This window comes from Papaver somniferum, chromosome 2, assembly GCF_003573695.1.
Source record: "Papaver somniferum cultivar HN1 chromosome 2, ASM357369v1, whole genome shotgun sequence".
NCBI lineage: Eukaryota > Viridiplantae > Streptophyta > Magnoliopsida > Ranunculales > Papaveraceae > Papaver > Papaver somniferum.
Window position 1 is genome coordinate 119924414 of NC_039359.1, and position 72089 is coordinate 119996502.

Below are 72089 nucleotides of genomic sequence, written 5' to 3' on the forward strand. Positions count from 1 at the left end.
GATCGTCATTCCAGATTCTAACCTGAATAATTTTATGACGACCTCATGTTCATTAATTTTATTAATTATGCTTGATTAAACGACCAGTATTCTAATTAATATTTTTGGTACGCTGCCAATAATCCATCAGACGAGCAACACATCCTCAGACGACCAAATATTCAACAATTCATCACATGAGAAACACTTTCTCAGAGGTTAAATATTTGTTCAAACCAAGGAATATTGGTTCAACAATCAATATTCAGCGATCCATCGAATGAGCAATACTTGCTCACTTCATCATAAGAACTATACCTCTGTCTCATGACATGTTCAATTCACGAGTTTCAGAACATCATGTTCAACTCAACGACTACATGGACTCATCGTCCCATCAAACCACGAAGTCATCAGTTGACTAACAAACCACGAGACGTCAATCGTGTCACTTGGGTGGATATCACTTAGGGTTTTGGTATGGCGGTCTACGGCACGTGTGTTCAAACACGATGGATTGTGAGCAAGTCGTGCAATTAGTTGAAGGAATTCACGAGGTAGTAGATGGAAAATCGACCAAGTCTCCACATGTTGAGCAACTAGTTTCAAACACGATCTCCACTTCCCCACTCATTGATTCCATCAACTGTCACTCTTCATGGAATCATGGTGTCTACAATTCCAGAAATATAAATAAGTCTCTGAATCATGATTGAATCAGCATCAACAGTATCTTCAATCTCACGTCTCATCGACAACACGAGATCATCAACTCATCAATTGAGCAACTAATCTCAATTGAGCAATTTCAATCATTCAGAGCTTATCATATTCAGAATTCATACACCCATAATCTCGATCACCATTGATCTCACACATTTCTCAGCTTCCCTCCTACAGATCAACCCATCCTCTCTTGTGACCGATTTACTCTGGAACGGTCATTGTCTTGATTTAGGCCGGAGTACTACAGATTGATCTCTCGAATCTAAAGCACCCCCTTTGCAGCGGTGCATCTGTGTGAGGTTTAACATTTCGCTCGGTTCGAGGAGTCTCCTCCGTACGGTCATCTCCTCAATTCCTTAAAAACCAGCAAATCGTTTTTCCCCATCTACAGATTGGAGACCACAGTGGGAGATCATTCTATCGGTTGCAATCTCACAATTTCACAAGATGGTTGATCTCAGGTCAGGTTCAGTTACGAATCCTAACACAAACCGTGCTAGCACTAGCAACAACAACAATCAGAATATCCCAGAGATAATTCCGACCTCCAACACTGATGGTGGTGACACTCCTCCTCCTCAAGCCGAAGGTCATCCACTGTCCGGACGACACCCTGAAGAAGTCAGAGGATATCCACCGCCTACCATTGCTGATCTTATCAAAGCGCAAGAGACTCTTGCAAAGAGCCAGACTGACATGGCTGCTACACAGAAGGAGATGTGTAATTATCTCAAAACTCTTACTGACAAGATGTTAGAGAAGACTCAAGAGAAGGGAAAGGAGAAGGAGAAATCCTCGGACGACGGCCCTGAAGTAATTCCAATCCATGCAGTAGAAGACGACGAAGTTCACAAAACTGCTGCAGACAACTCATCAGCGCAGGGATCACCGAATTTCATCACTCGCGAAGATCTGGAGCACCTCTTAGAGAACCATGGAAAAGGCAAGACATCGCATGACCATCGTCATCAACCTCCTTATCCTGCCGCTAAGCAGAGGATTCCGCTCCCTAAAGGTTACGTTTCTCCAACTTTCACCTTGTATGATGGAACTGGGAATGATGGGGAATATGTCTCTCGTTTTCTCGAAGCCTTGGGAGAACATGAACACAATCATGTTGTCCGTCTCAAGGAATTCTCAAAATCTCTGAAAGGCAGGGCATACACCTAGTATAACAGCATCACACCAGGGACCATCAACAATTGGGGAGAAATGGTTAACGCATTTTACAGGAAATACTACTTCGTGTCAGAACAAGTCACCCTCTCCGACCTTGGAAGAATGTTTCATAGGGTCAGTGAAAATCCCAATGATTATGTGAAAAGGTTCAGAGTCCAAGCCCTGGATTGTCATGACCCAAACGTCACGGAGCAACAACTGGTGGAATTTTGCATCAATGGCATGCTCCCGGTCTATAGGGCCTTGCTAGAAAACCTTCAATTCCAGACTTTCTCAGAGCTTCACGAAGCTGCGAAGAGGTCGGAAACCACTGCACCCGCTCTTTTGGAAAGAGAAAAGTTTACAAAGACTGAAGATTCAAAAGACACTCGAGGAAGCAGGCGTCTGATCAACAAGCAGTATAACCTGCAACCTTCAACAAATGCTGTCGCAGAAGAGAGTAAGCGAAAAGCAGAACCAAAACACAAGCATACTTCCTCCACCCCTTCAAAGACACACAAGAAGGAGAATTCGAAAATCCCTCTTCAGCATACGGAAGATCCAGAAGCACCTGAATTTCCCTGTTCAATGGAAGAAGTTAATGAACTACTCGATGCCTGGATTCAAGACGGCGCAATCAAATTGCCTTATGTCAAAAAGGAACCAACTGAAGAGGCCATGGAAAATCCTCGGTATTTTCGCTTCCATAGATACGTCATCCATCCCACGAGTGATTGCAAAATTTTAAAGCACATATTCAAAGAAAAGGTCGAATCAGGAGAGCTCAACCTGGGGACTGAGGGGGTGCACAAAAACCCCCTCCCAGTCAGAACTTTTACCATCTCCGAACCTCCTGTCAAGGAAACGGTCCAATCTCTGATCGAACATGTCTGCGAGATGTTGTATCTTTCGAAATCTCAAAGGAAAGACATGTTTGCTGCACTGAACCACATCGTGTCCGGAAGACGTCCGCTGATCCAAGAGACTATCACCGGACCTTCAGCCACTGACACAGAAATATATGACTGGGGACTGCTCACCACAGTGCACATTAAAGGAAATGAGTTCAAGAGGGCGTTCATCGATGTTGGTACCGCCGTCAACATCATCCCTTTGAAAACTCTCATATCTACTGGTATTACTCGACGAGAAGCCACCCACGCTCCCATAGCAATCAGGGACCACGAAGGAATCTCCAGAAACGCACACGGCTTCATCACTCTCAAAGTTACGGAAAGATCGATCTGCACTGAGGCCAAGTTTTTCATAATCAGGGAAGACCCTGGATACGACATGGTCCTTGGGAGAACTTGGATTCATGCTGAAAGTACAACGATGCCTTCAACACATCCTTTTATCGACAAGGATTCCGAGTCGGAAGACGAAGCAGAGGACGCACCACCGTTTGAGCATCTGGAAGAAATAAAAACTCTGATGGGACTTACACGAGAACTTGGAGATAATCCGCACACCTTTGTCAGAAGGTTTCGAGCTCAGGCAAGTCTTATTCCTCCTCTTGCTCCAATATTACCAATGTTCAACTACGCTACTATGGTCCAAGGACTTCTCCCCATGAATAATTTAGCAGTCATCAAAATCTACGAGTGGGTAACTTCACCTTAGCAATATTACACTCAATGGTTGGGTTCAGAACTTCTTCAAATTGGTCACTCCATCGAGAGGTTTATTGCTGAAGACTTGGATAAGCATGATCAACACTATGCTGGATACTCTCTTCCGCGCGAGTGTCCACATGGGCCACAATCGTGGAATTCCATCAAACAGGGAATTCCGAATCAGCGGAAGATATTCAAGGCACGATCGACCAAGACCAACAAATTTCATGAAGGGGACCTGGTTCTCAAAGCAGTTCAGCGCGGGGTCTTCATTCTACATGGAACCCCAATTGGTAAGGACCATTCATGATCGCTGAGTCCGTGGCCGGAGGATACTACAAATTGACCAACACATATGGCAAAACCCTACCAGTAATTCACGAAAATTGGCTCAAGGCGTTTATCTGAAATTATTGGACATTTAAGGTATTGGGCGTTTGAAGCACTCATGGCGTTGGGATTTAACATTTAGGATTTTCTTTCATTTGTATTTCAATTCCTCCAAAACATTTGCAATACTTGCAATCAGTATTTGAATTCAGCAATTTATCAAAATTCATTTCATATTTCGCAAAAGAAAATCTCTATCAAATCTACAAGAAAATCCTTAACCATCAGTCAATCCAAAACCATCTAAATATCATAACCCAAGTATAAACCTCACATTTCTCAGAAGTTCAGAAGTTCAAGAGATCAGCAAGAAAAGGCTTTCGCTCATCAACATCCTTCAAGATTTGCAAAGCCGCCCTCTCCTTGTTCAACTCCTCGGTCAGCTTGGCAATCTTGTCCTCCTTATCCTTCACAACATCATTCGGAAAGGGTATGTTCTTCTCACATGAATCTTTGATAACGTTTATTTGCTTACGAAGCCATTTCACGTTGAGGCCAAGTCTTTCTGAATTCTCCAAGTTAAACTCCCAATCAAAGAGTATATCTGGAGTCATGGTATTCATGGGTCTCGTATGCATATCACTCACGACACGCAAGATAACGCCTACTTGCATGGTTAAAGCATAAGCACGCCCAGGGTTCCTGTCAACGGTCATGTGGCCAAACTTCTTCCATATCTTCTCGTACAAGCGTGCATATCCAATGGGAACGCTGAATCCACCGATCAGTTCATGATACGGGAGTGAAGTGTTAAAAGGAGGATCGAAAGCAACCCCTGCAGTTGGATATTCATACACTATTATACGGTACTCAGTCACTGGAGCGGCTTCCACGACCAAAGAAACAGTTCCTTCGGTATTCTTCGCTGCTATCTCGGTTTCTTCTATCACTGAGGCAACAACCATCTGGTCTTCCATAACATCAGAAGCGACCTTCTCATGGCCTCGAAGTGCAGGGATGACTATCTCTTCATCAATAACTTCGGAAGGGTTAGAGTTGTCATCATTGGCTCCAGTATCCTCAACTTCGGTATTTAGCACCTAATACGAAGATTACATGAGGTTAGAGTCACGAAGCCAAAGGATATTATGAAACACAGTATACCAGCAAGGCAACATCATCAAAGTTCATCATACTACATTCAAGGCACGAGCAAATAACATGAAAGTCATGAAAACACATTTCACGATGAGTCCGTCTGAAGAAACTGAACTCTTCCCTGTACTAAGAGACGAACTGGGAGCAATTTACAAGGAATCTGAGGATGGGTCACATTCCATTCTCTTCGTATGGATGTCCTCTATGACATGTAAAAATTTCACGACAATCCGATGAACGAGAGAGTAGATGTGGCCAAAATATCAAGTGACGCGCAATCTGAAAAAGTTCTGGAAGTCTCCTGGAAGATTACTATTTCGCCTTTTTCAGGCTCTGAACGTGCTCAAAACTTAAAAAGCTTCGCTTGAAAATTTTCTGGGATTGAATTTGCACATGCATATCATCAAAATCCGACTTCGGACGAATATTCTACAGCGTTTCTACTAAAAATCTGGGTTTTGAATTTTCTGACGACAAAATTCGACTAAGTTTTCACATATTCACATGGGTTCTCATTCATTCATTTACAAGTCAGCACTTTTATACTTCTATGAAGAATGTACATGATATATACTTACTTGAGGAGTCTCCAAAGTGTCCAAGGGGTTGGAATTGTCCACATCAACGACAAGAGGAACATCACTTCCATCCGGCTCCGAATCTTGGGAATTACCTCCATTCCTATTCCTATTCCCAGAGGTTGATTGAGTTCCGGAGTTCTCCATCTCCATGACGATTCCTCCTGTACACGTCTTTTACAATCAATATTTTCATCTATGAAGCACCCCATTTGAACATGTGAAGAAATACTTACAGTTTCTTCGTCACTCAAATCAGCGATTGCTTGTTTAGTAGCAGAAAATTGAAGACCTTCAAGACTTGATGGAGAAATTAACAACGTTGGCTTCATGATTCTAATGCTAATAGCAATGAAAGTCACAGTGATAAATATTGGGAACTCACCAAAGCACCAACTGGGGACTTTATGGTATTAGGTAACAGCTTATAACCTTTATGCCTGCCTTCTCCGCCATGAATAACCGCCTCAGTCTCTGAGAAATATACACCGATTCGAGGTCGTATATTACGTCCGTCCTGTGGTGAAATCCAGTAATATAATCAGAATACAGTTCTTATAATTTCGTGAAGATTATATGAAGAAACATACCTGAGAGCATCCTGGAGACGACTTTCGTTTATCACCAGAAAGATACTTCAATCTTGGTCGACTGGAATTCATCTCAGCCGAAGGAAGATCCTTGAATGGAGGTCTGTGAAATCTTACAAAGCCACGCAAACGCCCAAGTTGCTGATCACAGAATTCTACATAACCTGGGGTTACATAGGCGAATCTATCAGAACCAGGAAACCAATAACTACTCCCTTCCACGTGAGTATGATCCAAATGAGTCCTGAGTTGCTCAACTGATGGATTCCTTCTCCGTATGGTTGGAACACACTGATCCATACCCATTTGTCGAGCTACTCTATCAACATTATACTCCTCCACTGAAAGCTCTCCAAACGTGACTGATAGCAAATGACCAGGAGTGCAACTCAACATGAAAGATATTTCTCCATCACTCAGATGTGCACCAGACATCAAACTCGTGCCTTCTCCAATACTGAAAGTCATCAGATGAGAAACATAATCAGGGACTGACACCCATGGGCGAAAATTGAACTCAGATTCTTCATCTAACACATCAATAAAACGTATTTTAGAACGAGGCTGCTTGGTGGACCAACGCATGATCCTAGCATTATCTTTCTCAGGGAAAGTATGGCGCGCATCAGTATTCGGTCCTTGCAGAACATTACATGGAGTAGGTGCATAATTCTTAAAATGATCCCACATCAAAGCTTGAAGAAACATCGTGTTGGCATAACACTCAATCTTCATAGAGCCGTTCGACACACTGGAGTCTATAATCAAGGAGTCCAGGTTGTAATACAAGGAGCCTAAGAATAAACTACCTATCGGAAGTTGCTCACCTTGAGCCATCTTAATAGCAAAGGGAATCACAAAAGGCTTCAACAAGTTTCCACTGTCTTCAAAAACGTCTCTGAATAACCATAAACATAAAAAAACAGCAATGAGTAACATACCGTCGATGGGTTTATAAGAAACCTCGTCTTTGGGCCACCAGTGTGTCAACCAGAAATCATAGCATCCTTTACTACTAGCCTTATTCGCTTTCTCCATTGCAGCTGTCAAGACATGAGAAACAGCGGTCTCCTCATCTGAAAGATCCCCAAGAAGATTGCCCGTGATCGGGAGATGCATCAGAGCCGCATCATCTATGTTCGGGACATTCTTAACCCCAGGGATTTCGTATTCGTCTCCCCCAACGGAAGTTTCATCCATGCATGTCTCATCTCTGGAGATACCATCATCAACGCACATCTCTTCCCTCGAGGCGTCGTCATCTTGGGAATTGGACATCTTTGCTAAGTAGCTGAAAAGGTTTACACTACATTCTACTTCAGTATGCCTTCCATATATAAATCAAGGAAATACAAGCAAAAATGGTAAATCTTAACTCTTACCTTTTATACTTCCACTAACAATAGTGATAGTAATGCTAGAGTTAACACCCCAAAATCGTTCGTCTCTTCCAAAACTGCAAAAACGAACAAAACTTTATTTAATTTCCGAAACTGATTTTTCATGAAATCACGGATACAATTTTGATAATGTGAACATTCACACAACTGACCTATGAAGTTTACAATAATAAAATATTTTCATCATAAATATATTGTCTATCTTCGAAGGTTCCTCAAAACCCACGCTTTGATTTTTCGAAAAAAACAGCAATTAATGCAACTTGTATACATAAATTCTCAAGAATTTTATCTAATGAAAACAAATTCATGCAAATAAAATATACCATCATATTTTACACAATATATGTCACGGCTGCATATATATATATAAAAAAAAAACTTTATTTTCCTTCGTATCGTCGTTATTGGTCTTTAAAGCGAAGGTTTATTTCAAAAAATATTGTGAAAGCTCACATCTCATACATATGATAAAGTTTTGTATTTACATGAAAGCTCATAAGAAAAATTTTATCACTGGACACAAGTCCATCATACATATTTTCCTTCGTGTCATCGTTATTTGTCTTTGAAACGAAGGATTATTCCGATTTCACGAAAATTCACTTCTTTTATGATAGAACCTTGGTACACATGAAAGCTCATAAATTAAGTTTTATCACTGAACCTAGGTTCATATACTAAAAAGAAATCTCTCCTAAATCAGGGATTATAGTTAGTTTACAAAACTAACGATCGAACGAACATACGTTTACAAAAACTAGGGTTTTTCATAAAACTCACACCAATTGTATACACATGTATATGATCTCAACATGATCACTTCATTAAATTCATGTAAACAACAGCAAAAAAAAAAAATCACCTGGTCGGCGCCGGCCGGAAATTGGCTGGACGGTCGACGGCGATCGGAGCTCCGGCAAAAACTCCTGATGCTCGGACGTGATGAAGATGGAGGCGTGATGGAGCTCTGGGCGTGAAATTAAAAAAAAAAGAAAGGATTAATCCCTTTTATATCAATTTTATTTCCAAAACCTAATTTTCTAAGGATTTCCTTATTGGGCCCGACCCGCGAATCCTAACCGACCACGGACTCGTCGTCCAAACCAGCGGTTCAACGCCAATTTATGTTCATCAAACGACGCTCCAATCATGACATTGAAGCCTTCATCAAGTCGTGGTTTTCTCATGCTCTCTAAATCCGGTAACGTCTCAACTTATGACTAAGTTCAATTACCGGTATTATTATTTATGGACGGAAAATCACCATTTAATGTTGACTGAGGAACATAGCTTTCCTCAGTAAGCAGGGGACTTAATGTAGATAGTGGATTTTCGACAAAGGCTAAATCCGTAAACTCATAATTATACGAAACTCTGATTCAGCAATCAAACGTGAGTATCGAGACACGAGTCTCTCATCGAATTCTCAACAGAGAGTACCTTCTCTCAGAGTACATGTGGATATATAGTCTCACAACTGGACAACGGCATATCTCATGAATACTGAATACTTTCAGTGATTATTTCTATATAGCATCACGTGATGGACGACTCCTAGACATCTTGCTCTACTAGTATAGAGCGATAACGTCTTCAGGAACAAACAACAAGTTTACCCTGACTATATAAAGGATATGACCTACCGACAAGCTTGTATCGGGATAATTAATGCTCCTAGATAGCTTGCGCTGCTAGTATAGAGCCACAAAGTTAATTATTCCTAATTACAATTGCTCATATTCCATGGTCGAATCCACGACTGGTCCCACGGAATGGCAATAACAGTTGTTCTGATTCTATGATCGAATCCACGACTTGATCTCATAGAATAGCAATAACTATATTATCTCATTACTACGATTTCATGATCGAATCCACAACTGGTCTCATAAATGGTAATAGATAAATCTTAATTACTCCGATTCTATGGTCGAGTTTACGATCCCATGGAATGGTAATGCTCACTTTATTATTCTGAATTCGTAGTCGAATCCTCAGCTGATCTTATGAATTAATAATAAACATTTTATTACTCAGTTTTGTGAATTATTCTCCACAGGATTCCACAATTAGTAATAAATAATCAACAACCGGGCGTCTGAGCTACCTCTAAGTAAGCCCCGATTCAAATGGTGAAGGTGTATCCAACGACGATACACTAAGAGTCACCGCACGAACGAGTATGTCAAAAATACAACGAAACGATGAGCCAATGCAAAATAGAGAATAAAATAATAAATAATTAAAAATATTGACCAGGGTGCTGGGAGCAGGGACACACGACCAACCGACCGTGTCATGGTCAATCCCACGCTAGTTTTGTATTTTTAATGCATTCTTATTATTTTTCATGATTTGATGAAAATTCTCTCATTTTATCAAATTTCCTTCGTCTCGAGGAAACTCCTCGGTTTCATGGTACTTCCATAAATCCATAAAAATAATATAAAATTAAGGAAAGGAGTGTGGGCGTGACCATTGGCCAACCGGCCATGCCTTGGTCCCAACCGGCCCCACACCCACGGTTCGTTATTATTTTATTATTATTATTATTATTTCTCTAATTTCATGAAAACACTCCTTGATTTCATGGTATTTTTGCACAAATCATCAAATAATAATAAAATAAAATAAATTAGTGGGACCGGTCCTTGGCTGGCCGGCCATGCCCTAGCCGGTCCCACACGCCCCTTTGTTTTATTATTTTATTATTATTAGTTTTCCTTGAATTCATCAAATTCCTTGATTTCATGGTATTTCTCTCAAATTAGGAAAAATTCCCTCAAATCATCAAAATACTTAAAAATATTAAAAAATAGGGAAACTCGTGGGACCAGGCCCTAGCCAGCCGGCCATGCCTTCCACGGTCCCACACGCTCTTGTTTTTATTATTTTAATATTTTTTGCTTCCTTGAACTCATGAAAACTCCTTCAATTCATGGAAACTCCCTAAATTCATCAAATTTCTCAAAATTCATGAATTTTTTCATAAAATCATCAAAATATTATAAAATTAAGAAAAAGGCACCACAGGACTGTGGTCACGACCGGCCGACCATGCCTTGACCACGGCGGTCCCACGCCTCCTCATTTCTTATTTTATAATTATTTTTCATCATCTCATGGTGTTTTCCTGAGTTTCGTGAAAACCCTAATTTTGACATATTTTCTCGAATGGATGCTCAATTGCACGCCAGAAAATATCAAAATTCTCAGGACTGAGACGCGGGCGCATTGGGGACACGAGCACGCTATCTTGACCGACCAAGATTGGCTCTTTGGCTCACGGAAGCCGGTCTCATCAATTTTCACAAGTTTTGACCTAATTTGCACAATTGCTCGTATTAGGTCCAAAACTCTCCCAAACACTTTGGATTTTCATGAAGTGATCGTCAGACGGTCACGGGAAAACCCAGGGCCGGTTTCATGACGCCATGGTTGGTCCCTCGCCTCGTCATAATTAATTAGGTTTTCTCACCTAAAGCTCAGACGAGCATTTTTGAATAAATGATTAAGCCAGCATTTAATCATTCTTCCACCAACAAATCGTCAACTCTTCTGGAGTTCTTCGTATTTGCTCACGTGAGAATATGGACACTACATGGGTGATCCACGATCCCATGTAATCGCTCCCTCCTCCGTCCCATGGTTGAAATTCTGACGAACCATGAATTGATCATCAATTGATCAAATTAGGGTTTCCGAATCCAAGGATCATCATTCCATATTCTAACCTTAATAATTTTATGACGACCTCATGGTCATTAATTGTATTAATTATGCTCAGTTTAACGGCCAGTATTCTAATTAATATTTTTGGTACGCTGCCAATAATCCATCACACGAGCAACACATGCTCAGACGACCAAATATTCAACAATTCATCACATGAGCAACACTTGCTCAGATGATAAATATTTGTTCAAACCAAGGAATATTGGTTCAACAATCAATATTCAACGATCCATCGAATGAGCAATACTTGCTCACTTCATCATAAGAACTTTACCTCTGTCTCATGACATGTTCGATTCACGAGTTTCAGAACATCATGTTCAACTCAACGACTACATGGACTCATCGTCCCATCAAACCACGAAGTCATCAATTGACTAACAAACCACGAGAAGTCAATCATGTCACTTGGGGGGATATCACTTAGGGTTTTGGTCTGGCGGTCTACGACACGTGTGTTCAAACACACGATGGAATATGAGCAAGTCGTGCAATCAGTTGAAGGAATTCACGAGGTAGTAGGTGGAAAATCGACCAAGTCTCCACACATTGAGCAACTGGTTTCAAACACGATCTCCATTTCCCCACTTTTTGATTCCATCAACTGTAACACTTCATGGAATCATGGTGTCTACAATTCCATCAATATAAATAAGTCTCTGAATCATGATTGAATCAGCATCAACAGTATCATCAATCGCACGTCTCATCGACAACACGAGATCATCAACTCATCATTTGAGCAACTACTCTCAATTGAGCAATTTCAATCATTCAGAGCTTATCATATTCATAATTCATACACCCACAATCTCGATCACCATTGATCTAACACATTTCTCAGCTTCCCTCCTACAGATCAACCCATCCTCTCTTGTGACCGAATTTACTCTAGAACGGTCATTGTCTTGATTTAGTCCGGAGTACTACAGATTGATCTCTCGAATCTAAAGCACCCCCTTTGCAGCGGTGCATCTGTGTGAGGTTTAACATTTCGCTCGGTTCGAGGAGTGTCATCCGTACGGTCGTCTCCTCAATTCCTTAAAAACCAGCAAATCATTTTTCCCCATCTACACCTCCGTACGGTCGTCTCCTCAATTCCTTAAAAACCAGCAAATCGTTTTTCCCCATCTACAAGAGGATAAACAAGTAAGGTTTCGTGGCATGCGTATTAAATAAGTTCTTGATTCAGAATTATAGCTATATATGTCGACGATATGGACATGATAAGTACTCTTAATGGAATAAGAGATCTTACAAGCTATTTAAAATATGAATTTGAGATGAAAATCCTGGGAAATCTCGATCTTATCTATGCTCTAAACTAAAATACCGAGATTGTGGTATATTATTCCACCGGTTTGCGTATGTCAATTGTCAGGCAATTTAACTAGGACGTGCATGCTGCTAGCACTCCCATGATTAGTCGAGTTTCAAATCTACATAAATTACCAATTCGTCTAAAGGAAGATGACGAAGTTGGGTCGGGAGATGAACTTTCCTTATCTAAGTATAATAGACGCATTATTGTACTTAACATAATGCACTCGACCAAAGGTTACATCCTCAATGAACTTGTTAGCTAGATATATCTCAGCGCCAATGCAACATCATTGGAATGGTATAGTGAATGTAATCACCTACTTAAAAGTAACCATTGACATAAATTTGTTTTATCCATACAAAGACATAAAAAGGAATGCTAACAAAAGTGCAATCCACAAATTGTTGATTATGAAGGAACAATAATCTCTTCTCCAACGAAAGTAATCAGAAGGAGATATAGTAGATTATTTTCTAAGTCATTACCGATATTCAGTTTCGAAAAGTACATGACTAAAGGAATTGTCTGGAACAACTCTGAAAGTAATCATGGGGGGGATGCCGACATCAGGGGGAGGATCTGAGCATATGATGTCGACATATTTTATTTTGAAATTGAAGTTGTGTTCTACTCTTTTTCCCTTAGATCGAGAATAGTTTTTCCCAAAGGGTTTTGTTACTCTCAAGGTTTTTAGCGAGACAACACTAAAAACATCAAGTATGTTGAACGTTGAAGACATAAAGATCGCTTTGATATTACTGAAAATATCTGAACCAAAGAAATGAAACGCGATAATTTGTTAAGCAACGTAACTTCCAGAATCAACAAAAGACTTACATAAACATTCAAGTCACCAAAGTAAAGTGTGATAAACTCTTTTTGATTGCATTAGACTAATGAGAATTGTCTGACATCAGGGGGAGCATCTAATGGTGTGTTGTATTATTTTCCTTCACTGAGGTTGCTTTTTCCCACAGGGTTTTGTTACTCGACAAGGTTTTTAATTAGACAACATCAAACACCGGGAATTAACTTCCCAAGTAAGGCTATTGTCTTTTTCACATGGATTTTCTGCCTAAGAAGTTGTGAAGCAACTAATCAACTTCAACGAAGCAAAGTGATCATTTGCAACAGATCACCTTTACTTGCATATGTCACGTTGTACTCTTTCCCCTTCGTCAAGGTTTTGTCCCACTGGGTTTCCTTGTCAAGGTTTTAATGAGGAAACATACTCAAGTCCAACTATGTTCTAAGTTTGCTTCATATTGTACTCCTTTTCTTTAGTTCAAGTTTTATCCCTCTGGGTTTCCCTGACAAAGTTTTAACGAGACAATTAACTTAGACTAGTTGGTCCTTGAAGATCGTTTTGAATGTGATGAACTACATGTATAATACAAGATAACATGTGAAGTACTACATGTGAAGAGTTGTACCAAGGTTTTAACCCACTGGGTTTTTACTTGTCAAAGTTTTAATGAGGCGATTGATTTCGGCACAAGCCATCAAGGAGAGGACGTCATTTGAAGAAACACATTCAAAGCACTATATGTGAAGCATTATGTATAAAGTTTTGTTATTGAACCGCACAAGGGGGAGTGTTACAGGGCCTATGGCCCATGTATGTGCGGTCCATCTAGTTACCCCTTTATATGTATATACTGTAACCTATGTAATTGTACTACTAATGTCTATAATATGATGGTTATCCTTATTGTCTCTACATGTCTTCCTCCATCTATAATTCTCCTAAATAAATGGAATAATATATATGCAAAAAATTCAGGAATTTTTAAACATTATATTAAAATAGTATGGACAGTTGCATGTGACATTATCGATGTGTCTGACACGGAGACACGCGCGTCCAAATGTCGACCGTAAGACTGACGCGGATACATCTCTCTAACTGGTTTTTTAATGCTCCATGCTACCTCGTACTACTGATTTTTGTATGGTTAAAGACCGAGCATATTTTTTATAATGGTAATCAAAGATTATGGGTGTGTGTATTCTGAATATGATAAGCTCTGAATGATTGAAATTGCTCAATTGAGAGTAGTTGATCAATTGATGAGTTGATGATCTCGTGTTGTCAGTTTGACTAGAGATTGATGATATTGATGATGCTGATGATTCAATCATGATTCAGAGACTTATTTATATTGCTGGAATTTTAGACACCATGATTCCATGAAGTGTGACAGTTGATGGAATCAAGGAGTGGGGAAGTGGAGATCTTGTTTGAAACTAGTTGCTCAACGTGTGAATACTTGGTCGATTTTCTACCCACTACCTCGTGATTCCTTCAACTGATTGCACGACTTGTTCACATTTCATCGTGTGTTTGAACACACGTGCCGTAGACCGCCAGACCAAAACCCTAAGTGAAATCTCCCAAGTGACACGATTGACGTCTCGTGGTATGTTAGTCAATTGATGACTTCGTGGTTTGATGGGACGATAAGTCCATGTAGTTGCTGAGTTGAACATGATGTTCTGAAACTCATGATTTGAACATGTCATGAGACAGAGGTATAGTTCTTACGATGAAGTGAGCAAGTACTGCTCATCCGATGGATCGTTGAATATTGATTTTTGAACCAATATTCCTTGGTTTGAGCAAATATTTATCATCTTATCAAGTGTTGCTCATGTGATGAATTGTTGAATATTTGATCGTCTGAGCATGTGTTGCTCATCTGATGGCTTATTGGCAGCGTACCAAATGTAGAATCGAGCATAATTAATAAAATTAATGACCATGAGGCCGTCGTAAAATTATTAAGGTTGGAATCTGTAATGATAATCCTCGGATTCAGAAACCCTAATTTGATCAATTGATGATCAATTCATGGTTCGTCAGAAGTTTAACCATGGGACGAAGGAGGGAACGACTACACGGGACCGTGGATCAACCATGTAGTGTCCATATGCCCATGTGAGCAAATACGAAGAACTCCTGAAGAGTTGACGATTTGTTGGTGGAAGAATGATTAAATACTGGCTTAATCATTTATTCAAAATACTCGTCTGAGCCTTAGGTGAGAAAACCTAATTAATTACGACGACGTGAGGGACCGACCATAGGGTCATGAAACCGGCCCTGGGTTGTCACGTGACCGCCTGACGATCGCTTCGTGAAAATACAAAGTGTTTGGAAGAGTTTTGGACCTAATACGAGCAATTGTGCAAATTAGGTCAAAACTGTGAAAATTGATGGGACCGGCTTCCGTGAGCCAAAGAGCCAATCTTGGTCGGTCAAGATAGCATGCTCGTGTCCCCAAGGCGTCCGTGTCTCAGTCCTGAGAATTTTGATATTTTCTGGCGTGCAATTGAGCATCCATTCGAGAAAATATGCCAAAATTAGGGTTTCGACGAAACTAAGGAAAACACCATGATATGATGAAAAATAATTATAAAATAAGGAATGAGGAGGCGTGGGACCGCCGTGGTCAAGGCATGGTCGACCTGTCGTGACCACGGTCCTGTGGTGCCTTTTCCTTAATTTTATAATATTTTGATGATTTTATGAAAAAATCATGAATTTTGAGAAATTTGGTGAATTTAGGGAGTTTCCATGAATTGAAGGAGTTTTCATGAGTTCATGGAAGCAAAAAATATTAAAATAATAAAAACAAGGGAATGTGGGACATTGGAGGCGTGGCCGGCCGGCTAGGACCTAGTCCCACGAGTTTCCCTAATTTTTTATTATTTTTAGGTATTTTTGATGATTTGAGAGAATTTTTCCTAATTTGAGAGAAAACCATAAAATCAAGGAATTTGATGAATTCAAGGAAAAATAGGATAAATAATAATAAAATAATAAAGCAAAGGGCGTGTGGGACCGGCTAGGGCATGGCCGGACGACTAGTGGCCCGGTCCCACAAGTTTTCATAATTTTATTTTATATTATTATTATATGATGATTTGTGCAAAAATACCATGAAATCAAGGAGTTTTTTCATGAAATTAGAAAAATAATAATAATAATAAAATAATAAGAAACCGTGGGGCGTGGGGCCGGTTGGGACCAAGGCATGGCCGGCTGGCCAATGGTCATGCCCCACACTCCTTTCCTTAATTTTAAATTATTTTTTATGGATTTATGACAATACCATGAAACCGAGGAGTTTCCTCGAGACGAAGGAGATTTGATCAAATGAGAGAATTTTCATCAAATCATGGAAAATAATGTACTAAAAATATAAAAACTAGCGTAGGACTGACCACGACATGGTCGGTTGGTCGTGTTTCCGTGTTCCCAGCACCTTGGTCAATATTTTTAATTATTTATTATTTTATTCCCTATTTTGCATAGGTTCATCGTTTCGTTGTATTTTGAAATACTCGTTCGTGCGGTGACTGTTAGTGCATTATCGTTGAACACACTTTCACCATTTGGAATTCAGTGGAGAATAATTCACAAAACTGAGTAATAAGATGTTTATTATCAATTCATAGGATCAGCTGAGGATTCGACTACGAATTCAGAATAATAAAGTGAGCATTACCATTCCATGGGATCGTAGATTCGACCATAGAATCGGAGTAATTAAGATTTATCTATTACCATTTATGAGACCAATTATGGATTCGATCATGAAATCGGAGTAATGAGATAATATAGTTATTATTATTCTATGAGATCAAGCCGTGGATTCGATCATAGAATCAGAACAATTGTTTATTGCCATTCCATGGGACCAGTCGTGGATTCGACCATGGAATAGGAGAAATTGTTATAGCCATTCCATGGGACCGGTCGTGGATTCGACCATGGAATATGAGCAATAATAGATTATTCTGGGAATTCAGTAGTGAATGTCACGGCAAAATTAATCTTAATTAGGAATAATTAACTTTGTGGCTCTATACTAGCAGAGCAAGTTGTCTAGGAGCATTAATTATCCTGATATGAGCTTGTCGGTAAGTCATATCCTTTATATAGTCAGGGTAAACTCGTTGTTTGTTTCTGATGACGTTATCACTCTATACTAGCAGAGCAAGCTGTCTAGGAGCCGTCCATTTCGTGATACTATATAGAAATAATCACTGAAAGTGTTCAGTGTTCATGAGATATGCCGTTGTCAAGTCGTGAGACTACATATCTACATGTACTCTGAGAGAAAGTACTCTCCGTCGAGAATTCGATGAGAGACCCGTGTCTCAATACTCACGTCTGATTGCTGGATCAGAGCTTCATATAATTATGAGTTCACAATTTTAGCCCTTGTTGAAAATCCACCATCTACAACATTAAAGTGCTTCCAAGTTTTTCTGGTCTTACGGTCAACAACTTAACAATAAGCCTGGTTGGACTGGGAGATACTCCTCTACTAGACTCTTGGGAAATACAATTAAGATGTGTGACTGAAAAGATACCGATTTTGTTCTTAGGACTGCCACTTTGTGCCAAATCTAATTCAAAGGACATTTGGGATCTTGTTGTGGAGAGGTTAGATAGTAAGCTTGCCCCGTGGAAAAGAATTATACAATCGTAAGGAGGTAAAATTACACTCATTAAACATGTTTTCTTTAGCCTTCCATTATATTATTTCAGCACCTTTAAAGCACCATCTTCAGTCATCAAATTACTTGAAAAAAGAGTTAGAAATTCTCTTTGGAATGATTGTGACTAATCTAAAAAGAAACAAGAGTTGATTTGTACTTTAATAGCAAATGAAGGTTTAGGCTTGAGAAATTTAAAAAAATTTAGTCAAGCTAAGTTAGCTAAATAGATTTGGAGATTTGGTAATGAAAAAGATTCACTATAGTATTATGTTATTTTGGAAACACATGGTTCATTTGTGTCTTCATGGCTTCCGAACAAAATTAAAATCTCTTATAGATGTTCCTGCTAGAAAGCAAATGTTATTCATGTTGGCATGGTCTCTAATACTCTTCTCTGAAAGTTCAAAATGGTGAATCAATCTATTTTTAGTTTGATGTTTGTTGTGGAAATCAATCTCTCAAGTCCACATTCCCTTCTCTTTACAAGCTCAACAGCAGTAAAAAAGGCACAATATCATCTCATATTGTTTATGGTAACTAGAATTTTCATTTTAAGAGGGCATTTTCCCATCCCAAGGATGAGAATTTGATATCTCTGTTGGATATTATTGGTAAAGACAAATAACGATGACACGAAGGAAAATATGTATGATGAACTTGTGTCCAGTGATAAAATTTTGCTTATGAGCTTTCATGTAAATACAAAACTTTATCATATGTATGAGATGTGAACTTTCACAATATTTTTTGAAATAAACCTTCGTTTTAAAGACAAATAATGACGATACGAAGGAAAAATAGTTTTTTTATATATATATGCATCCGTGACATATATTGTGCAAAATATGATGATATATTTTATTTGCATAAGTTTGTTTTCGTTAGATAAAATCCTTGAGAATTTACGTATGCAAGTTGCATTAATTGCTGTTTTTTCGAAAAATCAAAACGTGGGTTTTGAGGATTCTTCAAAGATAGACAATATATTTATGATAGAATATTGTATTGTTATGAACTTCATAGGTCAGTTGTGTGAATGTTCACATTATGAAAATTGTGTCCATGATTTTATGAAAAATCAGTTTCGAAAATTAAATAAAGCTTCGTTCGTTTTTGCAGTTTTCGAAGAGATGAACGATTTTGAGGTGTTAACTCTAGCATTACTATCACTATTGTTAGTGGAAGTATAAAAGGTAAGAGTTACCATTTCTGCTTGTATTTCCTTGATTTATATCTGGACGGCATACTGAAGTAGAATTTTCAGCTACTCAGCAAAGATGACTAATTCCCAAGCTGACGACGCCTCGAGGGAAGAGATGTGCGTTGATGATGGTATCTCCAGAAATGAGACATGCATGGATGAAACTTCCGCTGGGGGAGATGAAGACGAAATCCGTGGGATTAACAATGTCCCGAACATAGATGATGCATTCTTTGAAAAAGATATTCCGGGAGCTGAGCAACATTTGAAATCTCCAGTGTATCGTCTTTTGATAAATCCCAGAACTGTTACTCAGAAGAAATTGGTGACTCCTAAGACAGTGATTCGATTTTGTCTTGAACGAGGGATCTTCACCTCATCAATCATAGAATTTAAGCTTTCTCGACGACCTTTGGAGAAATTTTCCGGCTCGACGAGGCATATGTTGGGTTTTCCTCATGTGAGGACTATGCTCGACCAGGCGCAGGTGACAAGAGCTATTCAAGATTCTGGAGAGTTGTTCATTTATCATAACGCAAGTGGTATTGTGGCTCTGTTTGCTCGCTGGTGCATTCCCACTCACACTTTCATATGTAGGTGGGGAGAGTTTACCATTACCTTGGAAGACGTGGCGGCTCTGATGCATCTCCCGATCACGGGAAATCTTCCTGGGGATCTTTCAGATGAGGAGACCGTCGTTTCTCATGTCTTGACAGCTGCAATGGAGAAAACGAATAAGGATGGTAATAAAGGATGTTGTGCTTCCTGGTTGACACACTGGTGGCCCAAAGACGAGTTTCCGATAAACCCATCGACAGTATGTTACACATAGCTGCTTTCTTGTGTTTATGGTTGTCCAGAGACGTTTTTGAAGACAGTGGAAACTTGTTGAAGCCTTTTGTGATTCCCTTTGCTATTAAGATGGCTCAAGGTGAGAAACTTCTGATAGGTAGTTTATTTTTAGGCTCCTTATATTACAACTTGGACTCCTTGATTATAGACTCCAGTGTGTCGAACGGCTCCATGAAGATTGAGTGTTATGCCAACACGATGTTTCTTCAAGCTTTGATGTGGTAGCACTTTAAGAATTATGCACCTACTCCAGGTAATGTTCTGCAAGGACCGAATACTGATGCGCGCCATACTTTCCCTGAGAAAGATAACACTAGGATCATGCGTTGATCCACAAAGCAACCTCGTTCTAAAATACGCTTCATGATGTGTTAGATGAAGAATCTGAGTTCAATTTTCGACCGTGGGTGTCAGTCCCTGATTATGTTTCTAAACCGATGAATTTCAATACTGGAGAAAGCACGAGTTTGACGTCTGGTGCGCATCTGAGTGATGGCGAAAGATATTTTATGTTGAGTTGCACCCCTGTTCATCTGCTATCAACCACGTTTGGAGAGCTTTCAGTGGAGGACTATAATATTGATAGAGCAGCTCGACAAATGGGTATGGATCAGTGTGTTCCAACCATACGGAGAAGGGATCCATCAGTTGATCAACTCAGGACTCATTTGGATCATACTCACGTGGAAGGGAGTAGCTACTGGTTTCCTGGTTCTGATAGATTCGCCTATGTAACCCCAAGTTATGTAGAATTCTGGGATCAGCAACTTGGGCGTTTGCGTGGCTTTGTAAGATTTCCCAGACCTCCATTCACGGATCTTCCTTCGGCTGAGATGATTTCCAGTCGACCAAGATTGAAGTATCTTTCTGGTGATAAACGAAAGTCGTCTCCAGGATGCTCTCAGGTATGTTTCTTCATATAATCTTCACGAAATTATAAGAACTGTATTCTGATTATATTACTGGATTTCACCACAGGACGGTCATAATATACAACCTCGAATCGATGTAGATTTCTCAGAGACTGAGGCGGTTATTCATGGCGGAGAAGGCAGGCATAAAGGTTATAAGTTGTTACCCAATACCGTAAAGTCCCCAGTTGGTGCTTTGGTGAGTTTCCAGTATTTTCTTTGTTGTGACTCTTTTTTGCCCATATTATTAGGATCCTGAAACCGATATTGTTATTCCGTTGCAGAGTTTTGCTCCATCAAGTATTTATGGTCTTCGGTTCTCTGCCTTTGAGCAAGCAATTCCTGACTTGAGCGATGAAGAAGAAGCTGTAAGTGTCTCTTCACATGTTCGATTATGATGCTTTATTGATGAAACGCTAATTGTTTGAGAATATGTCCAGGAGGATGTCGTTATGGAAATGGAGAGTGCTGCTACTCGACCGTCTCTTGAGAATAGAGACACAGGCGGTGCCAAGGATTTGGAGCCGAATGAAAGTAATGATCCTCCCATCGTTGAGACGGACAATCCCAACTCCTTGAACGCTTTGGATACCTCTCAAGTAAGCATATACCCTGTACCTTCTTAATAGAAGTATAAAGTGCTGATTTTTGAATGAATGAATGTGAATCCATGTGCGTATGTGAAAACGTAGTCAAATTTCGTCGTCAGAAAATTCGGAACCCAGTTGTTTAGTAAAAATGCCGTAGAATCTTCGTCCGGAATCGTATTTTGATGATCTGCATGTGAAAATTCAAGACTGGAAAATTTCCAAGCTTTATTAACGAATATCTTTAAGTTTTGAGCACGTTCATGGCCTGAAGAAGGCGAAATAGTAAACTTTCAGGAGACTTCCAGGACTTTTTCAGATTGTGCATCACTTGATATTTTGGCCACATCTACTTGATCGTTCATCGGATTGTCATGAAAATTTGACATGTCATAGAGGACATCCATACGAAGAGAACGGTATATGACCCATCCTCAAATTCCTTGTATATTGCTCCCAGTTCATCTCTTAGTACATAGCAGAGTTCAGTTTCTTCGGATGGACTCATCGTAAAACGTGTTTTCATGACTTTTATGTTATTTTCTCGTGCCTTGAATATATTATGATGAACCTTGATGATGTTGTCTTTCTGGTATATTGTGTTTCATAATCTCCTTTGGATCTGTGACTCTAACCTCATGTAATCTTCGTATTAGGTGCTAAATACCGAAGTTGAGGATACTGGAGCCAACGATGATAACTCTAACCATTCTGGAGTTATTGATGAAGAGACAACCATCCCTGCACTTCAAGGCCATGAGAAGGTCGCTACTGATATTATGGAAACCCAGATGGTTGTTGCCTCAGTGATAGGAGAAACCGAGACAACAACAGAGAATACTGAAGGAATTATTGCTTTGGTTGTGGAAGCCGCTCCAGTGACTGAGAACCGTATAATAATGTATGAATATCCAACTACAGGAGTTGATTTTGATCCTCCATTTTACACTTCACTCCCATATCATGAACTGATCGGTGGATTCAACGTTCCCATTGGATATGCACGCTTGTACGAGACCATATGGAAGAAGTTTGGCCACATGATCGTTGACAGGAATCCTGGGCGTGCTTATGCTTTAACCATGCAAGTAGGCGTTATCTTGCGTGTCGTGAGTGATATGCGTGCCAGACCTAGGAATACTGTGACTCCAGATATACTCTTTGATTGGGAGTTTAACTTGGAGAATTCAGAGAGACTTGGCCTCAACGTGAAATGGATTCGCAAGAAAATAAACGTTATCAAGGATTCATGTGAGAAGAACATACCCTTTCCCAATGATGATGTGAAGGAGAAGGAGGACAATATTTCCAAGCTGACCGAGGAGTTGAACAAGGAGAGGGCAGCTTTGCAAATCTTGAAGGATGCTGATGAGCGAAATCCTTTTCTTGCTGATTTCCTTTGATTATCTCTTGAACTTCTGGACTTCTGAGAGATATGAGGTTTATACTTGGGTTTTGATATTTAGATGGTTTTGGATTGACTGATGGTTAGGGATTTTCTTGTAGATTTGATAGAGATTTTTTTTTTACGAAATATGAATTGAGTTTTGATAAATCGCTGAATTCAAATACTAATTGCAAGTATTGCAAACGTTTTGGAGGAATTGAAATACAAATGAAAGAAAATCCTAAATGTTAAATCCAAACGCCATGAATGCTTCGAACGTCCAATACCTCAAATGTCCAATAATTTCAGATAAACACCTTGAGCCAATTTTCGTGAATTGCTGGCAGGGTTCTGTCATCTGTGTTGATCAATTTGTAGTATCCTCCGGTCACGGACTTAGCGACCATGAATGGTCCTTCCCAATTGGAGTTCCTTGTAGAATGAAAACCGCGCTGAACTGCTTTGAGAACCAGGTCTCCTTCATGAAATTTGTTAGGCTTGGTCGATCGTGCCTTGAATATCTTCCGTTGATTCGGAATTCCCTGCTTGACGGAATTCCACGATTGTGGCACATATGGACACTCGCACGGAAGAGAGTATCCAACATAGTGTTGATCATGCTTAGCCAGGTCTTCAACAATAAACCTCTCGATGGAGTGACCGATTTGAAGAAGTTTTGAACCCAACCTTTGGGTGTAATATTGTTGTGGTGAAGTTACCCACTCGTAGCTTTTGATGACTGCTAAATTGTTTATGCGGAGAAGTCCCTGGACCATAGTAGCATATCTGAATATTGGCAATATTGGAGCATGAGGAGGAATAAGACTTGCCTGAGCTCGAAACCTTCTGACAAAGGTGTGCGGATTTTCTCCAAGTTCCTGCGTAAGTCCCATCAGAGTTTTTACTTCTTCCAGATGTTCAAACGGTGTTGCATCCTCTGCTTCGTCTTCTGACTCGGAATCATTGTCGATGACAGGATGTGTTGAAGGCATCGTTATCCTTCCAGCATGAATCCAAGTTCTTCGAAGGACCATGTCGTATCCAGGGTCTTCCCCGATTATGAAAAACTTGGCCTCAGTGCAGATCAATCTTTCCGTAACTTTGAGAGTGATGAATCCATATGCGTCTCTGGAGATTCCTTCGTGGTCCCTGATTGCTATGGGAGCGTGGGTGGCTTCCTGTCGAGCAATACCAGCAGCTCTGAGATTTTTCAAAGGGATGATGTTGACAACGGTACCAACATCGACGAACGCCCTCTTGAACTCATTTCCTTTAATGTGCACTGTGGTGAGTAGTCCCCAGTCATACATTTCTGTGTCAGTGGATGAAGGTTCGGTGGTGGTCTCTTGGATCAGCAGACGTTTTCTGGACACGATGTGGTTCAGTGAAGCAAACATGTCTTTCCTTTGAGATTTCGAAAGATACAACAACTCGCAGACATGTTCGATCAGAGATTGGACCGCTTCCTTGACAGGAGGTTCAGACATGGTAAAAGTTCGGACTGGGAGTTGGGATTTTGTGTACTCCCTCAGTCCCCAGGTTGAGCTCTCCTGATTCGACCTTTTCTTTGAATATGCGCTTCAAAATTTTGCAATCACTTGTGGGATGGCTGACGTATCTATGGAAGCGGCAATACCGAGGATTTTACATGGCTTCTTCAGTTGGTTCCTTCTTGACATAAGGCAATTTGATTGCACCATCTTGGATCCAGGCATCGAGTAGTTCATTAACTTCTTCTATTGAACAGGGAAATTCGGGTGCTTCTGAATCTTCCGTACGCTGAGGAGGGACTTTCGAATTCTCCTTCTTATGTGCCTTTGAAGGGGTGGAGGAAGTCTGCTTGTGATGTGGTTCTGCTTTTCGCTTACTCCCTTCTGTGACATCATTTGTTGAAGGTTGCAGGTTGTACTGCTTGTTGATCAAACGCCTGCTTCCTCGAGTGTCTTTTGAATCCTCAGTTTTTGTAGACTTTTTTTTTTTTCCAAAAGAGCGGGTGCAGTGGTTGCTGACCTATTCGAAGCTTCGTGAAGCTCTAAGAAAGTCTGGAATCTAAGATTCTCCAGCAAGGCCCTGTAGACCAGGAGCATGCCATTGATGCACAAGTCCACCAATTGTTGCTCCGTGACGTTTGGGTCATGACAATCCAGGGCTTGGACTCTGAACCTTTTCACATAATCATTGGGATTTTCACTGACCCTCTGAAACATTCTTCCAAGGTCGGAGAGGGTGACTTGTTCTGACACGAAGAAGTATTTTCTGTAGAATGTGTTAACCATTTCTCCCTAATTGTTGATGGTCCCTGGTGTGATGTTGTTATACCAGGTGTTTGCCCTGCCTTTCAGAGATTTTGAGAATTCCTTGAGACGAACGACATGATTATGTTCATGTTCTCCCAGGGATTCGAGAAAACGAGAGACATGTTCCCGAGATTTGCCAGTTCCATCATACAAGGTGAAAGTTGGAGAAACGTAACCTTTGGGGAGTGGAATCCTCTGCGTAGCGGCCGGATAAGGAGGTTGATGACGATGGTCATGCGATTTCTTGCCTTTTCCACGGTTCTCTAAGAGGTGCTCCAGATCCTCGCGAGTAATGAAGTTCGATGATCCCTTTTTTGATGAGTTGTCTGCAGCAGTTTTGCGGACTTCGTCGTCTTCTACTGTATGGATTGGAATTACTTCAGGATCGTCGTCTGAGGATTTCTCCTTCTCCTTTCCCTTCTCTTGAGTTTTTTCTCACATCTTGTCAGTAAGAGTTTTAAGATAATTACACAGCTCCTTCTGTGCAGCAGCCATGTCAGTCTGATTCTTTGTAAGGGTCTCCACCATCAGCAATGGTAGGTGGTGGATTTCCTCTGACTTCTTCAGGGTGTCGTCCAGACAGTGGATGACCTTCGACGTGAGGAGGAGTAATGTCACCACCATCAGTGTTGGAGGTTGGAATTGTCTCCGGGATATTCTGATTGTTGTTTTTGCTAGTGCTAGCACGGTTTGCGTTAGGATTTGTAACTGAACCTGACCTGAGATCAACCATCTTGTGAAATTGTGAGATTGCAACCGAGAGAATGATCTCCCACTTTGGTCGCCAATCTGTAGATGGGGAAAAACGATTTGCTGGTTTTTAAGGAATTGAGGAGACGACCGTACGGAGGAGACTCCTCGAACCGAGCGAAATGTTAAACCTCACACAGATGCACCGCTGCAAAGGGGGTGCTTTAGATTCGAGAGATCAATTTGTAGTACTCCGGCCTAAATCAAGACAATGACCGTTCCAGAGTAAATTCGGTCACAAGAGAGGATGGGTTGATCTGTAGGAGGGAAGCTGGGAAATGTGTAGAATCAATGGTAATCAAAGATTGAGGGTGTGTGAATTCTGAATATGATAAGCTCTAAATGATTGAAATTTCTCAATTGAGAGTAGTTGCTCAATTGATGAGTTGATGATCTCGTGTTGTCAATGAGACGTGAGATTGATGATATTGTTGATGTTGATGATGCTGACGATTCAATCATGATTCAAAGACTTATTTATATTGCTGGAATTTTTGACACCATGATCACATTAAGTGTGACAGTTGATGGAATTAAGGAGTGGGGAAGTGGAGATCGTGTTTGAAACCAGTTGCTCAACGTGTGGAGACTTGGTCGATTTTCCACCCACTACCTCATGAATTCCTTCAACTGATTGCACGACTTGCTCACATTCCATCGTGTGTTTGAACACACGTGCCGTAGACCGCCAGACCAAAACCCTAAGTGATATCCCCCCAAGTGACACGATTGACGTCTCGTGGTATGTTAGTCAATTGATGACTTCGTGGTTTGATGGGACGATGAGTCCATGTAGTTGCCGAGTTGAACACGATATTCTGAAATCATGAGTTGAACATGTCATGAGACAGAGGTATAGTTCTTACGATGAAGTGAGCAAGTATTGCTCATTCGATGGATCGTTGAATATTGATTGTTTAACCAATATTCCTTGGTTTGAGCAAATATTTATCATCTGAGCAAGTGTTGCTCATGTGATGAATTGTTGAATATTTGATCGTCTGAGCATGTGTTGCTCATCTGATGGCTTATTGGCAACGTGCCAAATGTAGAATCGAGCATAATCAATAAAATTAATGACCATGAGGCCGTCGTAAAATTATTAAGGTTGGAATCTGGAATGATAATCCTTGGATTCAGAAACCCTAATTTGATCAATTGATGATCAATTCATGGTTCATCAGAAGTTTAACCATGGGACGAAGGAGGGAGCGACTACATGGGACCATGGATCAACCATGTAGTATCCATATGCTCACGTGAGAAAATACGAAGAACTCCTGAAGATTTGACGATTTGTTGGTGGAAGAATGATTAAATGATGGCTTAATCATTTATTCAAAATACTCGTCTGAGCCTTAGGTGAGAAAACCTAATTAATTACGACGACGCGAGGGACCGACCATGGGGTCATGAAACCGGCCCTGGGTTGTCACATGACCGCCTGACGATCGCTTCATGAAAATCCAAAGTGTTTGGACCTAATACGAGCAATTGTGCAAATTAGGTCAAAACTGTGAAAATTGATGGGACCGGCTTCCGTGAGCCAAAGAGCCAATCTCGGTCGGTCAAGATAGCGTGCTCGTGTCCCCAAGGCGTCCGCGTCTCAGTCCTAAGCATTTTGATATTTTCTGGTGTGCAATTGAGCATCCATTCGAGAAAATATGCCAAAATTAGGGTTTCGACGAAACTGAGGAAAACACCATGAGATGATGAAAAATAATTATAAAATAAGGAATGAGGAGGCGTGGGACCGCCGTGGTCAAGGAATGGTCGGCCGGTCGTGACCACGGTCATGTGGTGCCTTTTTCCTTAATTTTATAATATTTCTGTTATTTTATGAAAAAATCATGAATTTTGAGAAATTTGATGAATTTAGGGAGTTTCCATGAATTGAAGGAGTTTTCATGAGTTCAGGGAAGCAAAAAATATTAAAATAATAAAAACAAGGGCGTGTGGGACCGTGGAGACGCGGCCGGCCGGCTAGGGCCTGGTCCCACGAGTTTCCCTAATTTTTTAATATTTTTAGGTATTTTTGATGATTTGAGGGAATTTTTCCTAATTTGAGAGAAATACCATAAAATCAAGGAATTTGATGAATTCAAGGAAAAATAGGATAAATAATAATAAAATAATAACGCAAAGGGCATGTGGGATCGGCTAGTGGCCCGGTCCCACAAGTTTTCATAATTTTATTTTATATTATTATTATATGATGATTTGTGCAAAAATACCATGAAATCAATGAGTTTTTTCATGAAATTAGAGAAATAACAATAATAATAAAATAATAAAAAATCGTGGGGTGTGGGGACGGTTGGGACCAAGGCATGGCCGGTTGGCCAATGGTCACGCCCCACACTCCTTTCCTTAATTTTATATTATTTTTATGGATTTATGACAATACCATGAAACCGAGGAGTTTCCTCGAGACGAAGGAGATTTGATCAAATGAGAGAATTTTCATCAAATCATGGAAAATAATGTATTAAAAATATAAAAACTGGCGTAGGACTGACCACGACATGGTTGTATTTTCATCAAATCAATATTTTTAATTATTTATTATTTTCTTCCCTATTTTGCATAGGTTCATCGTTTCGTTGTATTTTGAAATACTCGTTCGTATGGTGATTGTTAGTGCATCGTCGTTGAACACACTTTCACCATTTGGATTGGGGCTTACTTAGAGGTAGCTCAGACGCCCGGTTGTTGATTATTTATTACTAATTGTGGAATTCAGTGGAGAATAATTCACAAAACTGAGTAATAAGATGTTTATTATTAATTCATAGGATCGGCTGAGGATTCGACTACGAATTCAGAATAATAAAGTGAGCATTACCATTCCATGGGATCGTAGATTCGACCATAGAATCGTAGTAATTAAGATTTATCTATTACCATTTATGAGACCAATTGTGGATTCAATCATGAAATCGGAGTAATGAGATAATATAGTTATTGTTATTCTATGAGATCAAGCTGTGGATTCGATCATAGAATCAGAACAATTGTTTATTGCCGTTCCATGGGACCAGTCGTGGATTCGACCATGGAATAGGAGCAATTGTTATTGTTATTCCATGGGACCAGTCGTGGATTCGACCATGGAATAGGAGCAATAATAGATTATTCTGGGAATTCAGTAGTGAATGTCACGGAAAAATTAATCTTATTAGGAATAATTAACTATGTGGCTCAATACTAGCAGAGCAAGTTGTCTAGGAGCATTAATTATCCCGATATGAGCTTGTCGGTAAGTCATATCCTTTATATAGTCAGGGTAAACTCGTTGTTTGTTCCTGAAGACGTTACCGCTCTATACTAGCAGAGCAAGCTGTCTAGGAGCCGTCCATCTCGTGGTATTATATAGAAATAATCACTGAAAGTATTCAGTGTTCATGAGATATGTCGTTGTCCAGTCGTGAGACTACATATCTACACGTACTCTGAGAGAAAGTACTCTCCGTCGAGAATTCGATGAGAGACCCATGTCTCAATACTCACGTCTGATTGCTGGATCAGAGCTTTATATAATTATGAGTTCATGATTTTATACCTTGTTGAAAATCCACCATCTACAACATTAAAGTGCTTCCAAGTTGTTTCTGGTCTTAGGGTCAACAACTCAACAGTAAGCCTGGTTGGACTGGGAGATACTCCTCTACTAGACTCTTAGGAAATACAATTAAGATGTGTGACTGAAAAGATACCGATTTGTTCTTAGGACTGCCACTTGGTGCCAAATCTAATTCAAAGGACATTTGGGATCTTGTTGTGGATAGGTTAGATAGTAAGCTTGCCCCGTGGAAAAGAATTATACTATCGTAAGGAGGTAAAATTACACTCATTAAACATGTTTTCTTTAGCCTTCCATTATATTATTTCAGCACCTCTAAAGCACCATCTTCAGTCATCAAATTACTTGAAAAAAGAGTTAGAAATTCTCTTTGGAATGATTGTGACTAATCTAAAAGAAAACAAGAGTTGATTTGTACTTCAATAACAAAGGAAGGTTTAGGCTTGAGAAATTTAAAAAAATTTAGTCAAGCTAAGTTAGCTAAATAGATTTGGAGATTTGGTAATGAAAAAGATTCACTATAGTATTATGTTATTTTGGAAACACATGGTTCATTTGTGTCTTCATGGATTCCGAACAAAATTAAAATCTCTTATAGATGTTCCTGCTAGAAAGCAAATGTTATTCATGCTGGCATGGTCTCTAATACTCTTCTTCGACAGTTCAAAATAGTGAATCAATCTATTTTTAGTTTGATGTTTGTTGTGGAAATCAATCTCTCAAGTCAACATTCCCTTCTCTTTACAAGATCAACAGCAGTAAAAAAAGGCACAATATCATCTCATATCGTTTATGGTAACTAGAATTTTGATTTTAAGAGGGCATTTTCCCACCCCAAGGATGAGAATTTGATATCTCTGTTGGATATTATTGGTAAAGAACTTCCTCCACGGCTATGTGATTCTAATGATCGACAAAGATGGATTCTCCCTACTTTCTCTACCAGTTCTTTATACATTGCACTAGATCAAGCTCTCGATTACCCACAATTTCCTCGTAAAGATATATGGGATAACAAAGTTCCTACCAAAATCAATTTCTTTTAGATTGTTGCTCACGACAGAATTGTCTTAATTGATAAGTTTATCGTGTCAACAAGTGTTTGTTATGTGGAAATGCTGACAAGAGTGTGAAACATTTATTTTTTAAATGCTCGTTATCAAGAATAATTTGGGTTTCTCTATTACCATCTTGGTCGTCTCTAAAAGCACCTGCAGATGACAAAATAGTATGGTCGTTGATTCCTATAACAACCCTTTGGTTATCTGGAATGAAAGTAACCTCGAACATTTGAAGAAAAATCCAACGATGTACAACAACTACAGTCGACCCTCGATAAATGAATGCTCTCGGGGCCATGAAAAAATATTCGTTTAGCGGAGTTATTTATTTATTGACAAATGAATATTTTATTTATTTATTGATAAACAAATATTTATTCATTTAGACAATATTTTCTTAATTAAGAAGTTAAATTGTATAAGAGAAAATATACAAGTATACCTAGGAAATATTGGTCAAAATTCTTATCAGTAATTCAATTAACATTAATTTTCTTTTGAATTAACTAGTGTCATTTCTAATTTAAGTTATGGAAATGTGATGGACGTTGAACATTTTTTGAACTATCCTAACGAGAATGATGCATTTATGGAGTCTCCAACAGACGAAGAAATTATTGAGTTAGTAATGAATAATGCGAATGATCCTGAACCAGATGATAGTAGCGTCGTGCCAAAGGTGTCATCTAAAGATGCTTTTCAATCGATGGTCAATTTAAAAAAAATTACTTGCTACAACACGAGCAAAATATTCCAGAAATTGTGTAAGCATTGCGCATAAAATTAAGGATACGGTGCATTTTGGTTTGGGTGGAAGAAAAAGATAATCAATCAAAGATGAATTTTTTTGATTTCATTCCTATATATATTTTTATGTAAAATTTTCTGATTATGTATTTTGGTTTACTTTTATATATATTTTTTTATATATAATTCAGTGATTATTCATTTATATTTCTATAGAGCCTTTAAGGATCCAATTTTTTTTATTCATTAATGCATTAAGCGAGGTTATTGATTTATCACCTTGGCCCAAGTCGGGACCAGGGAAAATTATTCATTTGGCGAGGTTATTCATTTATCGAATATTCGTTTATCGAGGTTCGACTGTATATCAAAATTCAAGAGATATATTGCTCTGTTGGACATCACAGTTTAAACCAAAGTCTTAGATGATTTTCTAACTATGTAGTCTTCATCTGGGATGTCAGTTTTCCTTTTTGTTGTTCCTTACTCTTGTAAGAGCAAATCCTATGAGTAGTGTCACTCCTTCATTTGAAGGAGTGAACTACCAATTTGCTCTAATTAGAGTCCACTACGAGTAGTTTTCCCCTCCTTCATTTGAAAGTATCGAAAATAATTTATTTCCTGCGGTTATCCGAATAGAAAAAATGGGGTGAGACTCACACAAAACCCAGCCTATGTTAAACCCCCGTGTTGGAAGAGATTCCACCTCGCTCTCTCTATCGAATATCCAGCGGGATTCAACCGGCAGGAAAGATATGTAGGAGTTCCGTAAAAGTATACTTTTTAGAATGTCAAAACACACGAAAAAATTAGAGTATAGAAGCAACAACCGATCTCCCAGAAAATAAAAAAAAACAGTACAACACAATAACTTAGCTAGCGCACTGCTAAAATAAGAATACAAAACATGATCAGAACAAAGGAAAAAATTTTAAAATTGCTAAGACCATCTCCAATGAGGGATTTGTACCCTTAAATTAGGGAAACCCCATCTCCTATTGGGTTGGGAATTCCCCAAAACCCTTCTTACCTACCCTATATATATAAGGAATTTGATTGGGGAATAGGGAATAAGGGAACCGGTATTCATTTCACCTATATAGAAACTAAATCACGATCGGTATTCTATTCACCGATTTGTTCTCCATCGATATTCACTAACCCGATCGGTATACATTTCTGTGAGGGGGTCCACCATATAAAACTATTAAATACTAAAAAAACGTTTAATAACCTGGTGGGTTCACCAACTATGACTATTAAATATAAAAAACATTTAATAAGACTAGGATGGGAAAATTAGGCTAAGGCCCAACCCATGGATAACCCATAATATGAGGCCCTTAATTAAAAGAAGTTTAAATCTAGACCCCAAATTATTAAAGGTCGTTGATACCCTTATGCATATAGTCAAGCCCATAATTAAATAAAATTTAAATTTAGGCCCAAAATTATTAAAATATTATGTGATGATGTTCCAACCACCTCCGACCACCACAGTCACACCACCTCCGACCACCACCGCCACCAACCACCTCCGACCACCAACGCCAACTACCTCCGACCACCACCACCCCCAACCACCTCCGACCACCGCCGCCACCAACCACAACCGTCAAACCACCTCCGACAACCACCACCCTCCACCTCGGACCACCACCACCGCCACCAGCCACCTCCGACCACCACCTCCACTGACAATCACCGCCTCCAACCACCTCCCGCCACCACCGCCAACCACCACCAACATATGACATGTGTATCCAGAAGTTACACATGTCATAGTTACACATGCATATGACATGTGCAACGCAAAGTTACACTTGTATATAGATGTGTGCTCAGTAGTTACACATGTGTACGCAAAAGTTACACATGCGTATGGCATGTGTAACTACAAGTTACACATGCGTGTATGTGTACTTATTAGTTATACAACAAAACTACACATAGAAAATACATGTATTACTTTAATTTTCAATAATTCGTTTGTTTATCAATAATAGTAATTGCTTGTTATTCACAACAAACGAGTCAAAAAACTAGATATGTAAAACGAAATCATCGAAATAAGCCGCTATATCTTAGAAATAAGCCACAATATCTTACAATAAAAATGTTCTATTCCCTTCTTGTCTTCCTCGATTCCAAAATGCTTGGATATCTGAAAGAAATTAAACACCCATGGGATTAGGTTGGGATAGAAGAAAAAAAAAACTGAATTTGTAGAGCATATGCCATGTAACCAACTTAAAGTAATCAGAAAAAAAAACTATGAAGACAGATGTGTAATCAGAAATTACACATGCATATGGCATGTGTAACTGAAAGTTACACCTACATATAACTGAAAGTTACACCTACATATAACTTGTGTAACAGTAAGTTACACATGCATCCGACTAGTGTAACAGTAATTCAATCACTAAAACCAGAAGTTACATATTCAATCAGTATGTGTAAGTAAAAGTTACACATCTAATTAGCATGTGTAACTAGAAATTACACATCTATTTAGCTTGTGTAACTAGAAGTTACACATCTAATTAGCATTCGTAACTAGAAATTACACATCTATTTAGCTTGTGTAACTAGAAATTACACATCAATTAAGAAATTCCTATCATTAAAATCTAAGGTTCCAAACATGATTCCATGAGTGACAATGTGAAAACTCATCTTAAGACGACAAATATCAGCATATGCTATCTTGTTTCTTGTCCAAACAGTAATATAGGGAGGAAAAAGAAATCCTACTTACATGTTTAGTCGGTACTCATCATCAATTTTTCTCTTTCAAATTATTTGCAGCTTCGGCATCAAGCTTCATACAACATGAAACTTTGCAAGTAACTTCTCCCCTCATTTGAAACTGGAATACAAGTGAGAGATTTCAGTTTCAAAACATAATACAACATCAAACGATTAGTGACGAACATCAACCTTCTAAGCAAAAGCATTTAAGAAATGATAAAATATAAAAATAAAAATGATACAGGAAGTGGAGGCTCACTATGTAAATAAGAACCTCTCCTAAATTCTCAGCAGTGTTCATAATTTTTGTGCGCTTACAGTATTTGAGAAAATAATACTGATCATAGTTAAGTTGGGCTCATGTGGAAGAAAGCTTGTCGACTTTCACTTGAATACCATCATCTTGTACAAAACACCAAGGCCATTAGATGAACGCACGATAACTGACAAAACTTAACAGAATAGGAAACTAGATAAAATGCCTACAACTTTACTAGTTATAATAAAAATTCTTCATTATAACTCTAAAAAAACAAAAAACTTAAACAATAGAAACTTCAAAACATTAGACAAGCTAGCTCTCACTCACAGAATGCTATTCCTAAATTTTAATTTGATAACACAAGCAACCATGCCCTAATCAAGTAAGGACTCTCTACAAGGAAACACCATCTGTTGAAACAAAACAAATAATATCTTGTACGAAGTCAAACACCACAACAGAATCGATTGAAACTCTATTACACTTATATTTTGCCACTTTTGTACGTCGTCACAGTAAACTTACCTGAAACCAACAACATGAAACTAGTTATAATCAAATCTAGAACTATCTAGGTCTTAACACTACTTCAATAAAATGAAGTATCAAGAATAAAACCTTCAAATTAAAATCAGAAAATCTTACTAGTCGAATTGGCAGATTCAGAAAACATAATCAGTAAAATGCATTAACCAAATCGGAGATCCAACACTTTATACCAACACTGTACAAATACAAGTATGGTTCTAAAACACATGTAAGCAATACTCATGTTATAACATTATAATTATAAGCTTCTCATCCTCACTTATGCTGAGTAGCTAGTGCTTCGTTGCCTGCAGATTATTAGACGGAAACCAAAAATCTGGGAATATCCCAGATTCAATTACGCTGCTTCCAAATCTTGTGGTTTTGTAAGTACCTTTCCTGCAACTCCTTATTTGTTACCTTATGTTGTTTAAACTCATTTATCTTTCCTATGTCCCCAAACCGTATCAAATAACATATAAAGATCTTTCCTATTTTGTATGTGTAAATTGCTGTTACACATACAAAATGCATGTGTAATAAATAGTTACATATGCATATAGCATGTGTAACCAATAGTTACACATGCATATTAGCATGTGTAGCTAGAAGTTACACATCCAATAATTATTTGGAGGAGCAATCATTAGAAAGTTAAGACACTCACATTTCATCCGAGCGATGCAACATCCTTATTGGTCTGATTAATGTCACCCTTAGTACTCCAACACATGCCTATATCTTGTATGCGCAGTAGCAAGTAAACATTAACTAACCTGCAAAAATCAGTAAGCTAGAAAAAAACTACTAGTAAACAACAAACTGACGCAATTCAATGTGTCAAGTTGAAAAGAAGAAAGAAACTCAACAAATTCAGTTGCAAAATGATATAACCCAGAATAACAAAATCAGGGACTACTGAAGGGGAAATATACAAGTCACAGATTCATGTTAGACGCAGTACAGGGAAGCTAAGTAATCAAGCTTCCAGCAATTATAATAGCTACTAGTAACCAATGATTCAAAAAACAGGACCTTATGCACTTGTAACAATTACAGGGAAATCAAATTAGAAAACTAGATAAAGACAACAAACGAAAAAGAAAACAGAATTTATATAATTCATGCACCTATACCAAACAAAGTAGATACATGCTCAATAGAGGACTTAACAGGCCAGCCCTGGAAATCAGCAGATATAGGTACATACTAGAAATATCCATCACCCTTATTATGATATACCAGATTTCTCAGAAATAAAACACAAAAATCTTCAAAATACTCAAACTATACACAAAGGCATCAACAAGATTGAAAGACAGAATTAAGAGGATTTATTATGATACCAGATTTATTTTTAGTAATTATAAACCATCCTCATTTTACCACTTCTTCAATTTCCTTGCCTTTTAATTGCATCTAGAATTTTTATCTTTGCCTTTGCCTCCGCTTCTTCAACCTTTGAACATGAACTGAAATCTCCCTAATCGGATTTGCCTTTTTCTATCTCAGGAGAGGAATTATAGGGATCTCTTCGACTATTCTCCTCTGGGAAACACCATCAAAGAGCTTAGACAGAGATACAGAGACGATAAAAATTAATAAATCAATTGATCATGGAGATATATAAGTTCATATCAGATCGAAAATCAAAAGTAAGTAAATATTCAAATCTTCAGAGGGTAATAAGGATTAAGATGCTCTAATCAAGAATCACAAGTTCAATTGTCGATCGAGATTACAAATTAAGAGACAGATCAATTTCTAACAATAAGCCCTAGAAAATTTGTCGACAAATATTTTTCAAATTTCTTAACTCAAACACGAAGATTGGGATAAGATGATAATCGATCTATACTATGATCATGAATTAATCAATGAATTTCAGTTGAAATCAAAGTTAATTAGATTTTCAAGAGACGTAAGAATTAGTTTCTTCTGAATTTTATTTCCGAATCAATTTCTGAATCACGTAATAAGAAATTTCAATTGATCTAAATAGGATTAGAAGGGAGAAACTTATCTTTCTCAACTTTTTGTTGTTGAATCTTCGGATCTAATTGCTGATGACAATCTTCATCATCTCTGCATCTCGATTTTGACTTACTCAGAAACCAATGAAGATCCAGACACATCGTCAGTAGATACATAAGTAGAGTTCAAAGAATCTTATCATTTCTTCCTCTTCGTAGTACATCGAATCAAGAAAACCCTAGAAAATGAATCTAATCTCTGGTTTTCGCTCTGGTTATAGATGGAGAGAGAAAATGAAATAAAAAATGAAACTGAACATAAGCCGGATACAGTTCATCAAATGTAAATGGGGTATTTTAGGTATTCTAAAAATGTAGTTTTATTGGTAAGACCTAATATTAAAAGTTTTGGGGCTGACAATATTAAAATGTGAAAGTATGGAGTTGGGAGAGAAGGATCCATTTTGTGGGGCTTGTATATATTGAACCCATATAGTAGGGTGGTTCTAGTATTTTTCACTTAAATATTAAGTATAATGTGGGGGAAGGTTCCTCGCCAAATAGAACCCTGATAGTGAATTTAAAACTCGATCGCGAAATATTAAATGAATCGGTTAACTCTTTAGTTCTAACATCATTAGACATGGTGATCCCTTATTGCTTTACATGTCGTTATTTTGTGCCACGTCGTACTTTAAGGGAATTCCCTCTTTCCTCACTGGAGATGGTCTAAGAAGAAAAAGAAATCATCCAATTATCAATATTCTTTAATAGCAATACTTACTCAATTGCTCGAATATTGGTCCAACTATCAATATTCAGTAATTCATCGAATGAGCAATACTTGCTCAAACGCTGGATTCATATACTAATACTCAGTAATCTATCGATCAATTGCTAGAGCAACATTTTCTCAGATTGTCAACATCATTCATTCAAAGAACCACGTCTCAAAGAAACGTTCAATTCATGAATCATGGAGCGTTCGACTATCATGCTCCACTAAATAAAACCTAGACCCTTTGTCTAATCAAATCAAACGACTAACTAGTCAATTCCACGTTCGTGAGACAATCACGTCACATGGGGGATATCAATTAGGATTTTGGTCTGGAGGCCTACAACACGTGTATTCATCCACGATGAGAAATGTGAGTAAGTCGTGCAAGCAGTTGATGGATTTAGCAAAGTAGTGGGTGGAAATCAACCAACCCTCTCACGTACGAGGAACTGGTGAAACCACGATTTCCCACTTTCCCACTCTTTCACTCGAGAAACTGTCACACTTACTGGAGATCAATGTGTCTACTATTCTGGAAATATAAATAAGTCTCTGAATCCATGATTGAAACATTCAACATTCGTCTAACAGAGAATTTTTCGAGCAATCACTCTCAATAATTCCATCAATCGACCAGAACTTATTCGAACTCAACAGTTCACAGAAAACTTGCAGAAACCCACAACACATCCACAATCCTTGATCATTATTGATCTCACACAATTCTTAGATTCCCTCCTACAGATTAACCCTCTTCCCTCTTTGTGACTGAGGAACGGTCATTGATTTGGTTTAGGCCGGAGTCCTACAGATTGATCTCTCGAATTCAAAGCACTTCCGTGCAGTGCATCTGTTTGAGGTTAGGCAGTTCGATCGGTTGAAGAAGCTTCCGTCACACGGTGTCTCCCCACTCCCTAAAAAACCAGCGAATCATTTTTCTCCATCTACAGACACAGTTGAAACAAAATCGGATTGATTCAAAAGAATCAATTCAGGAACATTTAGCCACGGATTGCAAAGATTGCATTCCTTAATATATAAATACATTTGTTCATGAGTATGAAATCATACTTAACCGATTTTAGAACTTAAACCAACTTTGTTGCAAACGGGTACGCAAACTTAAGTTCCGGACTTTGGTCTCGTCCGACAGTTCGCAGACGGGTATGCATACTGTCATTCCGGACCTCACTCGGGTAGAACCTTTCGCAAACTGGTATGCAAACTTGGTTCCCGGACCTGAATCATACCACAACAGTTTGCATACTGGTATGCATACTGTATTATATCCATACAATGGTTATTTTTTCTAAACTCCCATTTCAATCATTGAAACATCCTTAGAAGACGACAATAGTTGTCTAACACAACTATTAGCTTATAAGTAATTTTCAAGTGATTGAATGATCAATACGAAACATTCCGAGTCTACATCAAATGACTGTCTCGCACAAATCATGTAAGATGTTTCAAGGAAATTTTCACATGATCATCTTTTGACTCATTATTTAGTTTCCAACAAATAAATTATTTTCCAACTAAACTCGTCAAGAATAATGACGAACGTAGTTAAAGCAAAAAGCTTTCCAACACATATTTCGATAAAGATATAAGCGAGTTAAACTCAGCTCAAAAAATCAAATGTGTATAATGTAAAAGTCTATATAACTATACGACTTAGTCTCATTAGGAGATAGAATATAATAGACTTCTGAGTGATAGATAAGTTTAGTCTCCACATACCTTTTGTTGATGAAGTTCCTCCAAGCTGTCCTCAGTAGATCTCCGTCTTCAATCGATGAACGCCGTGAAGTCTAAAGCTCAACTACACATTATATCATATTCCGAGACATAGATATAAGTAGACCAGAAATCAAGACTTATAGTTTTGATCACCTAAACTTGAGAAACAAGCTTGAGATAGCAACGCTTGCGAGTTCGACCGAGCAGTGCTCTAACAAACATAAGTCACCAAGAGAGTTAAACTTAATTTGTTACTAGAATGATCTAAAATATTATATAATAAAAACATGAATTCCGATAAACTTTTTTTAATACAAAAACAAAGTTACCACATGCATGATGTGTAGCACGTGCACAAATCTAGTCTATGAAACAACGAGAAAATTTCATTCTTTGTCTATCTCATAACTGAAAGTCTATTGCTTAAAAGTTTCTTATTGTCGATGATAAACATTTAATACTCGCATTCAGGATTAAAATCAAAACTCGTAAATTGGCACACAAAATTACTACGTAGTGCATCTAGTTGGTCACTTTAATAATAAAGATATAATGATTCAAATTCGGTATATCACATTTTCAGTCACGTAGGAGATTAAAAGTAAATACAAATGGGTTAAAACGAATTTCCATGACCTATATATTGAAAAACAATTCGCATTCTAGATCAACTTCAAAATGAACTTCCAAACATTGACTCATTTATTTCTCATATGTAATTTTACAAGTCATGTATGAATGCACCTAAACTATGATATAAATTATGTTAGTGAAAACTGTAATGCTTTCCATGAATGACTAAGTGCATGGTTCAGTGGGGAGAACAAAGATAGCATCTCAAGTTGAAAAAAAATTGTAATCTAATTACATGGAAAATGTGGAAAGAAAGATGTGAGGCTACTTTCCAAAAAAAACCGAATGAGAAAAAAATAATGAAAAGACAGCAAGACAAATAGTAAAATTTTCAATACCTTTATGTATGTCAACAACCGAACTTATGATATCACATGAACACTCTTTTATGACCTTATGCAGGATGAAGCACTACAAATCATACTCATAGAACCAGATAAAGAAATCACTTTCATGAGCTTAAAGTAAATATAACTTTGTCAAAGCAGAATCCCACAACGACTTCATGGATTGGACTTACTCTTATTAATGTATAATACAAAACAGAAGGGGGTTTTGAGTCTTGGACGGTCGGATAACATTTTGAGAGACAAACAGGTGATCCGACCATCCTAGTTTCATCCCAACAAAAGACATCTAGCGGTTGTGGTGTTTCTAACCTCCTTCCATTATGGAGATATTGATAACCTTCTTAATTAGTTCATCATTAATTAAAAAAATAAATGTGCCATTAAAAAAATAAAGTGAAAAATTAAATGTTACAACAATAGAAAAATAAATAAAAATTCTTTGAATCATTTAAAAAATCAAATTATCCAGCCTTCACCGATCTACAGAACATAAACAATGTATTCTTTTTAATAAATATAATAATTTTCATTATGGAAAAGACGAAAAAAAACAAATAATAATTTTCATTATACTCATTGTATAATGAACAATCGAAAGAAAAAAAAAGAATAATTTTTATTATACTCATTGTATAAAGGGAATAATCGAGAACAAATACATATCCAAAAAATGACTTACGTACCAAAAATTTGCGCTTATGTCGTAGGCCTAATTTTATTTTTCGCTATCGAATAAGCCAATCATCGTCAACCTGCAAAACCCAAATAACATTAGAATTTCAATGTGTAAAACCCAAAGAAAACAGAACTTTATAATAATTTTCTAGCATTCATAACAAATGTATTTTTGACTGAGACATTTCACCAATCGAAAAATGAACCATGTTTTCACCCATAACAAATTTACTATTCTTGGAAACAGTTGAGCATTCTTGACCAATATCACGACTGTTTCTTCATCGGATCTTAATTCCATAAATAGTTTAACCAAAATCTGCAACACAAACAAAAATAAGAGCAAAAAACCTTGATTTTTTTTTTCTGATTGACAACATAAACAAAAAGTAGAGAGACTCTAAAAGGTGGGCTGTAGAAACCATTTGGCGGGCATACTGAGTCGTGTAAGTTTCAAGATACTTTGATGTTAACTTTCCAGTAATACTTTGAAAAGCCAACAACAGTAAAACCTTCTTAAATTAATACTCGTTAAAATAATAATCTCTCTAAAATAATAAAATTATTTAGTCTCAACTAGTCTTGCATAGGTTAAATTTCTTCTCGCTAAAATAATAATCTCTCTAAAATAATAAATTTTCTCGGTCCCAAAGCTATTATTTTAAAGAAGTTTTACTGAATATGTAACATATTCAATGAACACTGGTCGTGAATTTTACATAATATATATACTCTAACCATTACTATATTATGTGTCTCAACTAAGGAAAAGCCAATGGATCATAGTGGTAGTTCAGAAACTCAGATAAAACAAATGTCCAGGATGAGAGAATGAAGTCGGGAAAAATCAAATAAGAAACCGCGTCGACGACACATATATGACCCAGATTATGCAATGAATAATAAGACATACAAACACTTGGAATCTGTGAACCGAGATGAAATGAAATGAATGGTTTCCCTGCCAGAATTTAGGCCGGGGCACCCGTTGGGGCGATTTAAGTCAAAACCTGACAACGGGATGACGCAACTTATCGAGGCCGCTGAAAAATATCGTGAGGAATTAAGACACCAATGTTCCTTCGAGGAGGAAGATGAAGAAAGCCATGCATCATGCATCATCAATATGCGTAATTATTGGTGATTCAGGAAGAGAACGAGAAAATGGATTTGAGGCTGCGCCGAAACCATGCATTGGAAAGGACTTAGGATCATACCAGAATGGAATCACCAGAGCATATGGATAACGAACACAGGACGATAGTCCCAGCGATCGAGGAAGAATTTCTGGGAGGATGTACTTATATTTACTTCTCATCAGATGAAAATTCAACATAATAGCCTGAATACAACACAAATCAGTATCACAGACTACCAATCTATGAGGATCGGAAATAAATTCGTTATCTAAGGAAAAAATAAAACGGAGTTTTTATCCAAATTTACTATTTTAATTCTAGAGAATATTATGAGGAATTATTAAACAATTATTTAAGCATAACTGAATTTATAATTATTTGGATTAAGATTTTCATGTTTACAAGTTCTAATGGGTCGAATCAAGCCTCATAATTATTAAGATCATTATAACCAAAAATTATTTTGTTACATCCCGTGTCGTTATGACGCGGGTTATTTCTAGTTATATACGTATTAATCCAAGCTAGGAGACCCTATACATACTGCAATATTAGAGGACAACTGGAGGAAAAATAAGCAGAAACTATCTTCCAGTAGGCAACTAAATGGAGTGGCTATAAAATCATATTTCATAACAATATACCACCAACTCTGAAGTTGCTAATGAGAAGATATGCTAAAGCACGATAACATAGATATATGATTAGTAATGACTTTCGAAATCAAACTACTTCAGTTATAGATTTTAAAAGTAATTACTTTTGTATTAATATTTAGATACAATATTAGTAAGGCAACAAACATTTCCATTTTTGTACAGAAATGTCATAGGAAACATCTAGAAAGAAGATACCCTACTAGCTACTTTAAACAATCTTTGTATAACGAACCGGATACCATTACTTCACTCTATTAGGGTAGAGTGATATCATTAGTTTTATTTTAATATTAAAATTATGTAAGATGCCGGTGTCATTGTAGTACAGTAGTAAAGTTGCTGGATGATGATACCAACTACCTGAGTTTGAATCTCGTCAACACCAAATTCTTTATCGACCAAAAAAAATTTATGTGATATTTGGTTAACGTGTAAAAGCATTAAAGTAGGTTTACACGACTATTTGATTAGCTAGGTGATAGATTTCACTTACATTATAGTGCACCATTGTAATCTTAGTGTACTTATTATTTTTTCGTTGCGGCAATGATTTTATTTCGATACATAAAATCTTATATTTAGGAATTTCATACAATTTGTTGCTTTCCAAGGAGATTTATTTTAATTTTATATATTTTTTCTTCTTGGAGGTCATATCTTACGCCCCCTCCTCTATGTTTTTCTTTATCTTCCGATTAATTAAAAAGAATGTATGATGATAATTACTCTTTCTCAACAATCGTTATAATCAAGATTGTGAAATTTGAGAGCATTGGCAGATAGTTGGCACACTAAGCAATTTTCTCAATCAGACAACTATATCTGGAGTTTGATCCCAGCAGCAATCGTTCACACGATATGGAAAGAAAGAAATTGTGGAAGGTTTGAACCTACGTACCTCTTCAGGACTGATAACGATCTCATTTTGGAAGTCAAGTCTTTAGTCCTAACTTGGGCAGAAGCTACAGGTCATAGAGTTCACTTGAACTTCTCCAACACTGTCTTGTCTAATTGGCAGACAATGTTTTTGTAATTTTCAGTTTGTTTGCAGTTTTGTTTTCTTTACCCCATCTACCTCTGGTAGATTTGCTTGTACATTCCTTCTTCTATTAATACATCCTCTCTTTCGATAAAAGAAAAAGGTTATGAAATTTGTGAATCATGGAGCGAATTGTTTTTCAATTTTGAGAATCCAATCGTATGTTAAATAGTGAATCGAAGATTCATAGATGATTATTAAATCGTTACATGTATGCCTATAAATATCGTTGAACTATATGAAACATTCTTAATTTTGATATTTGATGTACAATTAATGTAAATATAAAATATGTTAAGTTAGAACAACAACCAAGTTGGAACATTGGTAGAGGTATGATTTGACTCGATTTGGTATTTGATGTACAAAAGTCAAGAATCGCAGTTAAAGGAAGAGTCTTCTGATTTTACAACGATTTGATCCGATTTGTAAATTTTCGAATCGAATCACACGATTCACTTCACAACCATGCAAAAATCAATCCATGGTATGAGGTTTTAGTTCTCATTTTGAGGATTTTTTTTTCCATGACCTGATAATTGAAAAATAATTCGTAATCTAAAGCAATGTTAAAGTCAAAATGATAACATTTGAGCCGTAAAACCATCTCCCCGACCAGAAAAATAGTCGTTATTATCAATCCATGGCACATGAGGTTTTAGTCCTCATTTTCCGGATTTTTTTTTCCCTCTTGCCGGAAAAATAAATAATGAGGGTGATTAGACACCAATGTAGTAATAAAAACGAGATGATAGAACCAAGTCCAGAAATAAAGCTCCTCAGTCTTTTTAACCATTAGCAGTAAACCTCCACGTTTTCTTTAAGAGGCAAAAACAGACAACAAAAGTCAGTGTTTTTCTCTGTAGACCTGAAGTCTTTAGTACCACTAAAAAGAAATTAAAAAAAGGAACCAACTTCCCCTCTTTTTGTTTTTCTTCCTCTCCCTTCCATTATATCTCTGAAAAAGGAGAAGACTTTGATAATTGCTTCAGTCTCTAATTTGGAGGGGTGTTTTCTCTTTTTGGGGCACTTTTACTTTTTCTGGTTTTTGTTTATTAGGGGGAGAGGATGTTCTCTGGTTTGATTCAACCCCTTGAAGCTGCTTCTGTCATTTCTCATCATCATCAGGAAGAGATCCAAAGTGGGGGGATTTCTTCTAATCACAATCATCATCATCTTCATCATCGTTTGGACCCTTGTTTGGTTCTCACTTCAGATCCAAAACCTCGTCTCAGATGGACTGCTGACTTGCATGAACGTTTTGTGGATGCTGTCACTCAACTTGGAGGCCCTGATAGTAAGCAATATCATTTCTTCTCCTTCTCTATTTTGAATTTCAGTAATTGGGTTTACTTTTATTTTGTTGGCATTGGTGTTTGTCTTGTAATTTTGCCCCATTGTTTGGTAGAATTGTGTTTTAGAAACATAGTATTTCTTGCTGGAGATTTGGATTGAGTGTACTACTTTTACATGCATTGTGCTCTGGTGCTCTTGCCTGTGCATTGGGTTTGTATTTGGTGTTGCTTGACTCTACCACTTACCCTCAAAGAAATTAAGGAATGGGAAAATAGATGATAGAAATGAAGAATAAGACTAATTTCTGTGAAGATTGTTTGTACATTACTTTAAAGAGAAATACAAAATCGGAAACATAGATGATAGAAACGGAGAATAAGAGTAATTTCTATGCAAATTGTTTGTACATTACTTTAAAGTTTAAAGAGAAATACTTTGATGGGTTCATTTTGAGGTTAGCAGTGCATGCACATGCAGAATTTCAGCTGTGTTAGTTTGGAAGGTCCTCTTTGCCTGATTTTTCCTGTTGTGTTTTTGGATCGGTTCTTGCCTTATAATATTATTCTTCCTTTGTAAATGAAAGGGACTTCCTTTCCCATAGCTGTAGGAATATGACTAATTTAACATGGAATGTGTGCGAGATATCCCTGGGATTTTTATCATAGCGATCTTTTTGTTGAGTTTCATTCTTTAACAGAAACAACTTGTCGTCTCTTGGAGTTTTGTCGTTTCTCTCATTAACAGAAATTTATTCCTTTTCAGGCGTAAGTTAATTGAGAATGAGATTTTTTTGAGAAGTTTTTTTTTTTGAACTCCTAGACTTAAGATGTTTCTAAGGTTCTGATCCATGGAGTTTGAGAAGAATTTATCATTTTTTGTCTCGGTCTGTTTATACATCTTTTACTTGTATTGGATGCTGAAGCTTTCCAATCGTTAGGGTTATGTCCCGACCCCTGATGTTCTCCCTTGTCCCTCATAGTTAATCAGAGCCTCCATCTTTGTAGTTCCTTTCTTGTGATACTTTTCGTTTTGTTTCTGCCTCTTCTTTACTTTTGCTATAGTTGGAGTACTTCCACATTTGTCTGGTTATCGTTATGCTTTGGACTTTCATTCCCTTGAAGTTTCAAAATAAATCTTGGGTAATCTTGTCGCTCTGAAATTTCAGTGTACAGTTCTTTTCCTTTTCAATTGCATCTGAGATACGAGTTTTGATGGTTTATTATGATATTCTTTGTAAGAATATTGGTAAAAAAATCCCAGAACCTGGTCCCTGAGTGTAAAGAACTTAATTGGAGCGGGATAGTTAGAAAGTGAACTGCAATCAAAGCCTCTGTTTAGTAAAGTCACAGCTAATAGTGATGTTCAGTAGTTTGATTCAGTATTAACTTTAACTTCTCCTTTTGTTGTGCAAAAAAAAAAACCCAAAAACTTTAAACTGTAACAAATTCCTTATGCCAGTAATCTCAGCATTTTGCATCCTAATTGCAGAAGCTACACCGAAGGCTATTATGCGGACTATGGGCGTAAAAGGACTTACACTTTTTCACTTAAAGAGCCATCTTCAGGTTTTTTCTCATAACCAAGCTTCTTTTTTATAGTGTTTGATAAATGGATCTTGGAGTAAAGGGAATGGTCCTTGATCTTTCTTCTAACTAGTGATACTTGTTTTTGCATTAAAGAAATACAGGCTAGGTAAGCAATCTGGAAAGGAATTTGTTGATGCACCAAAAGACGGTAGGTGATTGTGGTTCGTTAAACTTATGCATTTCCACTGCTCTTCCCTTTATTTACTTCCCAAGTTATTTTATGATGCACTTAAAGAGATTGTGAAGTTGTCATGACTGTCAATTAATCCCGGGTCGAACTTCTGTTTCATATTTCCTCTTCGTGGATAGCTTAACCTCCTGCCTAACAATGATATGTTGCACGTGCCATTATTGGGCAGTGTCAGGAATTCTGACCCAAAGCAAGTGAAAAAGTGGGCATGCCTCTGGATCATAATGGCTTAACAAAATTTAAGATATATGTTACTTTCTGCGCGTCCTAATCTAGTATCTCTACATAGAAATATCTATCTTATTTGTGATAAAAAAAGCTTTCATGGGTCAATCATCAGAATGCCTACTAGAAGTATTTGCTCTGTTGGACAAAATCTGTAACAAAGTACCGCCGACTGCAGATTTTGGTTTTGTTCGTCCTTTTCTTTTGCTGACCTTCGAGCAAAATTCCTTTCATGTGGGCAACAAGTACATAGAAGGTTGTGAACGCTTGCAATTTGGTTTGTCTGCTTTCAACAGTGCAAAAATAATAATTTAGGATGCCATGTTATATAAGAGTAAAGCTGCAAGCTGACACATAAATTGGAAACATAGTACGTGAATGAAATACTTTTTACATCTGAACAATTTAATTTATGATTGTTGTGATTGAAGAATGGTTTGAATGAGTAATTTTTTTGTTTTAAATAGAATCCGTCGTTAAAGTTTAAACTAACTTCGTCTGTGATCAAAACGAAGCAACTGCAGCATCATACCTTTTGGGTAGCCCAGTCATGGGTACTTCATCTCCTGGCTTACCAGCTTCCGATATCAACGAGTAAGATGAACAATTGATCTTTTCTTTTTGGGAAGGTTTTATTTAGAATGCTTATTGACTAATGAGCTGGGAGATGCCATATTTAGGGGTTATGAAGTCAAGGAGGCACTAAGAGCACAGATGGAAGTGCAGAGAAAATTACATTTACAAGTTGAAGTATGTCTCTCTGTCCTCTTTAATTGAAATTTTAATTCTCTGGTTAGATATTCTGAAAAATCTAGAATCCAAATATGCTTTATTATTAAATCTATAATTTATTTGCAACTTAGTTTTATGGAGCTTGATAAAATGGAAAAAGAGAAATGAAACAAGACTGCGTTTTTGTGCAAATAAGCTTGGATGTAACCTTTTTATTTTTCTAAGAAATATGTAGGTAACATTAATCTGATCCTAACTCTTGTGCCCCTGTATTTGGTGTTTTTATGTCGCTATTGAACACCTTGTATCGGTGTCAGACACTTACACCCGTTGTCATTGTTACATAGAGTAATACTAGGAAACTTCGTTAATTATTAAAAGATCGATAATCCATGTTTGCTACATTGCTAAATCTGTGGAGTGAGTTGGTCATGTATCCCTTGTTAGGGTTGTTTCTGCCAAAAGAGGAAAACTCTTTTAGTTCCAACATTTATAGAGGCAACTAATCTATACTATTGGGTGTAGATGTTTATATATGGGAATCTGACCTGGTAATGTGATGCATACTTTATGTAAAGGAAGTTCTCACATTTTTTATTTTCGTTTTTTTTTACAGTAAGTAATTCTAGCTAATTTTGATCAATTGGAGTTGATTTAAGTGTATTGATTTCCAATTTTACCCTTCTTTAAGAAATGGGAGAATTTGCAGTTTGGACACTCTTTATGAAGTTTGCTAAACCGAGGAGTAATTTCTGAAGTTTGCTGTGTTTCTTATTTCTGGATTATATGATACAGGTTGAGAAACACATGCAGATTCGCAAAGATGCTGAACTAAGATATATGAAGTCGATGCTCGATAGAGCATTGAAGATGCTTCCTGAATACAGCATGGATGATAAAGGGGGAGTACCAGAGCCCAAAGACATTGATGAATCGGCAGCGCCAAATCCTTCCATACCCAACTCTGATCAAATAAAACTCTACTCTTTTAACCCGACAAAAGCAGCCAACGTTATTGTCCCTGAAAGTGATAGTCCTCATAGTCTTCAAACAATGAGAGCTGATTGTTCTACTGAAAGCTGCCTGACTTCACATGAAAGTCCAGCGAATTTGTCTTTGGAGACTTCCACTGGTGCGGGCGGTGTAAAACGAGTTAGGAATTTGGATTCAGTATCAAATTCGCTGATTTGGCGTGAGACGAGAAGGCTAGCACAGGACAATGATTTGAGTTGCGTCAACCCGCAAGAAACCACTGGATATGAAGGATATGAAGCAATATAAGCAGAACATATAACTAAAATCCATCTACTTCGGCATGTCCTTGATATACTTGTTAGGAGGGTTCTTTAATATGTTAGCTTTCTGTTGTTTACTTACCATCCATCACATTCACTGCTAGTGAATGCCAGATGATCAGGTTGTAGTTCTGTAGGAAAGGGGCAAGAAAATATTTTGACGTGTTCCAAGCTGTAAATGCGTAGCTATTAGTAGCTTAAATAACAGATGATCAAGTATAGTGTGTACAAAATGGCAAGAATAGCATCTAGACATGGTTCCAAGTTTCAAAGCAGTATTAGTAGGTTAAATGTACCACTGTTGGCTTCTGAATAGAGTGTTTTCATCCTGAGGTTACTCCGTTGCTGATTTTCTTTCTGGTATGATTGTGGTCCTCCCATAGAAGTCTGGGGCTACTAATCTGTCAATAGGTAGATCAAACAAAACGCTAGGAGGGCAAGGAGTGACTTATGGTTCCGACTTCCCGCAACATTAATGTTGTTTGTCCTCGCTGGTGGTGCAATCCGGCTGTGTACGATTTATGGTTGTAACTTGGCTATTTGTTCCCTCTTGTTTTTTGATTATAGTGTTGATGGTTTTTGGGCATGGATTAATTCCCCTAAACAGCTGGTCACATCTTGCCTTCAAAATGTGTCCGCCTGTGGATTAAGTTGTAGGAGTACATACTTTTGGTGCTAAAGACTCCAGTTGCAGTTTGCTGCCACCTCTGAATGTCTCTACCATGTCTATTGGTATGCGCAATGGTTATTAAGCATGCATAGTGTGTGTCAAAGATAGTTTGCAACAGAATATTCCATAATACCTTGGCTAACAGGCGCTTTCTGTGAAAAGGGGTTTCAGTTTCGGAGATTCTTCACCAGTTTCCCAAATACAATTGGGCGTGATATGGTCCAAACCCTTTTGTAAGCCTACATTTGTTAAATCCTTCTAGAGAGTGACCCCCAAGGGGTATATGAGTTAGCTAGCTAAATTGTTCTCAGCAAATCGACCAAGTTGTGATTGCTAGGTTAGGTTGTTTGTGTTATATCTTCGAGTCTAATCCTCCCGAGGTTAGCTACTACGGCCGTCCATGCCTTAAGGCATACACCTTTGCAGCATTTTCTTTTTGTGATCAAAGAAAATTGGCTAGTTGTGGATTTTGGAATCATGTAACAATTCATTTGGTAAATGAGTAAAAATACCAAAATTCACTTGACTACCACATTCTAGTAGATGGGTATAAGCAGCATTCCCATTTCAAAGTGCAATCTAAAGCTTGTAAAAATTCCACGCCTGCCGAGGCCAGTTGGTCTCCTCCCGATTAGGGTGCAATTATTTATTTCATTTTTTTGACTAAAAAAGGGCGAGTTTTATTAAAATCCAATACCGAGAACCGAAGCTCGTTTTCCAGTAATAAGTATCGGGTCGAGCAAAGATAAACCACATAACGATCTTATCTCCAGAGATGCGGCTAAATTTTTTTACACCGGCTGCCTGCAGGTCTAGGCGCAACCCACCCTTTAGTAGGAGTAATCCTTAACACATTCCGTGTCGTGTTGTGATAAACAGGGAGTGAGCACACCGCTCTAGTTGGGTTTACGTATTCACGACCGTTAGAATAGCATATTCACTTTATCCCTGCCCAGAAAGCAGAGCAAGTCTGCCAACTGGTGATTTTACAAGTTCGCATGCTGAGGGTATGACCATCGTCTAAGTTGACCCTGATGACTGGCCCGTACACATGAACCAGAATCCATGTATACGGCTTACCACCCAGATTGGCATGTCACCAGATGCTGATGCAACGACGGTTTTAACGCTCAACATTGTTGAAGGGTCCGGTAGTCTGGTCATTCCGGCAAAGGTCATTGCAATGATTTATCCACATCACGATGAAATTTTCGAAGATTACCCGGGCCTGTCGGCCAAGGCTATATACTCGTTGAATACATCGGTGTAGCGCGCGTGCGACCCAGAACATCTAAGGGCATCACAGACCTGTTATCGCCTCAAACTTCCGTGGCCTAAACAACTATAGTCCCTCTAAGAAGCTGGCCGCGGAAGGAATCCTCCGCATAGCTAGTTAACAGGCTGAGGTCTCGTTCGTTAACGGAATTAACCAGAAAAATCGCTCCACCAACTAAGAACGACCATGCACCAAATTATTAAAATCCAATACATCACTAAGAAAGTAATGGTACCGGTGAAAGCAAAATACAAAATAAAAATACTCTTCCACAAATTACATAGACTTAATGAACAACAGCCTCCCAATTAAGGTGATTCCTTTAAAGATTTGAATACCCATACACCAATTATAAATCAAAGTTTTGATACCATATTTTAAGTTACTTGTTGAGTTATATCTGTCATTGAAAACTCTTGAGTTTCTTTCAAGCCAAACAGCCCACCATATTGCAAATGGGATTATGTCCCAAATCTTAGTTTTCAAACTTAAATTCTTCCCTTTTTTTCTTCTCCATTCCCATAATGTATCCCTCACACTGCCTTGAAACACCCATTGAAGATTATAGATTCTTAAGAAGTAAAACCGAATTTCTCTAGTTGTATCACAATGCAAAAACAAGTGTTGGTTTGATTCGACACTTTTCTTGCATAACAGATAGCTTCACATTATATGTATTCCCCAGTGAATCCATTGTTGGTGCAACATTATAGCAGAGAGACCAAACAAAGAAAATCACCTTCTGTGGTATTTTTGGATTCCACACGCATTTGTAAGGGAAAACTAGCAAAACATCATCCTCCAAATACTTATAACACTCTGCCACTGAGAATGTTTTTGTACCATTCTGCCATAATTTGTGATCCTGACCTTTGTTAGAGAATGGCTCGGTTGAACCCACCAAGCGTTGGTATGTCAAGTTTGGTTGTCATATTTTAGTGAATCAAAACTCATGTTAAGAGTCGCTTGATTATGTACTAGAGTTAAACTTCGTATAGGTTAGCTTGAAAGTATTAGGATATGAGACATTACAAGTATTGCGAAGACTTGAAGATGTGAAGAAGCAAGGAGCTACAACGACATCAATCATCCTTCCACTTGAGGTTAGTGATATTTGACTTGAACTGTTTCATTCTCTAACGTATCTTTCAAGTCGTGCGTATTGAAAACATAACTGCGAAGCATATTTCAACTCTAGATAGACATAGTATTAAGGAATACAAACGAGGTTTATTGCTTAACCATTAAACTTTGTAGATAAGACATCACCATAATCATTTGAATGCTATTCTGATTATGTATGGGTATGAGGTGAGGATTTCATCTTAGGGAACAATGTTTACATGTGTTCTAAGGAAGTAAGTTCATAAACTTTTTTTGTGAACCGAAAAGGAAATTTCCAGGTGTTATTGGTTTTGTTGTTCATTGCATATCTTATGAACAACCAATATGTGTGATAAAGTAGAACCGCTCATAACTTGTTGTGTTTTTGGTAGAACTATTCGCAATGGCCTGACTTTTGTATTGGTATAACTTTTATTAAAACCAATCTTAAGTAATCACCTTGGTATGATCGGATTATATCTGCCTTGGGGAAAGGGAACCGATCCTTGTAAGGGGTGCAGTACATCAAGGGGAACCGATCCTTGTATGGGGTGCAGCAAGGTTTACAGCAGAAAGGGGAACCGATCCTATGAACATGTGTAACACATATAAGTTAGATACCATATATATGTGGGGAACCGATCCTAGCACCTAGTCAACCGAATCTTTTGGGAATCTAGTGTGACTATGCGTAGTACTCACATGGAGGTAGAACCGAAACTTGTTTTGGTAGAACCGTAAACCCATGATTGTGATTGAATGTTGGTTTGATCAATCACATAGTTCTTGAAAGTCAGATGAACCAATTCTAAACTTGTTTGGAAATGTGGCAAATAGGTTTCAAGGTTGTAAGTGTGGAAGAGAACTTACAAAGTAAAGATGTCGACAAATTTTGAACACGTGCTGAGAATGTTTATTTCTATAATTGTTCAAAGATATCCCTTAACGGCTAAGGGAAGAGAATCCCAGGACCGAAACACAAATAAGTTAAGAATCTTTTAATTAAGGTTATTAATTTCATTTGTATGGAAATTATAGAATTAGTAATGTGCATTTACTAATTATATTTTCCAAGAGATTTCGATTGTTATTTTTGGACAGGGCATTTCCAGGAATTATGAAAACCGAATCTGTGCGTTTATGTATATGTTGAGAATATTTTCGGTTTTGGAAATTCCTTGGTGTCCAAACTTCCTTGTCTATAAATACACGAAGTTTGCCTTTCTAGCAAACTAATCCTTCGTAACAACAGACTTCCCCTTTTGTCTTTGTTACTGGTGTAGCCGCCTATAGGATAGGAGAGTAATATAATTAGATGAAATCTCTTACGGCCGCTCGTTTTAAAGTCTTCTTTGGGATTGAGAAGCTCTAGCGCGACCCGTTGGTGAGAAACTAGATAATTGCGGTTTATCTTTGTTTTCGATTGATTTGATTGACTAACGGTGGTTGAAATCTGATTGCACCTAGTTTGTTTATTCTTGAGAATCTTCTCTTCTGATATAAAATTCACTCAAACTAATTCAAAGTTTCGACAGGGATCTTTAGACTGTTGTTAGTTCTAAAGACGATCTTGTAATAATCCATTGTTAACAGACTTCGTTCTGTGCGTGATTGATCACAAGAGATTCAAGTGATTGTGTGCAGGTTTTTATTTAAGATTTAAGAAGACTGGAAGACAAAGAATATATTGAAGATCTGGGTTTTATAATCTTTGGTGTGCACAATACTTGTTTCGATAAAAGAGGATCCAATTAATAATCGGTTTATCCTTGTGGTAGATTGGATTGATTAATTGAGTATATCGGCATCAACACGGTTCTTCGGATTAAAGGTGTTGTTGTCTTACTCTTAAACGATTACCTTAGGGTGATTAAACATAAGATATATCTAGATCCGACGAAGGAGTTTATGTTAAGATAAACGGAAGAGCCTTTGTCCGACTCATATCACTTGGTTGAATAGAGTTGATACCAAACAGATTTCTTGTTCCTTTACTGTTTGGAATACGAACCAAAGGGATTGTTCCAAGTACGTGACTTATTCATAGGTCGGAGGCGTGGGAATACATACGGACCTAAGTGAACTATAGGGTTAGTTACTTGGTCTCAACTATACGACGTTATGTGTAATTTTGTGTAGCGGCTTAATCCTGAGAGTATTCAATTCTGGACTAGGTCCGGGGGTTTTCTGCATTTGCTTTTATTTTCTGCATTATAATTGTTTTATTATAATTAAAGTAAATTACACAAACGTTAATTCCTATTTACTTGATAAGCAATCCTATTGTGTTTGGTTAAGTCCGAACCTTTGTATCAAGTAAATATACTTCGTTGTTGTATTGTCTCGATCTCGTATACATACACGATCACACGAAGTGTGAAACGGTTAGTTGAATTGTCTCGACTCAGTCCATAGACAATCACTTTCGGAGAAAGGACTTATAGGTAGGAAAAGTTTTAGCTTGAGGTATATTTGGGTACCTCGCCTTTTCAATTGGTATCAGAGAAGGCAAACACGAAAAGGTCAAACAATCAATGTTTTGTGCGATCCAACCTATAAGAATGAATCTAATAAGTGATTCAGTTAATGTTCCACCAAGATTTAATGGAAGTAATTATCCATTACGGAAATCGGCTATGAAGACCTTTCTTCAATCCCAAGATTTTAATACACGACTATTAATCGAAGACGGATACCAACGTCCGATAGATTATTCGGAGTCATATTTCAAACGACTAGCGTCGTATACTCTTGAAGAAAGGATTCTTGCAAAACAGAATTTTGATGGCTTAAACGCCATTATACATGCAGTTAGTTATGATCTTCTTCATCATGTGATGTCTTGCAGAACTTCTAAAGAAGCATGGGATATTCTTGAGACTGTATTCCAAGGAGATGAATCTGAAAAAGAAGCTAGACTTCTCATCCTTTCATTTGAATGGGAATATCTCCATATGGATGATAACGACACCTTCGAGGAGTTTAATTCTAAACTTTCTGAGATTGTTAATCCATCTTTTCTCCTTGGAAAGGCAATACCTGAAAAGGAAATAGTTTGCAAAATTCTTAGATCGTTACCATCCAGATACGAGTCTAAGCAACATGCCATAATAAAAGGAAATGATCTTTCTACACTTTATCGAAGCTCCCTTGTAGGAAAGTTAAAGATCTTTGATAAAGAAATTCTGCTGAAGAATGAAACTGGGAAACGTTTCCAAAAGGTTATGGTACCTGTTGAAAAGGAGCTTGACTCAACTACTGTGCTTCTTGCGCAACGAATTAAGAACATATTATTTGGCGATAAACATGTTCCTGATACATTATCAGTCTTCCATAAAAATGGTAATGATGAAGTTCAATGCTTCAAGTGCCGTAAAATCGGTCATATGACAAAACACTCCCAGCAGAAGAAATAGAAAGTGCAACAGGTCATATGTCTCCACTCTTGATGATATTCAAGAGAAAGAATCCAATGAAGAAATATCTAATTGCAATGCACTTCTTTCCAACTCTAACTGTGATGATTCTGGTGAATCTAATCAACTCCTAGAAAAACTTGAGTTGGAAATTAAGAAAAATAAAAGGTTAAGCCTTGATCTTAAAAACCTTTTAAAGTCCATCCCAGATAAAACCTGTATGGTAGAATCTGAACCAGAAAAAATTTATGAAATACCAAGAGAATTGGAAACCAGTTTTTATGATGACACAAGAAGCTCTTAATGTGAAGAAAATGATCTCGCTACAATCCTTTGCGAAATCAAACTCTTTCAAGTCCTTCGAAAAGGGATAAGGAAGACTAGAAAGTTTTTGGATTTTCAAAAACTGATTGCAAATTCTGGCCATTACAAGAGAGAGGAAGAACATAAGGAAATACAGTCCACTGTGTTGATAAATCATCCTAAGGATGTTTCAGATAAGAAAGGTGAGGATAATTCTCACCTCAACACACACTGATGTCGTTGAATTTTGCATCCTCACTTGTTTCCCAAAATTTTGATTGTGAGGAAGCATAAATCTGGGCAAATTATTCATATTCATTTCTTTAGTGAAAAATATTAAATATTTCTTATTTTTGGAAAAGAATAATTTCGGTTTACTTTAACCAAGATTTTAGATATTCCTTGATTTTCTCCTATCTTATAAGTCCTCTTCCTGTCCGAAAGAAGACTATTATATTTCAATGGAGAAATCGAAAAAAGAAAAATCATCTTTTGATGAACTAGCACTCTGTGCGTCAGTTAGGACTGAAAATCTTGATGTTCCTCTTCATGATGATCCTCAAGACTCTCTAAGAAAACAGATTCACTCTGTTAAACGTTACATTAGATATCATGAACTAATGTTAAAGGATTCGAATGAAGTACTAGAAAACCTTCATTCTCAACTGCTGGAGATGAACATATCTACTGAAAGAGGAAGTACTCGGAGGAACTTAAATCCAGTTTTTGAAAGCAATCTTCACAAGAAACGAGAGAGCACCACTAGATATTAAGTTATTTGCTGTCATACTTAATCCAGTTTAATATACATCAATTTTTGATTTCTTTCATTAATTGTATTGGTCTATTATGAATAAAACTATTATGAATAAAATTATTTGATTAGTAATTTTTCTTTTGATAGTTTTCGGTTTACATAGCCTGTGCTTAATTGCTTTTACCTTATTTCTATGTATGTTTATGGGATGTTTGATTTCGGTTTTATACTTTAATATTCGATCTCATATATTGAGAACCCTCATGATTTGGGTGACTTTTTTATTTAGCGGGATTAAGTTCTAGCCCTAGTAGGTAGGCTTTATCAAAAGATTATGAGGGGTTATAATAGAAACAATATGTGATAAAGTCACAATATGTTAGAATCGGTTTTGGTTTAGCATAAAAGCATATGTGTTTCGACGGTTTTCAACTTTTGCTTGCAATTGTTAAAGCCGGTTTTCAACCTTTCTCTGGTAAAGGTTGAGGTATGTTGTTATTCTTTTGTTCACGCATAAGGATGACAACGTGGTGATATTTCGATATCAGTTCTACAAGGATGAAGATGCAATCATATTGGAGAAGTGGATGCGAAATTTGAGGTAACAATCTTGTTAGTCAATTGTTTTCCTGTTTAAGAAAAGCCTGAGTTTATATTATATATATTGTTGCTTTTGCTTAACAAAATTTAGGTTCAATTGATATTTATTCCATGATGTGTGTTTCAATTGGTTCCTGTTAAGAAAAACTATTGTTATCTTGATTTATTGTGTGATATCAATCGTTTAGGCTTACAAAATTTCGGTACAATTTATGTGTGTGTGATTCAATTGGTTCCGGTTAAGAAAAACTATTGTTATCTTGCTTTTGTATGTTATCAATCGTTTAGGCTTACAAATTTATGGTGCAATTGCGGTGCTTATAATGTTTATTATTGTTTCAATTGTTCCGGTTGAGGGAAATAATTATGCAAGTTGATTTATTTTGGTTTGTATGAATTATTTATGGATTAACGAAATAATATGTGTACGAGATGAGTTGTTTAGTCCAATTCGATTCCGGATAAGAAACTAAGTTAATTTTGATCTTAGTTTGTCTTATCAAAGTGAGGTATCGGTTATTCAAGTCTAATCGAATGCCTAAAAAGAGAAATACTAGTTAACTAACCTAGTATTTGGTTTGTTTAAAATTGAAAGGTCTAAGTTTATGGATAATTAGAACACGGTGAGAAAAATGGAGTTTATTCTTTATTTTGGTCTTATCGAATTAAGCGGTTGTTTTTGAACAATCGGTTTAGCAAAGGAACTAATGTGATTAGTTTTTTTTTGGTTTGCTAAACTAAATGGGAAAAATTGTTTCAGGCAATTGTTTCCTTGGTAACATATCAAAATAATACTACTTGTAGTTTCAGTTTTGATATTGGTTATCAGAACATGATGTGTGGAACCCTCGTGTCTAACTCTACAGGTTTGCAAGTATATTCTGAGATTTGTAAGATTCTTTTCGTGTTGTCCTTTATTTTTTCGTTTCTTTGTCATTTTTGTGACAAAAAGGGGGATAAATATATGGAGTAAACAAGTGATACTGGCATTGATTTTATATTAATTGGTATCACTAAGGAAAAGAACATTGGTACTTGAATGTTTTATCTAACGAAAGAGTGAAAGCACAGACTAAGGGGGAGTAACATGTCATATAGATTGGTATAACAAAGACGTGCGGATTGAATATCTACCTATCTTCCTTAGGGGGAGTATTTTCTTTGTTATTATAATATCAACAACGACATTTTCAAGGATTGAATGTAAGCAGTTTCACTGTGTTGTTGAATCGGGAATCAAGCGGATTGTAATGAATTATTGTAATTTGTTTATCCATATGATGTAAGAGTTTTGTCACTAAAAATGACAAAGGGGGAGATTGTTAGAGCATGGCTCGGTTGAACCCACCAAGCATTGGTATGTTAAGTTTGGTTGTCATATTTTAGTGAATCAAAACTCAAGTTAAGAGTCACTTGATTATGTACAAGAGTTAAACTTCGTATAAGTTAGCTTCAAAGTATTAGGATATGACTTGAAGATGTGAAGAAGCAAGGAGCTACAAGGACATCAATCATCCTTCCACTTGAGGTTAGTGATATTTGACTTGAACTGTTTCATTCCCTAACTATCTTTCAAGTCGTGCATATTCAAAACATAACTGCGAAGCATATTTGAACTCTAGATAGACATAGTATTAAGGAATACAATACGAGGTGTATTGCTTAACCATTAAACTTTGTAGATAATACATCGCCATAATCATTTGAATGCTATTGTGATTATGTATGGGTATGAGGTGAGGATTTCATCCTAGGGAACAATGTTTACATGTGTTCTAAGGAAGTAAGTTCATAAACTTGTTTTGTGAACCGAAAAGTAAATTTCCAGGTGTTATTCGTTTTGTTATTCATTGCATATCTTATGAACAACCAATATGTGTGATATAGTAGAACCTCTCACAACTTGTTGTGTTTTTGGTAGAACTATTCACAAAGGCCTGACTTTTGTATTGGTGTAACTTTTCTTAGTAAAACCAATCTTAAGTAATCACCTTGGTATGATCGGATTATGTTTGCCTTGGGGAAAGGGAACCGATCCTTGTAAGGGGTGCAGTACATCAAGGGGAACCGATCCTTGTATGGGGTGCAGCAAGGTTTACAACAGAAAGGGGAATCGATCCTGTGAACATGTGCAACACATATAAGTTAGATACCATATATATGTGGGGAACCGATCCTAGTACCTAATCAACCGAATCTTTTGGGAAGCTAGTGTGACTATGCGTAGTACTCACATGGAGGTAGAACCGAAACTTGTTTTGGTAGAACCGTAAACCCATGATTGTGATTGAATGTTGGTTTGATCAATCACATAGTTCTTGAAAGTCAGATGAACCAATTCTAAACTTGTTTGGAAGTGTGGAAAATCGGTTTCAAGATTGTAAGTGTGGAAGAGAACTTACAAAGTAAAGATGTCGACAAACTTTGAACACGTGCTGAGAATGTTTATTTCTATAATTGTTCAAAAATATTCCTTAACGGCTAAGGGAAGAGAATCCCAGGATCGAAACACAAATAAGTTAAGAATCTTTTAATTAAGGTTATTAATTTCATTTGTATGGAAATTACAGAATTAGTAATGTGCATTTACTAACTAAATTCTCCAAGAGATTTCGATTGTTATTTTTGGACAAAGCATTTTCAGGAATTATGAAAACCGAATATGTGCGTTTATGAATATATTGAGAATATTTTTCGGTTTTTGAAATTCCTTGGTGTCCAAACTTCCTTGTCTATAAATACACGAAGTTTGCCTTTCTAGCAAACTAATCCTTCGTAACAACAGACTTCCTCTTTTATCTTTGTTACTGGTGTAGCCGTCTATCGGAGAGGAGAGTAATCTAATTAGGTGAAATCTCTTACGGCCGCTCGTTTTAAAGTCTTCTTTGGGATTGAGAAGCTCTAGCGCGACCCGTTGGTGGGAAACTAGATAATTGCGGTTTATCTTTGTTTTTGATTGATTTGATTGACTAACGGTGGTTGAAATCTGATTGCACCTAGTTTGTTTATTCTTGAGAATCTTCTCTTCTGATATAAGATTCACTCAAACTAGTTCAAAGATCCGACAGGTATCTTTAGACTGTTGTTAGTTCTAAAGACGATCTTGTAATAATCCATTGTTAACAGACTCCGTTCTGTGCGTGATTGATCACAAGAGATTCAAGTGATTGCGTGCAGGTTTTTATTGAAGATTTAAGAAGACAGGAAGACAAAGAAGATATTGAAGATTTGACTTGGGTTTTATAAACTTTGGTGTGCACAATACTTGTTTCGGTAAAAGAGGATCCAATTAATAATCGGTTTATCCTTGTGGTAGATTGGATTGATTAATTGAGTATATCGGCATCAACGCGATTCTTCGGATTAAAGGTGTTGTTGGCTTAATCTTAAACGATTACCTTAGGGTGATTAAACATAAGATAGATCTAGACCCGACGAAGGAGTTCATGTTAAGATAAACGGAAGAGCCTTTGTCCGACTCATATCACTTGGTTGAATAGAGTTGATACCAAACAGATTTCTTGTTCCTTTACTGTTTGGAATATGAACCAAAGGGATTGTTCCAAGTTCGTGACTTATTCATAGGTCGGAGGCGTGGGAATACATAAGGAACTAAGTGAACTATATGGTTAGTTACTTGGTCTCAACTATATGAAGTTAGGTGCAATTTTGTGTAGCGGCTTAATCCTGAGAGCATTCAATTCTTGACTAGGTCCCGGGGTTTTTCTGCATTTGCGGTTTCCTCGTTAACAAAATCTTGCTGTGCCATTTACTTTTATTTTCCGCATTATAATTTTTTTATTATAATTAAAGTAAATTACACAAACGTTAATTCCTATTTACTTGATAAGCAATCTTATTGTGTTTGGTTAAGTCCGAACCTTTGTATCAAGTAAACATACTTCGTTGTTGTATTGTCTCGATCTCGTATCCATACACGATCACACGAAGTGTGAAACGGTTAGTTGAATTGTCTCGACTCAGTCCATAGATAATCACTTTCGGAGAAAGGACTTATGGGTAGGAAAAATTTTAGCTTGAAGTATATTTGGGTACCCTCGCCTTTTCAATTGGTATCAGAGCAGGCAAACACGAAAAGATCTAACAATCTGTGTTTGGTTCGATCCAACCTATAAGAATGAATCTAATAAGTGATTCAGTTAACGTTCCACCAAGATTTAATGGAAGTAATTATCCGTTATGGAAATCGGCTATGAAGACCTTTCTTCAATCCCGAGATTTTAATACATGGTTATTAATCGAAGACGGATACCAACGTCCGATAGGTTATTCAGAGTCAGATTTCAAACGACTAACGTCGTATACTCTTGAAGAAAGGATTCTTGCAAAACAGAATTTTGATGGCTTAAACGCCATTATACATGCAGTTTGTGATGATCTTCTTCATCATGTGATGTCTTGCAGAACTTCTAAAGAAGCATGGGATATTCTTGAGGCTGTATTCGAAGGAGATGAATCTGAAAAAGAAGCTAGACTTCTCATCCTTTCATTTGAATGGGAAGATCTCCATATGGACGATAACGACACCTTCGAGGAGTTTAACTCTAAACTTTTTGAGATTGTTAATGCATCTTTTCTCCTTGGAAAGGCAATACCTGAAAAGGAAATAGTTTGCAAAATTCTCAGATCGTTACCATACAGATACGAGTCTAAGAAACATGCCATAATAGAAGGAAATGATCTTTCTACACTTTATCGAAGCTCCTTATAGGAATGTTAAAGATCTTGATAAAGAAATCTGCTGAAGAATGAAACTGGGAAACGTTGCCAAAAGGTTATGGTACCTGTTGAAAAGGAGCTTGACTCAACTACTGTGTTTCTTGCGCAAAAAATTAAGAACATATTATTTTGCGATAAACATGTTCATGATACATTATCAGTTTGCCATAAAAATGGTAATGATGAAGTTCAATGCTTCAAGTGCCGTAAAATCGGTCATATGGAAAAACACTGTCCCAGCAGAAGAAATAGAAAGTGCAACAGGGCATATGTCTCCACTCTTGATGATATTCCAGAGGTAGAATCCAATGAAGAAATATCTAATTGCAATGCACTTCTTGCCAACTCTAACTGTGATGATTTCGGTGAATCTAATCGACTTCTAGAAAAACTTGAGTTGGAAATTAAGAAAAATAAAAGGTTAAGTCTTGATCTTGAAAACCTTTTAAAGTCCATCCCAGATAAAACCTGTATGGTAGAATCTGAACCAGAAAAAATTTGTGAAATACCAAGAGAATCGGAAACCAGTTTTTCTGAGGACACAAAAAGCTCTTCATGTGAAGAAAATGATCTCACTACAATCCTTTGCGAAATCAAACTCTTTCAAGTCATTCGAAAAGGGATAAGGAAGACTAGCAAGTTTTTGGGTTTTCAAAAACTGATTGTAAACTTTGGCAATTAAAAGAGAGGGGAAGAACAGAAGAAAACACAGTCCACTGTGTTGATAAATCATCCTAAGGATGTTTCGGATAAGAAAGGTGAGGATAATTCTCACCTCAACGCACACTGATGGCGTTGAGTTTTGCATCCTCACTTGTTTCCCAAAATTCTGATTGTGAGGAAGCATAAATCTGGGAAAATTATTCATATTCATTTCTTTAGTGAAAAATATTGAATATTTCTTATTTTTGGAAAAGAATAATTTCGGTTTACTTTAACCAATATTTTAGATATTCCTTGATTTTCTCCTATCTTATAAATCCTCTTCCTGTCTGAAAGAAGACTATTATATTTCAATGGAGAAATCGGAAAAAGAAAAATCATCTTTTGATGAACTAGCACTCTGTGCGTCAGTTACGACTGAAAATATTAATGTTCCTCTTCATGATGATCCTCAAGACTCTCTAAGAAAATAGATTCACTCTGTTAAAGGTTGCATTAGATATCATGAACTAATGTTAAAGGATACGAAAGAAGTACTAGAAAACCTTCGTTCTCAACTGCTGGAGATGAACATATCTACTGAAAGAGGAAGTACTCATAGGAACTTGAATCCAGTTTTTGAAAGCAATCTTCACAAGAAACGAGAGAGCACCACTAGAGATTAAGTTATTCGCTATAATACTTAATCCAGTTTAATATACATCAATTTTTGATTTCTTTCATTAATTGTATTGGTTTATTATGAATAAAACTACTATGAATGAAATTATTTGATTAGTAATTTTTCTTGTGATAGTTTTAGGTTTACATAGCCTGTGCTTAATTGCTTTTACCTTATCGCTATGTATGTTTATGGGATGTTTGATTTCGGTTTTATACCTTAATATTCGATCTCATATATTGTGAACCCTCATGATTTGGGTGACTTTTTTATTTAGCGGGATTAAGTTCTTCCCTAGTAGGTAGGCTTTATCAAAGGATTATGAGGGGTTCTAATAGAAACAATATGTGAAAGTCACAATATATTGAATCGGTTTTGGTTTAGCATAAAGGCATATGTGTTTCGACGGTTTTCAACTTTTGCTTGCAATTGTTAAAACCGGTTTTCAACCTTTCTCCAGTAAAGGTTGAGGTATGTTGTTATTCTTTTGTTCACGCATAAGGAAGACAACGTGGTGATATTTCGATATCAATTCTACCTGGACGAAGATGCAATCATATTGGAGAAGTGGATGCGAAATTTGAGGTAACAATCTTGTTAGTCAATTGTTTTCCTGTTTAAGAAAAGCATGAGTTTATATTATATATATTGTTGCTTTTGCTTAACAAAATTTAGGTTCAATTGATATTCATTCCATGATGTGTGTGTGAATGTGTGTTTCAATTGGTTCCTGTTAAGAAAAACTATTGTTATCTTGCTTTATTGTGTGATATCAATCGTTTAGGCTTAAAAAATTTCGGTACAATTTATGTGTGTGTGATTCAATTGGTTCCGGTTAAGAAAAACTATTGTTATCTTGCTTTTGTATGGTATCAATCGTTTAGGCTTACAAAATTATGGTGCAATTGCGGTGCTTATAATGTCTATTATTGTTTCAATTGCTTCCGGTTGAGGGAAATAATTATGCAAGTTGATTTATTTTGGTTTGTATGAATTATTTATGGCTTAACGAAATAATATGTGTACGAGATGATTTGTTTAGTCCAATTCGATTCCGGATAAGAAACTAAGTTAATTTTGATCTTAGTTTGTCTTATCAAAGTGAGGTTTCGGTTATTCAAGTCTAATCGAATGCCTAAACAGAGAAATACTATTTAACTAACCTAGTATTTGGTTTGTTTAAAATTGAAAGGTCTAAGTTTATGGATAATTAGAACATGGTGAGAAAAATGGAGTTTATTCTTTATTTTGGTCTTATCGAATTAAGCGGTTGTTTTTGAACAATCGGTTTAGCAAAGGAACTAATGTGATTAGTTTTTTTTGGTTTGCTAAACTAAATGGGAAAAATTGTTTCAGGCAATTGTTTCCTTGGTAACATATCAAAATAATACTACTTGTAGTTTCGGTTTTGATATTGGTTATCAGAACATGATGTGTGGAACCCTCGTGCCTAACTCTACAGGTTTGCAAGTATATTCTGAGATTTGTAAGATTCTTTTCGTGTTGTCCTTTATTTTTTCGTTTCTTTGTCATTTTTGTGACAAAAAGGGGGAGAAATATATGGAGTAAACAAGTGATACTGGCATTGATTTTATATTAATCGGTATCACTAAGGAAAAGAACATTGGTACTTGAATGTTTTATCTAACGAAAGAGTGAAAGCACAGACTAAGGGGGAGTAACATGTCATATAGATTGGTATAACAAAGACGTGCGGATTGAATATCTACCTATCTTCCTTAGGGGGAGTATTTTCTTTGTTATTATAATATCAACAACGACATTTTCAAGGATTGAATGTAAGCAGTTTCACTGTGTTGTTGAATCGGGAATCAAGCGGATTGTAATGAATTATTGTAATTTGTTTATCCATATGATGTAAGAGTTTTGTCACTAAAATTGACAAAGGGGGAGATTGTTATAGCATGGCTCGGTTGAACCCACCAAGCATTGGTATGTTAAGTTTGGTTGTCATATTTTAGTGAATCAAAACTCAAGTTAAGAGTCACTTGATTATGTACAAGAGTTAAACTTCGTATAAGTTAGCTTGAAAGTATTAGGATATGACTTGAAGATATGAAGAAGCAAGGAGCTACAAGGACATCAATCATCCTTCCACTTGAGGTTAGTGATATTTGACTTGAACTGTTTCATTTCCTAACGTATCTTTCAAGTCGTGCATATTCAAAACATAACTGTGAAGCATATTTGAACTCTAGATAGACATAGTATTAAGGAATACAATACGAGGTGTATTGCTTAACCATTAAACTTTGTAGATAATACATCGCCATAATCATTTGAATGCTATTGTGATTATGTATGGGTATGAGGTGAGGATTTCATCCTAGGGAACAATGTTTACATGTGTTCTAAGGAAGTAAGTTCATAAACTTGTTTTGTGAACCGAAAAGTAAATTTCCAGGTGTTATTCGTTTTGTTATTCATTGCATATCTTATGAACAACCAATATGTGTGATATAGTGGAACCTCTCACAACTTGTTGTGTTTTTGGTAGAACTATTCACAAAGGCCTGACTTTTGTATTGGTGTAACTTTTCTTAGTAAAACCAATCTTAAGTAATCACCTTGGTATGATCGGATTATGTTTGCCTTGGGGAAAGGGAATCGATCCTTGTAAGGGGTGCAGTACATCAAGGGGAACCGATCCTTGTATGGGGTGCAGCAAGGTTTACAACAGAAAGGGGAATCGATCCTGTGAACATGTGCAACACATATAAGTTAGATACCATATATATGTGGGGAACCGATCCTAGTACCTAATCAACCGAATCTTTTGGGAAGCTAGTGTGACTATGCGTAGTACTCACATGGAGGTAGAACCGAAACTTGTTTTGGTAGAACCGTAAACCCATGATTGTGATTGAATGTTGGTTTGATCAATCACATAGTTCTTGAAAGTCAGATGAACCAATTCTAAACTTGTTTGGAAGTGTGGAAAATCGGTTTCAAGGTTGTAACTGTGGAAGATAACTTACAAAGTAAAGATGTCGACAAACTTTGAACACGTGCTGAGAATGTTTATTTCTATAATTGTTCAAAGATATTCCTTAACGGCTAACGGAAGAGAATCCCAGGATCGAAACACAAATAAGTTAAGAATCTTTTAATTAAGGTTATTAATTTCATTTGTATGGAAATTACAGAATTAGTAATGTGCATTTACTAACTAAATTCTCCAAGAGATTTCGATTGTTATTTTTGGACAAAGCATTTCCAGGAATTATGAAAACCGAATATGTGCGTTTATGAATATCTTGATAATATTTTCGGTTTTGGAAATTCCTTGGTGTCCAAACTTCCTTGTCTATAAATACACGAAGTTTTTCCTTTCTAGCAAACTAATCCTTCGTAACAACAGACTTCCTCTTTTATCTTTGTTACTGGTGTAGCCGCCTATTGGAGAGGAGAGTAATCTAATTAGGTGAAGTCTCTTACGGCCGCTCGTTTTAAAGTCTTCTTTGGGATTGAGAAGCTCTAGCGCGACCCGTTGGTGGGAAACTAGATAATTGCGGTTTATCTTTGTTTTTGATTGATTTGATTGACTAACAATGGTTGAAATCTGATTGCACCTAGTTTGTTTATTCTTGAGAATCTTCTCTTATGATATAAGATTCACTCAAACTAATTCAAAGTTTCGACAGGGATCTTTAGACTGTTGTTAGTTCTAAAGACGATCTTGTAATAATCCATTGTTAATAGACTCCGTTCTGTGCGTGATTGATCACAAGAGATTCAAGTGATTTGATGAGTGCTAAAAAGTGCATATTTCTATATATGTTTCTTGGCATTTAACTCATCTTTTGTGCATTAATTCTACATTTTATCCCATATTCTGTATTTTCTTTGTTTTCAAGAATAAATATTTTTATTAATTAATTTGGCATTTTTAGGTAATAAATAAAGTTTGGATGAATAGCGGAGCGGAAAAGAGCAGAAAAGTAGTGAAAAGCCGCAAAGAATGGAGCGCACGTCCAAAAAGCTAGGAATGGGCTCAAGGAGGAAGAATTGTTCTTAAAGAAGATATGGGCTTGGCATACCCAAGGACCAAAACCCTTACCCAAATCCATTTCCTATATCCATACCCGCCTTCATTTTCAGCCGTCAGATTGGATCATCTCAGCATCCTACGGTCGCAGCATCGCCAGTACATCAAAGTCTGAAATTCCTGACCAACACTACAGCACCTAACTCCATCTCACGCCGTTAGTTTCGTTGTATCTCATCATCCTACGGTTGCTGAAGGCTATGTTCCATATTATCGTTGGATGCATTTCAGATGGATCGATCCAACGCCTATCACTCGCCGAACATCGAAATCTGATGAGTCCGATAAACACCGGAACACCAAACCCTATCTACCCTAACCGATCAAACTTTTCTCTCACTCGATTTCCTCTCTTCTCCTTTCTTCTTCAAAGCAACCTCCATCACCTGCTCCTCTACCTGCTACACCCATGTCCGCCACCAAATCCTCAACCACCACCATAATCACCACCTACACCAACTGCCACCAACTACCCCCCATATCTGCAAAAACCCATCCACCTAGCCTTTATTGTTTCATCAAACCCACACTCACGCCTCTGAACCCTAGGGTGTGGAGTTGATGAAGTAATTCATGCTAGACACAGCAGCAGGAGCGTGAGCAGAATCAGAGCAGAGAGATAAAGCATGGGTCGACGATGTGGTGAAGACCTGTCAATCAAATTAGGTAAAAAAATCAAACCCTAGGTCTGTAAAATTAGGGTTTTTAATTTAGGGTTCATAGGTCCCTTTTTGTATAAATTGAACATAAGGGTGTCGAATAGAAGGTGTTCTTGGATTAACCAAGTAACCAATTAGGGTTAAATTTCAGTTTTGATATTTTAATTTTAATTCAATTTAGTTCCAGTTTCAATTTAGGTTTGTTTTAATTTTCAATTTCAATTTCAATTGTTATGTTTTAATTCCATGTGTGATGTTTAATTTCCTGTTTTTATGGTTTAATTTCATGTTAGGGTTAGTTTACTGTTGTGTGTCAATGCTAGGTTAGAGCCTTAGAGCATTGAGTTGATTGAGCAGTGGGGAGAAACTAGTGCTCACTAGTGACTGTGAGCAAGCTGGTTCTCTTCCCACTCTAGATGAATGCCTAAAGCCATTGCCTTGGCTTTGCTTTTCTTTCCTTTTTTTTTTTAACTGTTTTGTTACTTCTTCTCCTCCCTGCCCTTGGCTAACAGCCTTGGTTTATTTGGTTTTGTTTCCAGATACCTTTGCTTCACTATCACATTTACTTCACTGCCTTCACTAGTTCAGTTACAACCATTGTTCACTCTTACACAGTTTAACCTCCACTGTCACTATCTCACTGCCACTTAGTTACTTGTTTAGATAACTTTAGTCTAGGAAACTTCAATACACCCAAGTCCCTGTGGAATGACCCTGTTCTTGCACACAAGCTACAATTGACCCTGTGCACTTGCAGGTATCACTGTAGGCTGTCTTTTGCTCTTATTTTATACATATCCCAAAGCCTACCAAGTTTTTGGCGCCGCTGCCGGGGACTTGGCTGCCGTGTTTTTGAAGTTTTTCTTGCTGTTCTTTGCATACTCATACCTGCTGTGTAGTTCTGATAAGCATCTTAGTGTACTCATCTTGCATATTGCATCTGTAGCTGTAACTTAGTACCACCTGTAGTTCTGCACCATTGTAGTTCAGCATCATTCCTGTCACTTTGCTGATTTTTACTTCATTCCTGTACCTATTTGTTTCAGCTGTAAATTGTAGTTCTTTACTGCATCTTAGTTTGTTCACTGCATAGGCAGCTGTAGCTCATCCTGCATTCTCAGCTGCATTCTCATACCAGCTGCATTCTTTGCTTGCTTCTCATAATCAGCTGTGTAGCTTGCTGTAGATTACCTGCCATTTTGTAGTTGTTAACCTAGCATCACTGCATTCCATTTTCATCTGTAACTTCTATAACTACATGTTAGTTTTCCCTTTGTAGCTGCACCTACATCATTGTCCTGTCCATTCCTGGCTTGGGTTGTTGCTTTACCCATTTGTTTCAGAGATCTGAACTTCGTATCTGAGCTGTCAGGTGCCTGAGCTTGAGGTGTTGCTGCTGCTGCTGCTTCCTGTTGCTGCTGCCAGCCTCTGCAGCTGTGCTGCTGCTGCTGAGCTTGCCACTTACTGCTGCCTGCTGTGCTCCTGAACTGTGGAGCTGTTGCTGAGCCTCTGGTGCTCTTGCTGTTGTTGCTGCAGCTGTGCTGCTGCTTTCTCCTTCTCCCTGCTGCTGCTGCTACTTCTTCCTGCTGCTGCTGGTGCTTGGGCCATTGCTACAGCCAGCCTCTGGTGCTGCTGTTGTTTCTTGCTGGTCTGAGCTTGTGCTGAGAGCCAAAGCCCAACTGGGCTGTAAGCTGCAGAAGGAGAGGAAATTGAACCAAGCCCAACTGGGCCTTGAGTGTTGAAGCCAAAGCTTAGGATGATCCAAAGCCCAACTGGGCTTTTGCAACCAAACTGAGCAGCTGGGCTGTGCTTCAAAGGTAGGCCTAAACCCATTAAGAGAACCCAACCTGTGGGCTTCCATTTTTAATTTGTGGGCTTGTAATAATTTTTGTTTTTCTTTATTTTTATTTGGGCTTGTAATAATTTTTCTTTTTCTTCTTTTTCTTTCTTTTATGGGTTTGTAATTATTATTGTTGTTTTTATTTTCTTTTATGGGTTGTGATAATTTATGCTAGGCTAAGTTTAAAAAAAAAAAAAAAAAAAAAAAAAAAACCAAATTTTCTTGCTCCCATTTTAAACCAAATTTTTTCTTTATCCCATCTTAAACCAAAAGTTTTATTTTTCTCCCATTTCAAAACCAAATTTTCAAATGTCTCCCACCAAAACCAAATTTTTCCCAAAAATCCAAACCCATTAAAAACCAAATTTTGGGCTTTGTAACATAGTTACTTAGCTTTTGAGCCAATCATGTCTGGATTTTGGTCTGCTCCTGGGGATGGAAATAAACTCTTAGAGAACTTGCTTATGGGCATGTGCCACGTTATGAACCTTCCACGGACCATGATGTCAATAGTCATAGGAATTATTATGGACATTTTCAAAGTCCCGAGCCGCAATACATGAACCCTAATGACTATTCATACATGCATTCATCGCAACGTGAAAATGAACATTTTGCTAGTGCCTCACTCACACAATCATCACTTATGGATCAAATAGAAGCTCGAATCACAGCTTTAGAAATGCAATCACATGAGGAATCTGTCACATCTAATTTTCTTAGGCAACCTGAAATCTATGCATGTCCCGCATGTGGTAGTTTAGACCACCCTGTTGAGAATTGTCATATTTTGCATAATTTTAGGCAATGTAGAGAAAATCCAAGGTATGAAATGCCCATAAATTGTGAGAATGGTAGTCATTGGGACCATAATCAATCCTTTGAGGGTTGCGATCAATATTTTGTAAACCCTAATGACCATGCACACATGTACCATTCACCACAATTTGAACATGAAGAATTTTGTACTCCCATGAATTTAGACTCCACCACAGAAGCTTTAAGACTCTGCAAGCAAGACTATGATAGATCTACATCACGAATTCATGCACATTTAGATCAGATTTTGCTTCACCGACAAAAGGAGGAAATTCATGAGGAAATGTATGTTGTCCCTAATGAAGTGTCTAGTCCCATTCATGTAAATAATGTTGAATATGAACCTAATTTAGAGGAACATGAATCGACTAATGACACCACCACTGTTAATGAGGACCAATATGCATGCTACCATGATGATGATTATGATGATTATGATGATATGTTAGAAGAACATGAAAATATTGTGGAACCTGTTGGTTCAAAACATATGGCTTCTCTCCCTCGACCTTCATGAATGTTGTTTTTTCTAATACTCATTGTAATTCATATGATTTTGATATTGACATGGGATTCGTACAATTATTCTGTGAAGATGAGCATGACATAGGAATAGTTGAATCTTCTGTAGACACTAATATGCATGAAAATATATTTGATGTGTCTGATTCTTACCTAGGTCACATTGTGATATTTCTCCTGATTTGCCGATGCATGCATGAGAATAAATTTGTTGATGATGTTGATGATTCTGATTGTGAACTTGCAACTGTTGATGATTGTGAGCATGTGTGTGACATGTAGAGATTTAGGAGATTTTGATTTGATTAATAATGACGCCTATCTCCTACATAAGTCACAATCTGTTGGCCTTCCACCCAACCTAGATTTGGTTTGTACCATATTGTAAAACCAATTTTTCTGAAAATCCTAATCTAGGATTGGAACTGTGTGCTTCCCAAGTCCTTTGGACTATTTTCTTCTAATATACATTTGAGGAACCACAGTTGGAATTGCATGTTTGCCCGTCCCTAGCACAGTTCATTTGAGCTAGACCTTGTGCATGATGAACCCCCAAAACTGCGAGATTTTGTTTCCAAAATTTTATACGTTGAAAAATCCAGGTTTGGGGTAGCTCATTTTGTTTCACAGTTTCACTTGCGCTACC

General features: G+C 37.3%; 1 protein-coding gene across 2 annotated transcripts; it reads left to right on the top strand.

Moving 5' to 3' along the window:
• The first annotated feature begins 44894 nt into the window (after positions 1-44894).
• Positions 44895-49688, top strand: LOC113348956 (protein PHR1-LIKE 3-like). 2 transcript variants are annotated; one of them, XM_026592870.1, is made up of 6 exons: positions 44895-45317; positions 46805-46881; positions 46996-47050; positions 47833-47911; positions 47998-48067; positions 48845-49688. In XM_026592870.1, the coding sequence occupies exons 1-6, from the start codon at positions 45089-45091 to the stop codon at positions 49328-49330; spliced, it is 996 nt and encodes a 331-aa protein (XP_026448655.1). In that variant the 5' UTR covers positions 44895-45088; the 3' UTR covers positions 49331-49688. The 2 variants fall into 2 exon arrangements, with proteins under 2 accessions (XP_026448655.1, XP_026448656.1); XM_026592871.1 differs by having other exon boundaries at positions 47842-47911.
• The last annotated feature ends 22401 nt before the right edge of the window (positions 49689-72089 follow it).

Bases quoted from the DNA above. Each gene is read 5' to 3' on its own strand.
- LOC113348956 (XM_026592870.1), top strand. From the start codon at position 45,089: ATGTTCTCTGGTTTGATTCAACCCCTTGAAGCTGCTTCTGTCATTTCT. The intron at 47,912-47,997 runs GTAAGATGAACA...TGCCATATTTAG, and splicing joins CCAGCTTCCGATATCAACGA to GGGTTATGAAGTCAAGGAGG. The intron at 48,068-48,844 runs GTATGTCTCTCT...TATATGATACAG, and splicing joins AATTACATTTACAAGTTGAA to GTTGAGAAACACATGCAGAT.